General features: G+C 41.2%; 1 protein-coding gene across 1 annotated transcript; it reads left to right on the top strand.

The window, feature by feature from the left end:
- Positions 1-6,268: 6,268 nt before the first annotated feature.
- TNIP3 (TNFAIP3 interacting protein 3) lies at positions 6,269-37,382 on the top strand. Its single transcript, XM_075336336.1, has 5 exons — positions 6,269-6,348; positions 9,755-9,831; positions 13,806-13,938; positions 34,205-34,303; positions 37,198-37,382. Exons 1-5 carry the CDS (start codon positions 6,334-6,336, stop codon positions 37,312-37,314), a joined length of 441 nt encoding a protein of 146 aa, XP_075192451.1. The 5' UTR covers positions 6,269-6,333; the 3' UTR covers positions 37,315-37,382.
- The last annotated feature ends 34,707 nt before the right edge of the window (positions 37,383-72,089 follow it).

Below are 72,089 nucleotides of genomic sequence, written 5' to 3' on the forward strand. Positions count from 1 at the left end.
GCGTAACTAGAGTTTGATGGGCCCTGATGCGAAATTTGGACCGGGGCCCCCCTCTACGTACCCCGACACTTAGGGTATGGGATAATGACACTGACACTCAGTGTACAGGATAATGACGCTGACACTTGGCTTTTACCCACAGCACCCAGGTTTCCAATGATCTGAAATCCCTCTATCAGCACCCAGCTTTGCTATGTTCTGATATCCATCTTGTCCTCGGCACCCAGCTTCCCCATGCTCTGCTACACATCTTACCCTCAGCACCCAGCTTTCCCATATCAGAGCATGGGAAAACTGGGTGCTGAGAGAAGATGTACAGCAGAGCATGGGAAAGCTGGGTGCTGAGAGAAGATGTATAGCAGAGCATGGGAAAGCTGGGTGCTGAGAGAAGATGTATAGCAGAGCATGGGAAAGCTGGGTGCTGAGAGAAGATGTACAGCAGAGCATGGGAAAGCTGGGTGCTGAGAGAAGATGTATAGCAGAGCATGGGAAAGCTGGGTGCTGAGAGATGTATAGCAGAGCATGGGAAAGCTGGGTGCTGAGAGATGTATAGCAGAGCATGGGAAAGCTGGCTGCTGAGGGAAAGGGCCTTTTCCCCTTCACCACAAAACATTACCATCCCATGCTTGTATCTTTGTCCCCTTTGTATATAGTTCTCCAAATACTATAATGGCCCCCACATAGCCTTCCATATAGTATAAAGGGTCCCACATAACCCGTCATATATTAGAATGCACCCCCATAGTCCCCCATGTATTACAATGCATTTCCCATAGTTCTCGATGTATTATAATTCACCCCATAGTTCTCCATATTTTATACTACACCACATAGTCCTCCATGTTTTATAACCCCCATAGTCCATGTATAAGGTAGGCTCCATAGTCCTCCATGTATTATAATGCAGCCCCATAAATCATCATATTGTATTATGCAGCCCCATACTCCTCCATGTATAATGCTCCCCTATATTCCATGTATAAGGTGTCCTTCATTTTGTATAATGCAGCTCCATAGACCTCCATGTATAATGCACCCCTAGTCCATGTATAAGGTGTCCTTCATGTTTATTATGCAGTCCCATAGACCTCCATGTATCATGCAGCCAGCCCCCCCCCCCCCCCAGGGCCTCAATGTGTCATGCAGCCAGCCCCCCCAGGTGTCATGCAGCCAGCCCCCCCAGGGCCTCCATGTATCATGCAGCCAGCCCCCCCAGGCATCATGCAGCCAGCCCCCCCCAGGTGTCATGCAGCCAGCCCCCCCAGGGCCTCCATGTGTCATGCAGCCAGCCCCCCCAGGGGCTCAATGTGTCATGCAGCCAGACCCCCCTTGGGCCTCAATGTGTCATGCAGCCAGCACCCCCAGGGCCTCTGTGTCATGCAGCCAGCCCCCCCAGGTGTCATGCAGCCAGCCCCCCCAGGGCCTCCATGTATCATGCAGCCAGCCCCCCCAGGCATCATGCAGCCAGCTCCCCCAGGTGTCATGCAGGCAGCCCCCCCAGGGCCTCCATGTGTCATGCAGCCAGCCCCCCCAGGGGCTCAATGTGTCATGCAGCCAGACCCCCCCTGGGCCTCAATGTGTCATGCAGCCAGACCCCCCTGGGCCTCAATGTGTCATGCAGCCAGCACCCCCAGGGCCTCTGTGTCATGCAGCCAGCCCCCCCAGGTGTCATGCAGCCAGCCCCCCCAGGGCCTCCATGTATCATGCAGCCAGCCCCCCCAGGCATCATGCAGCCAGCTCCCCCAGGTGTCATGCAGCCAGCCCCCCCAGGGCCTCCATGTGTCATGCAGCCAGCCCCCCCAGGGGCTCAATGTGTCATGCAGCCAGACCCCCCCTGGGCCTCAATGTGTCATGCAGCCAGACCCCCCTGGGCCTCAATGTGTCATGCAGCCAGCACCCCCAGGGCCTCTGTGTCATGCAGCCAGCCCCCCCAGGGCCTCTATGTGTCATGCAGCCATGTGTCATGCAGCCAGCCTCCCCCCCCTGGGCCTCCATGTGTCCTGCAGCCAGTACCCCCAGGTGTCATGCAGCCAGCCCCCCCAGGGCCTCTGTGTCATGCAGCCAGCCCCCCCAGGGCCTCTGTGTCATGCAGCCAGCCCCACCAGTGCTGCTGCCTGTACCTCAACTTACCCCTCTCAAACACTCTGCACCCTTCACAACCTTCTGTCAAAGTCTGCAGCCCTCATCTGCCACTCACCCTGCAGCTGCCCCCTCATGTCCTCTCTTTTTTCATTACGAGTCATATGTCCAAAATCGTTCAGGAATCAGTATCTTCTGCTTTCTCCCCGGCATCCTGTGTCTCCTCCCACACAGTCACATGGGCGTGACGTCATCACAGGTCCTGGAAGGATGGATTCCGTGTGCTGTGCAGGAGCACTTCTGCTCTGCCGTAGGTCAGAGAGCCCCTCTCACAGGCCGGCCACTACACAGCGGCACTACACATAGGGGCCCGGCAGCCGGCTCTGCAGAGCGGCTGCTGGGCCCCTATAACCCTGCAGGCCCGGTCGCAGTGGCGACCTCTGCGACCGCGGTCGTTACGCCCCTGGTAGCAACATACTCAAGAGAAATTGCACAACAAGTTGCATGGTCCTTTTTCTCCTTTTACCCTTGTTAAAATGTAACATTTGTGGCAAAAAGTAAAATTTTCATTTTTTTTCCTTCCTCATTGCTTTAGTTCTTTTACAGCACCTGAAGTGTTAATAAACTTGAGTGTGGTTTTGAGCAGTGTGAGGTGTGCAGTTTTTAGAATGGTGTAACTTTTGAGTATTTTCTGTCACATATACCCCTCCAAATCACTTCAAATGTGATGTGGTCACTAAAATAAAAGGTTTTATAAATATTGTTATAAAAATGAGAAATTGCTGATAAAATTTTAACCCTTCTATCTTCCTTCCAAAAACATAATGCATCAAAAATAGTGCTGATTTAAAGCAGACATGTGAAAAATGTAGTTTATTAACTATTTTGGGAAACCTAACTCCCTGGCTTAAGGGCATAAAAATTTGAAAAGGTTTCAAAATTGCAAAATTTTAACATTTTCCACCAAATTGCTGATATGTTTACATAAAAATTCAAAAAATGTAGTCCTAAATTTACCATTTCCATGAAGTACAATATGCAACAAAAAAACCTTCTCAAAATCATCGGGATCCGTTAAAGCATTCCAGAGTTATTACCTTATAAAACGACACTGGTCAGAATATTAAAATGTTGTCTGGTCAGGAAGGTGAAAGCAGGCATGAGGGTGAAGGGGTTAATGCTTATTTTCCTCTTCCCTTTCTAGAAGACATTTGTAGGGAAATTGGGAGAAATTTATTTTGGAAGTTTTATTCTCAAGGTCATCAGGGCACGCACTTCGTTCACTAGCTCTGCTGTATATGAGCTGCCCGCTGCCGGCCTCTAGTTCCTAATTGACATGTCCTCTGTGCACGTGCCACGATTGACCGTTGCCATTCATTAGTGCAGTGTATACGCAGTGAGCACCTGGTCACTTTGCAAGATCAATATAACAGCTCCCACAAGGTCAAAAGGGCTCACTGCACAGGAGCCAACGAGCCTGGACATCATATCCATATATTAGGAGGGTGTTATTCCCACATTTTGTCCGATTGTGTTTTCTGTGAAAAAATGTTTTTATAGTAGCAGCAAAGTGATTGAGATTTCTGAAATCTCATGCACACACTACTTATTTTTTGCTTACAGATTTGAAAGAGTTTCAAGTTTGCATCACGTCAATTTTTTCAACATTTTTGCGGCTTTTTCAAGCATTCAATGTAATGGAAAAATCATGCATAAACATCACACATCAAAAACACATGGAAAACTCTTCAAAAACACAAATTTTGTGTAGTTTTTCTTGCCTACAGTCAAATATTTGCAGCAGAAAAATCTGCGCAAATATTGATCATACACATATAATATACATATACACAGTATATATATATATATATATATATATATATAAAATTATAACAGTACAGACCAAAAGTTTGGACACACCTTATCATTCAAAGAGTTTTCTTTATTTTCATGACTCTGAAAATTGTACATTCACATTGAAGGCATCAAAACTATGAATTAACACATGTGGAATGAAATACTTAAAAAATTGTGAAACAACTGAAAATATGTCTTATATTCTAGGTTCTTCAAAGTAGCCGCCTTTTGCTTTGATTACTGCTTTGCACACTCTTGGCATTCTCTTCATGAGCTTCAAGAGGTAGTCACCGGAAATGTTTTTCACTTCATAGGTGTGCCCTGTCAGGTTTAATAAGTGGGATTTCTTGCCTTATAAATGGGGTTGGGACCATCAGTTATGTTGTGCAGAAGTCTGGTGGATACACAGCTGATAGTCCTACTGAATAAACTGTTAGAATTTGTATCATGGCAAGAAAAAAGCAGCTAAGTAAAGAAAAACGAGTGGCCTTCATTACTTTAAGAAATGAAGGTCACTCAGTCAAAAATTGGGAAAACTTTGAAAGTGTCCTCAAGTGCAGTGGCAAAAACCATCACACGCTACAAAGAAACTGGCTCACATGAGGACCGCCCCAGGAAAGGAAGATCAACAGTCACCTCTGCTGCGGAGGATAAGTTTATCCAAGTCACCAGCCTCAGAAATCGCAGGTTAACAGCAATTCAGATTAGAGACCAGGTCAATGCCAAACAGAGTTCTAGCAGCAGATACATCTCTAGAACAACTGTTAAGAGGAGACTTTGTGCAGCAGGCCTTCATGGTAAAATATCTACTAGGAAACCACTGCTAAGGACAGGAAACAAGCAAAAGAGACTTGTTTGGGCTAAATAACACAAGGAATGGACATTAGACCAGTGGAAATCTGTGCTTTGGTCTGATGAGTCCAAATTTGAGATCTTTGCATCCAACCACCATGTCTTTGTGCGACACAGAAAAGGTGAACGGATGGACACTACATGCCTGGTTCCCACTGTGAAGCATGGAGGAGGTGTAAAGGTGTGGGGGTGCTTTGCTGGTGACACTGTTGGGGATTTATTCAAAATTGAAGACATACTGAACCAGCATGGCTACCACAGCATCTTGCAGTGGCATGCTATTCCATCCGGTTTGCGTTTATTTGGACCATCATTTTTTTTTTTTCTCAGGACAATGACCCCAAACACACCTCCAGGCTGCAAAAGGGCTATTTGACTAAGAAGGAGAGTGATGGGGTGCTACGCCAGATGACCTGGCCTCCACAGTCACCAGACCTGAACTTAATCGAGATGGTTTGGGGTGAGCTGGACCGCAGACTGAAGGCAAAAGGGCCAGCTAAGCATCTGTGGGAACTCCTTCAAGACTGTTGGAAGACCATTTCCGGTGACTACCTCTTGAAACATTATGGGAAGGACACCTGAAACATTGTTTCAATGGGATATTCAAGACTTTAGGCTATATGCGCACAGTGCATTTTTCCCAGCAGTTTTACGCATTTTTCGGGTGCGTTTTTGTGCATTTTTGAGCTCCAAACTGCATGACTTTGCTTCCCCAGCAAAGTCTATGAGTTTTAATTTTTGCTGTCCGCACACCATTTTTTTTCAGCTCAAAAACGCAGCTAAAAAAAAAAGCTGTCATGTCAATTCTTTTCTGCGTTTTACTGCATTTTCCACCCATGCAATTCAATATAAAAATGCAGCAAAACGCAGCCAAAAACGCACCGAAACGCGTTTTTACCGCTGCGTTTATGCTGCGGGTGTGTTTTTGTGCGTTTTTAGAGGCAAAAAAGCACAAAAATGCAGCGTCTAAGGAAAGCAATGTGTGCACATAGCCTAAGAGTTGTCCTGTACTGCTTATAAAGTAGCAAAATAGTATAATTACAGCATAGCACATAGCACTTACGTATAATACTGTTTTGATTAACATATTATAGAAATGATATTGTGGAGATAGGGCAGCTTCCTAGAAGCACATGAAATGGTTTAGGTGTCTTACAGTAATCTGTACTGAGTGATCTGACATTTATGTGCACTGATACATTTGTTCCAGTGTGAAGGTGGAAGGGTTTCCTCTAGTGTTTCCCCATGTAGATGAACACGCTTTGTTTATAGAGAACATGAGGGAATCCTTCATACAGACATCTAAAGTTACTTTTTATTTAATGGTGGAAAATGTGTGGGCGCGTGCTCGAGAGATCACTATACTGATAGCTGCACTCATTTCGTTAGATTGTCCATTTTTATGGGTGTTCCTCAGATCAATGCAGGGGAGGATTTTCATTTTCATACATATATATCTACACAATATCTTTAATTGACACTCATATTTGAGACTTTTGTAGTTAGCTGAAACTTGTGTTGAGATTTAAAGTGCTGAAGATCTAAATGGAAGACAAAAATGTAAGTTTTCACTTTTCAAAGCTTGCATAATATAAAAAATAATCTAATATAAAGTTACTGTTTTATATTTTAAAAGACTATCCTTTTACAATTGTAACACTGCTATATGTGTTGGATAATATATATTATACAATACATACGATATTTTATATATATATATATATATATATATATATATTATACATACTGTATATGCAGTATACATACACATGGAATTAATGGTGCTCTATAAATAAATAATAATAATAATATTAATGTATCTCTCTCTCTCTATATATATATATATATATATATATATATATATATTCACATATAGTACATCTTATATTTTAAAAACAACCTGTGTCTATCTATCCTTGAGACTCGTTCGCATGTGTAAATACTGTATAATCCTATGCATACAGAATTCTATACTGCACAGATAGGATTATTTTACTAAATAACATGCAGAAATTGTACAAATAACTGCATAATATATAACATTTTACACTTTCGCTGCTATTTTCAAAGGCATTTTCAAATGCCTGATTTCTTGCAGTACTGTCTGCTACCGAAAATCTGATTAATATCTGAATGGTGTGTTACTTGTAGTATATGCTATGATTTTACATTTTCAGCAAACTGTGCAGCTTGCCAAATCCTAACGGTGTGTAACATACACACAGTTAAGAGTATGGTCCGCTTGCAGGTTCCAGCAGTCGTCAAATGACCACAGGGATGCGATTTGCATATTTGCAGTCTTGTGCTGTCTCTAGTCCCAGCTGCTTTAGTCAATAGAATAGTCAGCATTTCTAGTTGGCAAGTGACCACAAGTATGCTAGTCCCATACTTGCAGTCACATGAAGATCACTGAAAATGGAGGCAAATTGTAACAGTGAGTACAATATACACTGTTAGCATTTGAAAAGCTGTAATACTTGCCCAAAATATACTCAAGGGTGAGCAAGACATTTAGCATATCTCATTCAGATGAAAAAAGTTGGAAAATTTTAAGCAAATATCAGCCACATGTAAAAGTACCCAAATAGAGAGAACTAGTGATGAGCGAGCACTGCCATGCTGAAGTGCTTGGTACTCATAATGAACAGATTGACGCTCGAATGGGCTTTGACTCATGTACCAAGTATGATGGAAGTTAAGGTGGAATTCAACCGTTTTTCTGAATAATCTGCTGGAAAATGAATGAGTTTCCATTTGACGTCCATTATAATTGGTATGTGAGTCGAGCCTGTCCGAGTTTCAAATTGCGCATTACAAATACTGAGCACCCTAGCATCTTAGAGCCCGCTCATCACTAGAGAGAACATACATTTCTCAGAACCAGTTACAGTATTTTATATTTACTAGTTTATTTATTTTTATTTACTTTAATATCTATTATTGTTTATATGTCTTCTACCACGCAAAGGCAGGCAGTCAGTAAATGGATAGATAGATGGATAGATAATAAATAGAAAGATAGACACATACATAGATAGATGGATAGATAAAATGTAAATGGTTTGTTTAGTTGTTTAGTTTCCAATGATTCCCCTCTTGAAAAAGGCATTGCAGCAAATTCTCTAGGCCGACATGATCCTCTGTTATCACCAGGGGGAACAGCTGTACAAATGCTTATCTTCCCTGCGGCAATATGCTGTAACTTAATGTACATTGCAATGTTTGCCTAGCAGTCAATTCTAGAATATTTTACTGTGAATATAAAATCATTGGTCATGTACACAACTATCTGCATCATTTTTGCTTCTCTTGTTTTTTTTCTTATTAATTGCATGTATATCTGATCAAATTGTTAGACATTTAGAGTAAATCATATCTCCCCTTAAACACATATTTAACTGATTGAATAAGATATTGGGGTATATTTATGAAAAATTTGCACTGTGGTAAACTCTTGGTTCTGCACACATGTTCATAACGTTTGTTTATAAGTTAGAAGTCATGTACTTTGGACAATTGTTTGGTTAAGGTTTGCAACAAAATGTATAACATGTGCCAAAATTAAGAGTAGAAAAGCTCCAAAAACATGGTAAAAAATGAAAACAAAAAAGCAAACCATAACATCACAACAGATCAGATTAATAATAATGCAGAAACCAATAGGGCACATAAAAAAATGTATGATAACTAATGATAACATTTTTCTACTCTGAATAGCTTAGTGCTTTAGTGTATATATATATATATATATATATATCTACATTAAGCAGTGGACCAGCTGACCTCAGAGCTCCGGTTTAGTAATACCTGGTTTTGCTTGGTTGCACGGAACAGGACTGGGAACAAGTCCAGCAATAGAGGTAATCTTGTGGGTAGTTCAGGCAGGTAAGAAGACTTCAGGTGATAGTGCTAAAATCCAATTTTATTGAGCAAGTTTAAAAAATTTCAGAACTCAATTGGTAAAGTGCAGGATACAAGCTAATCAGACTACGCGTTTCGGCGGTGTAAGGAAGCCACCTTCTTCACGGTCTCAAGCTGGAGTTGAAGTGTGTGAATGCTCTTAAATAAGAAAATCCACCCCTGAGCCAAGGGTTGTGGGTAATAACAGGTGAAATTAATGACCAGAGCATTTAACGCCATGTCTTCCAAGACCAGCTCGTTACTTTTGTGTGACAACTTTTACTTGGATGCTTATGTAGTGTAATTGGGATATTTTGCTAATTATGTCAACCTTCTCCAGTTTGGAAGTGGTTTCATTTTCGCCATTTTCTTTGCTACATATTCTGTCAAAATCTATTTATAAATATGTCTAAAACTTTTACACTCCTAAGTCTCGCACTCTTTTGTAAGCAAAATGTTGAACATATAGAAAAATACTTTTCTTTCTAGTGCAAAAAGTTTAGAAATATGCCAAATCTAAATAAGTATGTGTGTGTTAATGCATTTTGCTCCAAAAATTGGGGGCACTTTCATTCATAAATATTCCCTATTATGAATATTCAAAAGCTGAATATGCATTTTATATTTTAAAATGTGCCTAATTAATGTTCTTAATATAATTGCATTATTACCAGAAACTATAAATCATTATTTTTGGTGAAAGCTAAATAGTTATACTATTGTATAAATAATTAAATTATATTCTTCAGCTTTTTTAACTTCCAAACAATAAAAATATAGTTTAAAAATTCATAACTTTGTTTTATACCTATTCAACATATTGTATCTCACATAGAAAATGATGCCCCCATTGTGTGAGTCTTCACCTGTTGTGTCATTATTTTTTTATAGGATTGATCATAATCAGCATTTTTTAATCATTTACGTCAAAAAGTAATAGATTTAAAAATCTGATGCAATCGAATGTAAACCTACGTTTTATAATCATTATCTAAACTAATCTCAATTGTGCAAATAAAAAACAACAATGAACCTAAGCTTATATTTCTTTTGATTTTCACTCTAGACCCCACATGGACAAGTAGATGAATGGGAAATTACAAAATGTAATCCGTACTGGAATACATGCCTGGAATTAGAGAGGTAAAGAAAGATCACATCGTGTTCACATCATTTCCAATGGGCTATAGTCTTATTGTTTGTGTTTCCCCCTTTTTTGATGATTATTAAAAAGTTATTTAAGTCTTTGTAGATAAAAACTTAATTGCGATAAAAAAGCCACTGATTAGAAAAATACTATTTGTTACAATATTCCTGTTACTTTTGTCTAACAGTAAAAATATTTGAAAATGCATAAAAAAAATCAACCTAAATGTTGTGTGTGAATCCAGATTGTGGCCTGCGACACACATCCGTGCCGCCGGGACATGTTTGCCATTTTTTACACGTACCGGCGGCACGAAGACACGTACAGCAATGCTACCCTATTGTAGCAGGCACACACACGTAAAACCACACGGAACGCGTGTCCGTGTGCGTTTGTACGTGTGTGCGTTTTTCTACACGCTGACATGTCAGTGTTTTCTCCGGCAGCATGGGTGTCACACGGCCCGCACCCATACCACATGGGTGTAGTGTGGATGCGGTCCCGTGTGACATGCGCCGGAGAAAACACGTGTCAGAGAAAAAAAAAAACCCTTAACTCACCTTCTCCAGCCCTCCTGTCTCTGCTGCTGCTGCCACTTGCTGCCAAACGCCGCTCATTATTCTCATTTAATATTCACTTCACTGCCTGGCAGCAGCAGCAGCGGGGAGACGGCAGGGCTGGAGACCGAAGATCAGCACCACGGACAGCAGGAAGGACCACGTGAGTATGTAAATAACCGGTTCTCCGTGTGTTATCATGGATAGCATGCAGAGAACACACGTGGCCCGCACGTACCAGAGACACGTACTTACCTGCACGCAACACGCAGGGGAAATACGTGTCTCTCGGCACGTGCGTGATTTTCACGTGAGTGTGTCAGAGGCCTAAGGCTGTGTGCCCACAATGAGTTTTGTGACGCTGTGTATTTTCAATGACTCAAAAACGCAGAATTTTACATTTGCAGCAAAGTGGATACTCTTGCAGGTATGCTGAGTTTTATATGCAGATTTTTCTCATAGACTTGCATTAGATTCCTAAAAAATGTGATAATGTATGTAAAAACTTGCACACAAAAACGCATGTAAACAATGCTAGTAACTAATTTACATAATAGGTGCAGAAATGCTGAAGAACATCAAAAACTCACCAAAAGATCATCGTGGAAACATAACCTAAAGGAAGTCTTGATGTTTTCTGAACTTCATTAAAAATAAGTCTTCAGAGCTAGACTAGTAAATACATTTGAAAATTATGCTATAAGCAATTCTCTAATGTACATTCTACACTCAAAAGAAACACAAAAACAGAAGATTTACTTGATGTCTCCCTGTGAGGTGTAACAATATCCATATTATGAAGAAAAACAAAAAGCCAGCACTAAATGTGCACTTCAGCACTAAAAATTCCAAACTGTACTTATTATAAAAAATTTTGAGATTTTTTGCAAAAAATTGCAATTTCTTGAGCTGCCTCGCCACGTCACGGCAAATCTCATTTGAGGCAGTCCTACACTAAAATATTTTTATAAAATGTGCCATACGGCCTCACATATGAATAGTAGAACTGCTCCCAGCAGCACTCACCTGGTATATTTCAATCCTGTACCCATGTCATGGCTGTGGGCGGGACAGGTCCAAGCAAATGCTGCATGAAGTAAATAGCCTGTGGACAAGGCCTGATGACAATGTGAACAGTCACCAACCGCCAAAATCTAGACAGATGGAATATATCCCAAATTGGGGTGCATAGCAAGGTGGGGTCAGCCATATTATGTCTGGTTGATGATACAGGCAGACAGTGTAAGGAAATCAGTCCCATTCAAAAAAATACAAACGTGTTATGGTTTTAAAACACATGATTAGGAACCCAGTAGTTATGATTCAAAACCCTTAACACTCCACCAGAAAGCATGTTTTTCCATCCTAATTGGTTGGATATGCACTGATGGATTACATTTAACTTTTTAGAATAAAGAAATGTTTTTATGTGGATCATGTGATGAGTGCTGGATCAGCCTTTCTATATTACTCTACAGTCAAAAGTTTATAGACACAGGCACACTTAAAAGTTTGTAGACACTAGGGATGTCAGGTGTCTGGGGCTCAAACTCAAAAAGGGATTTTTACAAAAGTCCATATCAGAGTTTGGGTGCTGTTTGATTTGTTGAAAGGCTGCTGCGAAGCCAATCCACAAGCTTTATTGCATGAGGAAAATGCCTGCATACTGCTGTAAACAATAAATAATTAAGAAAATGACTTTGGCTCCCTCCTGTCTTTGATAACCAATGCAGGTAAAGCTGGGGCTGATATTTTTAGCCTGGGAAGGCTAATCGTTATATGGCTTTTCACAGTTTAAAAATACCAACCTGCAGACATTCCAGAAGTGGCATATCACCTAGATGTAGTAATTCTAGTGCTTTGCCTGACTCTTCCCGATTGCCCTGGTGTGGTGGCAATTGTGGTAATACTTTTGGGGTTGATATCAGCAGTGAATTGACAGCTGGCATCAAACTCAGGGGTTAGTAATAGAGAGGCGTCTATGAGACACCCCCATTACTAACTCAGGAAGTGTAGAGTAAACAATAAAATAAAAATCAACATACTCGTACACAGGAAAAAAAATTGTTTATTTGAATTAAGACTCTCCCACATTCCTACATTCACCATATTATTAATTTAAACAAATCCTAGAAGTTGCAATATAATCTAACAGTGTAATGTCCCACAATGCCCATCGATTCCTATGGAGGTTCGTTCTGAGAACTTTCTAAGAACGATGCTATATGGGTCACTGTCGGTTAGCATCAGGCATGAAATTTTTCACAAGCGTCAAGTTGTCAGAATATTCTCAGAACAAAACTCCATAGAAATTGATGGATTTCGTGGGACATTACACCATTGGATTACATCAGAACTTTAAGAATTTTTTTTAATTAATACATTGGTGAATGAGGGAGTGTAGGGAAGACTTGATTCCCGAATTGAATTACGTTGGAAATTGAGGATTATTTTGAATTAATAAATTGGTGAATGAGGAAGTGTAGAGGGATCTGTTTTCAAAAAACTATTTTTTCCTGAATGTGTTTTTTTAACTCTACACTGGCTGGGTAAGTAATGAGGGTGTATAATATACACCTATTTATTACTTTCCCCTAGGCTTTATGCGATCTGCCAACTCACATCTGTCAACAACCTGAAAATTATTAGCCTGATTACCACCGCACCTGGTAAATCAGACGGGCAAATCACCCGAATTGGCGCATCTAGTGGATGTGCCATTTCTGAGATGGTTGCTGGCTGCAATTTCTATGCTGTGAAAGGCCAAATAACCATGGTTCTTCCCAGCCTGATAATACCAGCTGCAAGCTCTCTGCTTTACTTTGGCTGATTATAAAAAATAGGTGGGACCTCAAGACATTTTTTTAAAGTTGTTTAAATAGTTTAAAAAATGGCATAGATCCCCTTTATTTTTGATAACCAGTTTACCTTCACTGGTTATCAAACATAGAGGCGATCCCATGCCATTTTTTTTATTTATTCCCAATCTACATTTGTTTGCAGGGCAACTGCTTCCTTTTGCAGCCCCCTAGTCGATATTATGACTATTTTACAGCCATTTTACAACACTAAAGTTTTGGTCCCCATTGACTTATATAGGGTATGGTTAAGTCTGGCCGAACCCAGCGAACCTTAACTTCCATGGGTACAGCTGACTGTATTTTCTTCTGTCCTTACTGGAAGCTTTGTATTAATGTTCAGAAAAGGTTTCTACCTACTTACAGAATAAATAAGAAAAAAAGGGGATGCAGCTGCTGATTTTTTTTTTTTTTCTGATAGTGTGAAATGGCATGTTATGAGTGAGGTGAAGGGTTAAGAAGTGGAATGATATCTAATAGACCCACAGTACAATATGCGATATTTAGGTTTGAATTCCATCTCGGTATATAATTGTGATCTGTGTTTGTAAACAGGTGCGACAGCATCGAACTCAACCCTTTAATCAAATGGCAGATTCAACAGAGTGTTTCTTCTCGGAAAGCAGAGGAATCTTTACCTGGTCTTAGACAGAAACTATCCAAGCAAAGCACATTAAGCCATCATAAGGTGAGCACATAGAACAGGGATGAAAAGACATAAAGGGAATCATCCCTCCTAAGCCGTCTATATGGGGCACATAGGTCATAGGAAGCAGAACAAAAGATATCTTGATTCATACAATTCGATGTCTTATTCTAGAGAAATCTTTATTTTTCTTATATGTAAATGAGCTGTTCCAGGCTATGGGCCCGACATAGATCTGCATAAGAATCTGCCAAGGGGGCATTACCAGTGTGATGTGTGATGGCCACTCTCTGCTCTCCTGATCCTCCTATAGGGCTGTGTGTGAAAATAACTGACACATTTGCAGGCTCCTCTCAGGTTCAGCATTCATCTCACAGACAGGGTTGCAATATTGTTGTAAGACAGCAGAGCTGTGAGAGCTGCAGCTGCTAATGGGTTTGTAAGAAAACAAAGTTCCACTGTACTGGGTTAGTTACATGTCTCACACTGGTAACTTTCCCTTTTATTTATATTATTCTTATGCAGATCTTTGCTCGGCCTATAGCTTGAAACAACTCATTTACATATAAGAAAAACATAGATTTATCAGGAATAAGACATCAGATCACAGATATCAAGTTATCTTTTTATTCAGCTTCCTATGACCTACAGGACCATAAATACAGCTAAGAAGGGTTGATCTCAATGACAGTTGGCTTTAAACCTTAATCCAAGATACTGAAATAAATAAAAATACAACTTATTGGGGGCAATAATGCAGTCAAAACACCACCAAAGATATACTTGCTGGGTCCATCCTATGTGATTTAATTTCTGGAACTGTAAGGACTAAGTACCATCCTAGTTTCACATGTTTGATTTTCACGGTCCGAGCATAGACTACAATGTCTAGACCATCTGCAGGTCTCATGACTTTTTGGCAATATATAAGGCTATTGAGTTTGACTCAGGACTCAGGAGATCAATGGCTGATCTGGACATCAAAGTTCATACTAAGGATATAGATCGCAAACGTGATAACCAGTGGCAAACACAGAAAAGGACCCCTGTGCAACAACATGGTCCCTTTGCAGAGCAATAGTTCTGTCTCTGAGAGAAACCACTTGCTGCATTGAAGATAGTAGTTGCACCCTTACTTCGACTGCACAGGCTGCACCAGTGATATGTCCTCCTTTGGAGCTAACCCTTTGCATGATACAGTACATCATCTTTATGTTACTCGTAAAGCTTTTTGGGGTATTGATGGCAATGAAAAATTCTGTGTTGCTCTCAGAAGTAATTTTTACTTTTTAACTATTCACTTCACTTCACTTCGAGTCATTGGGGCAGTCCAGACAGATAATACAGTGTCCATTCACTATAGAGTGACTGCGCTTGTAATCTCTCCTGCGCATTCCCTGACATACTGCTCTGCAGTGGGTATGGGTGTCTGTGCAGAGTGGCACAAGGGCATTAGTCGTACGCTAGGTGTTTCTTCCTGGCACCCTGACACGCTACTTCAAAAACATGGTCCTGACTGAGTGTGTGGACTTGTGTAGTGGTGGCCGTAGGTCGTGCAGGCTAAATGTTGCCATTGGCTTAAGCTGTGCAAAACCAAATGATGACCCATTCCACCATGGAGACCACCAGTCCAGTTTAAATGATAAAACTTTACTTAATAGTTCTTCCTTATCAACTTTATACACAAGATGACAGGCACATAACTTCCAGCACACTTCAGAGTAAATTCAGACACACTTTCAGTTCCATCTAGGTTATTCCTGTGGGTCCTGTTTGTTCCAACACAACCCAGTCTAGCAACACAGTCCAATCCATGACAATCACTTTCCCCTTCGGCGGCTCCACGTCTATTCTCCTCAGTCAGGGTGTTTGCCAGTAGGGCCAGAGTAGAGTATTAAGTTCTCAGATGCTTTGGGAGATTCTGCCCAGGAAATTTCAACTCAGTTCACACTCTAATCTGTCTCAACCGCTACCTTTGAGCTGTAAGCTACCTGGGGTCTTACTGCTAGTGTTCTGTCTTCAAACCCTTCTGTCTGGGGGCCACTCTATTGGGATGTAATTCTCTAGATGTAACATAGACCTGAGCTCTGTGTCTCAGTCAACACTTCAGGATTATGCTATCTCGGCTCCGGTCTCCTTTTAACTTCTCTTGCCAAAGGTCACCCAATGCAGGTGACTTTGATGACCTTCAGACTATTCATCTGTTCCTATTAAACACTGTTTCAACCCACATTCTAGAAGGAAACCATCTCTTTCCCTATCAGCTAACCCCTCTCATTGTGGGCTAGTCCTAACACATAACTGTTTCTTACCCTACAGTCTGGTAGCCACCTATAGAGTTTTGCTATACATTACAGGCAAGATATATTTCAAATGACATCAAATAATGCAATTGGTATCTTCAGAGAAAGGAACACGACACCAGCCATTCCACCTCGTTATAATTGTATTTGTGTGGTATTTGCAGAGCTATTTTCCTCTCCTTATTAAAAAGAGAATAGTGTCACAAGGAAAATTGGAGACTTTAGAGTACCTTGCCGCAAATCTAATTTCCTGGGAAAAATTGGTGAATTTGGTGAATTTTTAATATAAAAATATTCTAATGCTAATGTGTTCATATCAGTATTTTGGGCTGTAGACTTGACACGCCCGCACCGGGGCCTGGGGGTTACTCATTACCGGGCCGCAATTCCGTTTCTGTGATGCTGCAGTGGCAAGGCCTGGCTCCGTGACCCTGGTGGTGTCAGTACAAGTAGGGATGATGATGGGGATGGTAGTTCGTGATGCCACCTGTGGTATGTGGCAAGTTAGGCGCCGCTGCTGCTTGATCTCTGGGGCAGATGGTGACACAGCTTGGTTGGTATAGCTCTCCATAGGCAGAGCTGGGCCCAGGGCGGATGGGGGTAGTAGTAGGTGATTGATGGAGGGACTTAATGTTGGGGTGCAGAACTGAGGATGCCAGTAATAACTGGACAACACAAGGGCTGTAGTTTCCTTTACCTTTTACTTGGTAGTTGATGGTACAGGCCCTGGAGACTGATCCAGCAGGTAAGGGAAGTCCAGTCAGCCTGGAAGCAATTAAGGGGTTCCACCTAGCCAGGTGGGTTGTAGGCCTTCCTGCTTACACTGTAATGTGTGGGTCCCTGTGGCTTGAGGCTACACTGAGACCCTCTTCCTTATGTTGATTCTGGTTCCTGTCCATATGGCAGGCCAGTCCTTTACTGGTGCCGCTTCTTCTATCACGGCTCTTGGCTCTAGTATGCTGCTGTGCTCCAGGCACTCTGTGGGCTAGAAGACCTGAAGTCTCCTGCCCTTTGGATTCTGCTGGTGGCAAGTTAGCACCCACGTGGCCTAGGGCTCCATTGCCCTGTTTTCTGTGCTCGGTATTGAGGGAGGTATGGCTCAGTTCTCTTCTCAGTGACCATATTCTCTCCACTCCTGACTTGTTCTGATCTATAAGTTTCACTTTTGTGTCTGTGTGTGTTCCTAGCTCCTCCTCCAAGCCAGAATGCATAGGAAAGCTCCCCTCAAACCGGGTTCTCGGGCTCCCCCTTCTGGTCTAGAGTAGGAAGTGTTGAGTGCTAGTATACGTAGCATGGGAGACCCCCCCTCCTGCTTCCAGGCATAGCATCACCTCCTGTGAGGAGGACAATGTTACTGTGGCAACCAGACCACTGGGGTGCCACAGACTTATATACTGTAATGTTAAATCCTAATTGCATTATAATTTATTCAATGTGTTGATAAAAATGTTGGCTGGGATTTTTGAAAGTTATCCAGAAAGAAATATAACATAAAGTTGGCCACCCTGTTGCAGACACGTAGCTTTCGATCTATACTAAAGAGGGAAGCACTTCTCTTGACATCTTCTTGTCCCTCTTTACCTACTCAGTCAGTAGCGAATGGTAACTTGCTGCCCTTAACAATGGCAAACTCATTATACTCTGTACTTCGATAGCTACTATTTGCCAAAACTATATTTGTGATGTCTACACTAAAAAAAAATCTAAAATACTATCTAAGATCTGATAGCAATAAGATAACAAAGATCAGATACTAACTATCATATTAAAGGCTGTGAATTAAAATTTTAAAAAGTTAAAAATTAAAACTTATTTACTGAGATCTGTGTGTAATTATGTGATAAAATGGTGAATACTTCTGAATTCTAACTTTATTCAATAGAACCTATAAACATATGAGAGTCAGTAATATTGTGAAACCAGATGTTACTCAGCAGGGGTCATCATACAATAATAATGTGCCTGTACACACAATTGTAGACTTATAGTATATCCACTCTGCTTCATTTATTTCAGTTATGTGGTGAGTGACCTTAAATGAAGCATATAGTACTAGAACATAAAAACTGTGGACGAAGGTTAACGATGAACCAGTAAGTTATGGTAGTGAGGTTTCTCCACCCCCAATTTTCACTGTAGCCTTGATACAAAAGTTCATTCATTACAAAAAAAAAACAAAAAGAAAAACTATACAGGTGCAGGATCTATGCAAGGAATGAGAATAATAAAGGCCACAAAAGGCTCTTAAAGTATCTATCTAATGTAGAGTTTTTGGTGAATTGTTGATGCTGTGTATTTTTGTTGCATCTAAAACATAGTGTCATAAAGTTCCAGCAAAGATAATCTAATTTAAAGAAATCTCATGTTCATTGTACTTCTTTTTTCAGCAGTGTAACCTGACCTACGGTGCGTTTTTCAAATCTGTCCATTTCTCTTGATGGTACACTGAGTTTTCGGCTGGAGTCACACTTGCGTATGACTCGTGCGAGTCTCGCATTACATCACCCGGCACGACCACACACTCTGCTGAGAGGAGCGGGTAGGCTGCATGTATTTCGATGCAGCTGATCCGCTCCTGTTAGGAGAGCATCAGGCCGTACCGGCTGATGCGATGCAAGACTTGTGCGAGTTACGCATAAGTGTGACTCCGGCCTTTTGTGCACGCTATCACCATAGAATTGCATTAGATGTGGCAAATCTGCAGGTAAAAAACACTAGTAATCCTCACATAACTTTATGACTAAAGTTTTATCCAATCCAAATACCAGGAAGTGTCAAAAACAAAGTTTCTTTATTTCAAGAATGACATAAAACAAATATTGTGGGGAAAAAAACAAACATTAAAACCGTGAGTTAAAAAAATGCATTTAAAAATGCAATGAAAAAAGTGCAAATAATTAACCTAATTTACCTAAAAGGTGATGAAATGCTGCAGAAATTTTGAAACGTCAAAAACTCACCAAATACTCATCGTGGGAACATAGACTGTGTGCCCACAGTGCGGTTTTATTGAGTATTTAATGCTGTGTATTTTTGCTGCATCAAAAATTCAGCATCATAGTCCATGAACACATGTTGAGTATTTGGGAATGGTTTTTTTACCTCAGTATATGTAAGGCCACGTGCACATATTGAATATTTGGTGAGGTTTTTACATCGGTATTTGTAAGGCCACGTGCACACACTGAGTATTTGGTGAGCTTTTTACCTCAGTATTTGTAGCCAAAAGCCGAAGTAAAACAATCAGAGGAAAAGTATAATAGAAACACGGGCACCACTTCTGTTTTTTACCCACCCCAGGATTTGACTTTAAATACTGAGCTAAAAAACTCACCAAACACTCAACGTGTGCATGTGGCCTTAGGCTCTGTGCGTACTTTGAGTTCAATTCTGCAGCATGTAAGTCACTGCCTGTGCGTCTCAGAAAGCAGCCGAAAAAGCTGCGTTCTGAGACGAATTCGGCAGAACGCAACGTGCGCACATTCCTGGAGAATTCATGCATTCTGGATGCTTTCTCTGCCATAGACAGAGTGGGAAAAGCATCCCCATAGACTTGCAGCAGAGCCGAGTGGGACCGCACTGTCAAAAAGAGCATGGCTGGCTGCAACTTCATTGTGATTGCGTGGCTACTTCAGAAGCTGACAGGAGTGGCAGTAGAACACCGCCGCTCCTGTCAGCTCCATGCAGCAACTGAAGTGAGTAGCGCGATCAGCTGTGCTGTCACTGTGGTTACTCGCGGCCACCGCTCTCAGGTGGAGGACTGCAGCTGTGGCCGCGAGTAACCTGAGTGAAAGCACAGCTGATCGCCCGGCTCACTGCAGTCACTCAGGGTATTTGGATCACAGGTGAGTCCTTCACGTGTTACCGCAAATAAAGCCACGGCACACGCACCAGGGCAATCTGGGATGAGCTGGGTAAAGTCCTGGGACTGTCGCATCTAATGGATGCGGCAATTCCAGGCGGCTGCTGGCTGATATTGTTAGGCTGCGGGGGCTCCCCATAACATGGAACTCCCCATTCTGAGAATACCAGCCTTCAGCCGTGTGGCTATACCATGGCTGGTATCCAAATTGGGGGGACTGCACGTCGTTTTTTTTTCAATTATTTAATTATTTTTTTTACTGCTCGATATAGACACGCCCACCGGCGGCTGTGATTGGTTGCAGTGAGACAGCTGTCACTCAGCGTGGGGGCGTGTTTGACTGCAACCAATCATAGGCGCCGGAGGGCAGGGGAAACAGGGAATACGTGATGGATTAATGAGCGGACGGCATTTTCAAAAGAGAAGCTGCCACAGTGTGAACGCCATGCAGCGAAGCGCCGGTGATCGTGGATCGGTGAGTATGAGAGAGGGGGTGGGAGGGAGAGACCGACATAGACAGAGAGAGAGATAGAGACATAGAGAGAGAGAGGGACCGACTGACAGACCGACCGACAGAGAGAGAAAGACGAAAGTCCTGCCTTTGTTATGTTAAAAAAAACATGTGGATCACAACAATAATGCAGTGCAAACGCACTGCTTCACATTTTGGCAGCGATTTTCTACAACTCATTGATTTCAATAGGTGTAGAATGCTGCCAAAATGGCAAAAACAATAGTCATGTTGCTTCTTCAAACGCATGGGTTTTTGACAAATTTTTGACTATCAAAATGCTGCGTTTCAAAAAGCATAGTGCGCACAGATTTTGCATGATTCTCATAGACTTTGCTGGGGAATCAGAACGCATGCATTTTGTCAATGACACAGTGCAGTTGTAAACGCAGCAAAACCGCAGAAAAAAATGCAAAGTGCGCATATAACCTTATGGTTCTAGCAAAGTGGATGGGATTTATAGAAATCTGCAGCTCAGTGCTTTTATGCTCAGTGTAACCTGACCTGGGGTTTTATGTGCAGATTTTTCCATAGTCTTGTATTAGATGCTATAAAATCGCAGATAAAACTCACATTTGTTTTTTTGTCCTTTTCTGCTGCAGAAATGCATCAAAAACACATGCAGTTCACACTTACGTATATCAATAAAGATTTTTCAAAGCCAAAAACTAGGAGATATATAAAAAAAAGTAGCTTTATTTAAAACAGGACATACTAACAAAAGACAAACATGCAGCTTCAAAAACAAAATAAAATTGCATGTAATAAAAGCACAAAAACAAATATAAAAAAATGCAAGTAACCTAATTTACATAATAGCTGCAGAAATGGGGAAGAAACTTGGCAATATCAAAAACTCACCAAACGTTCATCATGGGAACATAGTTAAGGCATTTTCGCTGCACTTTTTCTACAGCAAAACCTACTCGCTTGGCAGTAAAAAAGCTGCATTTTTTTACTGTTTTTTTGCTGTTTTTTTCAATACACATTTTAGTGGAAGATACATTAAACATCAAACATAAGCAAAATTTCTAAGAAATGCTTAAACCATAACATAATGAACAGTAAAATAAAAACTGGTATGTTTATTTTGATTCCAGGGAAAAAGCAAAAATGAGAGCCCAAAATGATGACCTTTGACACATTCAGAGCAGGAATGAATGTGTCACATGGATGTATGTGTTTTATATCAATAAAGAAATGTGCTCTTCAGACCACCTGAGGACATCACAAAATTTGGACCAGATCTCAATCAGAAATCAATACAACTTTCCCACTCTTTATCTATGAACTGCTACAATATTTACTGCCACAACTGTTTGTCCCCTTCTCATACTGATCATTCTGCTTCACATAACTTGTCTTATTTACTGCTCCATTCTATATATTCTTGTGTATAAACATGTGACTCTTCAAATTTTGTATTATGCTGAGCCTGATGAAGAGACCTGCATAGTTTCGAAAGCTTGCTATTATTACCATCTTTTCAGTTAGCCATTAGGCTATGTGCGCTCGTTGACGATTTTCATGCATTTACGCTGCGTATTGCACCGCAGCATAAATGCATGCGACCCGCGTCCCCAGCACAATCTATGAAGATTGTGCATAATCCATGCGCACGTTGCGTTTGAGAGAGCAGCGATTTGAATGCCAAAATTTTGTTCCAAATCGCTGCGTTCTAAAAAACAACATGGCAATTATTCTGTGCACTTTGGATGCAGCTCCTGCTCTGTCTATGGGAGAGGCTGCATCCAAAGCGCATGAAATCGGCTTTTTCTGCAGACACACTGCATCCATTATGCAGTGTTTCTGCAGCGATTTGAAGCGCACATGAGCTGTCAAATCCCTGCAGAGATTTTTGCAGGGACACGACGCAACGTGCGCACATAGCCTTAAAAGGTATCAACCTCTGAGGACACTCAGTTCTTTTAAACATTTTTTTTTAACCCACAATGTTTAGCTTTTCCACTATAGCTTTATCCATGCTGCCTAGGACCCCCTTCACACATGCATATAAAACACGCACATGAAAAAATAGTACCTGTGTCATCGGTGTTTTCCATCAGTGTGCCATCAGCTTGTCAGCCAGGCTTTTCCAATATAAATAAATAAAAAATTAAAGTACAAATTTTCTCTTATACTTTTGTATACTTTTATGTGTCAGTGTTAAACACGTAGAGCACACAAACAACACAAGGACATGTTTTTCACAGACCATAAACTTGTATTGGCATTTCTTATGCTTACTGCTGGGAAAAAAAATAGACATATCACCATGAAGATCACAACATGTGAAAATCCCAACAGGTTTTAATGGGTGTGAGTGGTATTCATGAAAAAAAACGTATGCCACATGTGTAAGAGTGGTGGAGTGTTGCTGTCACGTTTCTGCCCCATGAAGACACCAATTGAATGTGTAGTGTAAACTGAATAGTCTCCTGCGTCTTTTGGATATAATGTGTTATGTTAACTATGATGATAATGTGTGCATTGTAATGTCTTGATGTATTGTAATGTATTCCTGTGTAATGTATAGTTTAACCTATGATATGTAGAGTTGATAGTTATGTAAAGTATAATGTGTAGCAGCATTAATGTATAATGATGTGCAATGTCCTATTAGTGAGTTGAGTTCTGCCCAGCAGCATAAGAAGTAGTTAAATGTTGGGACTAGCCCACAACAAGAGGGGTTAGTTGACAGGGTAGGAGATGGTTCATTCTATAACAGTTCAGTTTAGGGAGTGAAGATCTAGTAAGCAACAGTTACGGACGGATAGTCTGTAGGTCGTTAAGGCCACATACAGTGGGTGGCTTGTGGCAATATTGGGAAATAAGGAGACTGGAGATGAGATAGTGTGAACCTTGAAATTTGACTAACACTCAGAGTGCTAACAGCTTTGAAATGAGAGACCAATCCTCTACCGCTATGGCCAAAGACAATAGTAAATGGAGGACAGGACTCTAGCAGCCAGGCCCATTAGCCATCAAGGTAACAAGTTAATCCTAACTGGCGTGTGACTAAAGTTGACTTATCTGAGTGGATTCTCCACATGTGTCTGAGACTGCAAGGCTCTACTCTGAGCACGGTGATCGGATCTCTGATCATCACCTCTATAAGGAGACTGCATGTTGAGCCGCTGCAAGGGAAAGTAACCATTATGAGTTATACTGTAATGCTGGGCTGGCTTGTACTAGAACTCACAGGACCAGTAATAACTGAAACAAGCCAGTAGGAATGACAATGTCAGAATATGCCTTGCAGCATACTGGAAGATTTGTGTCTGCTAACAGATGTAAAGTTGTTGCAGAGAATGAACTGTTGAGTAGAGAGTTTTTGTTTGAAATGATCTGTTGATCTACTTGTGAGTTCAAGTCTTCATGGGGTCCTGGCAAGCCGACATCAGTGGCAGTATGCGGCAAGCACGGTTCTCAGCCCACATGAAACAAGTCCATACACCCATCCATGACAAGCTTTTCCATATAGCGTACCGGGGCATCCAGAGTCAATCCCTCACCCACGCCTACTGCCCTGTGACACCTTACACAATCTAACGGGAACATATGAAGGGGACCTAAAACAGTATATTTTGCTCATGCTGTTTAAGGCTATGTGCGCACGTTGCGTAATTACATGCAGTTACGCTGCGCTTTGTAGCGCAGCGTAACTGCATGCGTCCTGCGTCCCCTGCATAATCTATGGAGATTGTGCAGGGGCCGTGCGCAAGTGGCGTCTTAGAGTGCAGCGCTTCGGCTGCTGCCCGAAGCGCGCGTTCTAAGAAGTGACATGTCACTTCTTCCGTGCGCTTTGCCGGCAGCCCCTGCTCTGTCTATGGGAGGAGCTGCATGCAGAGCGCACGTTCTCTGCCGGCACCATGCGCTTCAGAACGGAGCTTTTCAGCTGCGCTCTGAAGCGCACCTTTTAGGTGCCGTGCAGAGCGCACACGTGCGCACATAGCCTAAAACCAATTTACTTGTCTTTTATTCATCTATAGGCTGGGGTCACACAACTGTAGATTCTGTAATTCGAGAGAATTGGGTTGATTATGGAAGTAACACTCTGATCAAACTTTGATTAGAGATTCAGCTTAGTGTGATCTCATTATCTCAGATAAGATAGTCTAAAATAGCCGGAGCACTCTGTGAGGAGAAGGTGGAGAATAAAACTTCAACTCCTCCACCGTGTGAGTCCACAAATGTTTTCCATATACCTATAGACTTGAATGGGTGCGTAGCGTTCAATTTGCGTAACAAATTGTAGAATTCTGCAATTTTTATTCTCATGCTTAATTGATAAGAGAAAAAAAATGTTGATTAACACTGCCCCATTGAAAATCATTGGTCCGAGTGCTATCCAATAAAAGTTCACTCATCAGATTTATACAGTGCTGTGACTGAGCCCATACAGTAAGTGTTGCAGGGAAAAAAGGGGTTTGAATGCACTAGAGGAATAGAAGGGGGTAATCTAATATTGACTGAATTATCTGTGCAACTCTTGCCAGTGAGGGTTTCCAGATAAACCGTATACACTAAAGAGCAAAGCACAACTTTCTTTTTAACAAAATTACAGTGTGCAGAATAAATGAGTACACCCTTTTGAAATGTAAGATTTTAGTCAATATCTCACTAAATACAAAAACGATTTGTAAAATGTTGAAAAGACTGAGTTTCATAGAACATTTTTAACCCGTAACATGAAAGTAAGGTTTATAATTAGTGATGGGTGAATAGTGAAATATTCACCCATCTCGAATATTTCGTACTATTCATGTATTTGTCACGAATAATCAATCTAATGCAACTCAATGGGAAGCTCAAATAATTTTCCGGCAGATCCTTCCAGGATGTCTGACGGGGCTGTAAAAATGCTGAAATGGATGAGAAGTGCTGAAATTGAATGGGAACAGCATGGGGAGGATGCCTGGATGCATCTCTGAAACAGATGTCAATTTGCTGATTTTTTTTAAAATTATGATGGAATAAAAAAAAGTCAGTGTAGTACAGTCTTATAGTATTGTTGGATTGCTATTATATAGCAATAACATAATATATGCAGTGCCAAAATCATACAAGGATACCAAAACAAAGTACATTTCCCATTACATAGCATAAAGCTGATGGTTTAGCAGATAATTTGACTGTCAGACATTCCCCGACTCCTCAATGCAAAGAAGCTAGCAGCACATTCCAATTTTCTCTATAATAGAGCTGCTGCCAATCTCCTCTGGCAGTGGCTTATCTCGTCAAGAACAAAAAGCTGGATATTTATTTCCCCACACATCATCCATCACACATAATCTGTAGAGGGAGAGTAATCAGCCCCGAAACACAAAAGACTGTTGGCCGAGTCCACCAATATTGATAGGTTTAGTCAACGATATTCTGTGTATGGGGCTTTAAAACTAACGCAAAATTTTAAACACATCAAATAAACATCAGATAATAAATACCTAATCCAAATACTGTGCTGCATTGGATAATGCTTATGGTTAAGTGTATGTGGATTCTGTGGGTTTTGTGTCCTATTCAAACCAATTTAGCTGACTTCTCTGGGATTTATCAATATTACTACTCTCCTTCTTGTCTTAACTGAGAAGAAGCAGAACATATTTAAAAAAAAATGTTTTCAGAAACTAGAAACTATTTTGTAGTAGGAGGCACTGAGAAATATTACTGGTAAGCCACAAAGACTTCCTCAGGAAACATAGTGTTCTTGCCTGAGACAGAGATCTCTACATACTCCTTAGGTAACTTACAATTTCATGCACTGTAAACCTCTACTATTTTCCTCTGTAACTTATTCAAAAGTCAAAAGACACAATAAGATTGAGCAAAGAATTATAATTGGATAGGTAATTTGAAAAAGAAAATGACAAAACTAAGTTGAGGAAAACAGACATATCAGGAGTGGGGACAATTCTACTTCAGGATCTTTCTTAATGCAGTGGCATGTAAACGTTTGGGCACCCGTGGTCAAAATTACTGTTATTGTGAACAGTTAAGTTGAAGATGAAATGATTTCTAAGGCTAACGACACACGGCGAGTAAAAGGGAGTGACTGGAATGCGATAAAAATCGTATTCTACTCGGACCAATGTTACTCTATGGTGCAGCTCCCATGAGCGATTTTTTTTTCAGCACTAACCAGGAAAACCATCACAGCATGCTGCAGGTGGAATCCAATTAATTTTCTCTCGAACCCATAGAAGTCTATGGGTGTGAGAGAATCATCGCGTTGCACTCGCTTTACAGCAGAGTGCAGTGTGATATACGCATCAGTTGACAATGGAGGAGATAGGTAGATTAGTTCCTCCCTCTCCCCCACAGCGCCCGCGTTCTCCTCCGCAGCTGTGCTGCGATTGCAGGATCACATGACAGTGGCATGACTCTTGGCTTACACTCCAGCAGAGCAGGAGCCGAGTGCTATGCGATGCACTTGCAGTAGTGTTTGTGTGGCCCAAGCCTAAAAGTCTTAAACATAAAGGTGACCCATTTCCTTTGTATTTAGGAAAAAATTGAATACATTTATTTTCATGTTTTTACATTTCTAAATTACAAAAAGCAAAATGGGCTGATGCAAACATTTGGGCGCCCTTGAAAATGTTTGTGCTCAGATAACGTTGACCAAGGTTTCAGACCTTAAGTAGCCTGTTATAGTTAAAGCTTGTTCACTATCATTATCAGGAAACGCCAGGTGATGTAAATTTCACAGCTTTATAAAAACCCAGCAACCTCTAACCTTGCCAAAAAAAACAGCAGCCACGGATTCTTAAAAGCAGTTGCCTAGCACTCTGAAAATGAAAATGGTGGAGGCCCACAAAGCAGAGGAAGGCTATAAGAAGATGGCAAAGTGTTTTCATGTTGTCTTTTTGTCAAAGGTATGTGTGGAAAGAAAAGGGCACAAAATTTCAGGAACAGAATATCTCACCAACCATTAAGTATGGGGGTGGATCAGTCATGCTTTGGGGTGGTGTTGCAGCCAACAGGGAGCATTTCACGGGTAGAGGGAAGAATGGATTCAATTACATTTCAACAAATTCATGACGCAAATGACTCGCCCACTCCAAGGCCTTAGGTGACTCAGTGTCGGGCCAGACTATTCCGGGGTAGTCAGCGGTGGCAGGGGCTGACTCCGTGACCCTGGTGGAGTCAATTAAAATGGCGTTATGGGGTAGATGATAATAAAGTTTATATAAGATTCGTGACGCCACCTGTGGTAATTTAGGAACAGCACTAATGGGGGAAGGGCACCACCCAATGGGATCTCCCAGTATACAAAACGAGCACAGTATGTAACCAAAGAGAAAGAGTATACCCTACAGGGATCACCAAAAGACTGTATTTAAATAAATATAGAAATCTTTATTACAAAGGCAAGAAAAACACACTTCTCAACACACTGGGAGTGTAGAGCACACACTAAATTGGATTAAAAACATTTAAAAGCCAAAAGGCAGCATTCCCCACGACGCCAAAACCCTCTATATTAGGCAATCAAATGAGAAATGTTTAACAAAATTTCTGTAAACCTCTCTTAAACTGGTCCGGTGAACAGTATAGGTTAAATACTCCTATTAATATGCAAATCCTATAGCCTTATGAAGTATGTTAAAGTATGGTAGTAGATTGTATGAACAGGCAAACAACCAAACACAATGTGTGGGCCCACAATATTAGAATAGAGTAGACAAGGTTTTTCAGAATAAAGCATGTGGGAATACAGTAATAGGTTACATGAACTGAACATAGAAGTTAGCAAGGTCACACATGACTACTTAAATTACACTGGTTGCTGTGGTAATTTGCAGCTATGGAGCCACAGCTGCTGGAAGGGACCTCTGGTGTTTGTGGACGAGGTGCAGGGTAAAGCAGACGACACAGGGCTTGCAGTTAAGATGTTTACTCACTGTTCAGTTCAATGCGGTAGCTAACTGGTTACCCACGGAATGCCAGGATCTTCTGTCAGGGACCTCCGTCGATCCCGAATAGTTCAAGGGTCAGTATCGGTGCAATCCTCTGTGTGTCCTTTCTGGCTGTCTCTTTAGCGCCAAACTGTGCTATGCTTGCGGCTCCACCACAGGGCCTGTACAAAGGTGGCTGACCTCAGTCGCATCTTGCTCACCTTTACCGGTCATCTGTGGCGGGTTGTGGCTCTGGGCGCCTGCAATGATCTCCCAGGTCTTTGGTTTCACTGAAAATAATGTCTTTCTTCTTTCAGTCTAGGGACCGTTCCTTATTGCAGCCTGATCACTCCACCCGATCTTCTAGTGGAACAGGTCACGGGACAATTGCCCTTCCGTGGCCCTGGAATCCTTTCATTTGGTGTCACCTGGGCCTAGCAAGACCCCAGGATCTCCACCAGGAACCTCCTTCTGTCTCTGTCTGTCTGCTGTCCTCTCCTAACAGCCCACCTCCTCTCCTTACTCTCTCTGACAGACTGCCTGAACTTGAACTTCCTGATTCCTCTTTCTACCACCTGACTCCTCCCACACTCCCTCTGGCTAGGCCCCACCCCACACCATTGGGACCAGTAGCAGTAGATGGGACTTACGGCCCCATGACCAGATCATCTATGGGGGTTACTTCCACTACCCCTGACCCGGTGTATGCCTACCAATTGGTGTGTGCAAGTTTTATCTGTGAACCGGTAGGTGACCCCATTCTTACTCGGGATGGGATACCACACCTCTGGATGAGGTGCAATATCTCTGTGGCGACGGAAGCCTCAGGGGCGCCACACAAACAGAACACCATCTGTAAAAAAGCTGAGGTTGAAAAAAAATGGCTTCTACAAATGGATAATGATTCTAAATACATGTTAAAATCCACAATAGACTACCTCAAAAGGTGCAAGCTGAAGGTTTTACAATGGCCCTCACAGTCCCCTGATCTGAACATCATTGAAAATCTGTGCTTAAACCTAAAAAGAGCAGTGCATGTAAGACGACCCAGGAATCTCAGAGAACTGGAAGACTTTTCCAAGGAAGAATGGAGGAAAATTGCTCAAACAAGAATTGAAAGATTTTTGGCTGACTACAAAAAGCATTTACAAGCAGTGATACTTGCCAATGGGGGTGCTACTAGATACCAACCATGGAGGGTACTCAAACTTTTTGGCATCAGTCCATGTTTCTTTTTTGGTAATTTTAAAATGTAATAGATGAAAATCTATATATATATATTTTTTTTGCCTAAAATACAAAGGAAATGTGTCATCTTTAAAGGGTTGTTCCAAAAGTGAAAGTAGATTTTATTTAAATCCCTATCTATTTGAAGCTATAATCTAAGCTATTTTCTAATATATTTGTACCAAAAACTCCCAACCGTTCCCTAACTACACTATCTAACTACTATTCTATTTTTTTTGTATTTCCTGTGTGATGACGAATCGTTTAAGAATCTAATTGCACACCGAGATACTCAACCTAACTTTCATCAGGGGACAGAATCTGTGGCAGTAACTGCACTGCCTGTCCCCTCCTTGAAATAAAGCATCATCGTGACGCTTGTTTCAGGGGCTGGTTTGTGCCTGCTACGTCTGTCCCTCCCTGCACTGTGCGATCTCCACTAGGCGATCAACACAGTGCATGGAGCGTTATGTGTACCCGGCAAGCAGGAGACCTATGACATCATCAGCGAGGGTGGCACCAGTCTCCTGCATGCCGGGTACACACAGTGCTCTGTGATTACTGTTCTGAGCCCATAACAGAGCTTGGCTGTGTACTGTGCAAATCACACAGAGCAGATCACAAAGAGCAGATCACGCAGAGCTGATAGCACAGTGTCAGATACAGCAGGGAGGGACAGACACAGGAGGGAGGGACAGACTCAGCAGGCACAAACCAGCCCCTGACATGAGCGTCATGATGACGCTTCATTTCACGGAGGGGACAGGTGTAGGGTTACTGCCAAAGACTCGGCCCCCTAATGACAGTTTGAGTATCCCTGCATGCACTGGGATTCTCAATTGATTTGTCATCAGACAAGAAATGAAAAAACAATTAGTATAGTAGTTAATGTAATTTGGGAACAGTAGGGTATTTTTAATACAAGTATACTAGAAAGTAGGTTAGTTTATAGCATCAAATAGGGATTTAAATGAAAAGTAGTTTTGCTTTCAGGCAAACACTTTAACATTATGCCTTTCAGAGATCATTTCATCTTCAAGTTACTGTTCCCAATGACAGTAATTTTACCAGGAGTTCCCAAACTTTTTCATGCCACTGTATATTTTCCGAGAAGAGTTTTTCGATGTGACTTATAAAACTGTAAAGCCCAAATACATCAACTTGAAAAGTTCTGTCCGCTCTCCTTATATTCATGTTTTAATATATACTTATAAATAATGCTACCGAGCTATTCTTAGAACTCAGCTCTGTACTATTCTTCTGTTATTCCTTCTGAAAATACATGAATAAATTCCCCTTGCTAATGCAGATGCATTCCCATAGCCTGATACTGGTAAAACTGATTGCACAATGTGTAGAGACCTGCCTTATCCAAAATGAGAATGTTGATACCCAGTTGTCAATTTATTCATACAGTTCCAAGAGGAATAAGAAAGAAAAGATATTTGAAAATGTGAATTTTAACAGACAGATTTACTAAATCATGCACCTCCTCTTTATATGCGGAGCTGTGGAGCAGCATTTGTTGTATACAGCTATATAAATCCAAACATTTTTTTTCTTCCTTTTCGGAAAATTATTCTTTGCATTGTAAACCAGTGGAATAGAGCCATAAATACAGCTTAGTATAGCAGTAGTCAGCACATCAAGTTCTTCTCTTCCCAATAGTTTTTTTTATTCAAAGGCAATTTAAAATATACGGTGACATTTTGGTCCGGAAATTGATGACACTAAATTACGGTATACAAAAAAGCAAATGTAAATAAAAAGTAGGAAATAAAAGACATGCAAACAGTACATTGTTTGAAATACAATGAAGTGTATATATACACTTAGATAGTGGATGATGAACCAACGGTCAGAGACCAACAAAAGTCACTAATGCATCTCTAATACATAACACAAAATACAATATGCAATAGATATTGGATTTAATAGCAGGATATATTTTAATAATCAGCTACGTGTAAATATATTCAGGATATATGCATGTGTCAAATCGGTAAAGGGAGCATAAAACATAATGTCTTTATGGTGATTGTAACAATATGGTACCTCACTGAACTGTTGGTCATCATCCACTGGGCTGTTGTCTGACATATATACTGTATATACTTTGTTGTATTGCAAAATATTTCAAAAGATGTGCACTTTGTATGTCTTATATTTTGTAATCTTTGTGTTTGTTTGTTTTTCTGTATCATTCAGTGTCTATATAGAGTCTGTACTTCTAGATTTTATTGTATATAGAGTGATATACTTGTGCACCCAGTCATTGTAAGTGTTGAATAACTATAGTTTGAATTCATAAAGTCTAAATTCAAGGAGCCTAGTTTACAAAATGGAGTTTGTTAGTCCTACTCAGCCCAGCACATGGAAACCCATTTTCTATGGAAAATGTCTTAGGAAGCACACATATACAATATCATTTTGGGTTATATTGCAGTGAGATAAAAAAAAGTATAGAATCGGGGCTGAATACAAATGAACGTCACAATTTTCAGATGTATATTTGTTAAATATTTAGAAAACCATGTATCATTTCCTTTACACTTCACAAATATTAGTTTCTTAGTGTTGGTGTATCACATAAAATCCTAATGAAATACATTTAAGTTTGTGAGTTAAACCTGTAGCGTAACTTGAAACTCATGGGGCACAATATAAATGCCCCAAAGTGGCCCCCAATTATTGCAAATCTTTATTGGCATTGGTACTTTTTTATAGGCAAAATGGACTTTTTAGGCACCGTAAGTTTCAGGGCCCTGATGCAATTGCAACCTGTGCACCGATTGTAGTGTGCCCCTGGGTATAATGGAAATAAGGCACTGTATAATGTACTAATGCAGTATTTACAGGCATAGTATGTTTTATAAATTTAGTACACAGTATGTCTTGTCCAGATGAACTGTGCGTAAGGATATTTAATATTGTGGGGTGTATATGAGCTCTGGGTGTATTATTCAGTGATCTCAGTGCATATAATTATGTGGTACAGTAAATAAAATGCTATGATCACATAAATACTGTAATGTTGAAGCAACACCATTTAGATAGGGACCCAGAACCAAGAGAGAGGCGGAATACTGCATGGAAAGGCAGCTTATGCAGTACCCTGTGATGACCTGATAGTCCAGGGGCATCACAAATATATAGTAGAACAGGGACTTCTTCTGCCAGATGCTATTGACAGCAGCAAAAACACATTTGTTTTTCATGAACTATCCATAATCAGAGATGAACGGACCCATGGAAGTTTAGGTTTGACGAGTTTGGATGGACTTTAGTTAAACGTTCAGTTGGAGACCCAAACTTATGTGCTGTAAAATTGACTTAGTAAGGGCTAGGGGGCTACAGAAGGAAGCAAAATTGGTATAGTTGCCCATGTGGATATGGAATAAATAATAAAAAAATTACATGGGTTCTCGCCTATTTTTGATAACTAGGGCAGGTAAAACAGACAGCTATGGGCTTCAACCCGCAGCTGTCAGTTTTACCTTGGCTTGTTATTAAAAATAGAGGGGATCCCACACATTTTTTACATTATTTACATAAATAATTTTCAAAAATGCTTGGGGTTCCCCCTAATTTTGTAACCAGCCAGGTTAAACTAGACAGCTAGGGGCTGGTATTGTCAGGATGGGAAGGCTCATCATTAATGGGCCCTTTTAGGGTTGATGTCAGCTGTAAAATGAAAGCTGGAATTAAGCCCAGTCGTTAGTAATGGATATGCATCTATCAGACACCCCCATTACTAACCCGGCAAGTATAGCGTTAAAAAGACACAGTCAAATGGAAAGACAAAGTTTAAGCTATAGTTTAAGGTAGATAGAAGAGCGACCTAGATTATTAGAGGAATGGGGGGGCTGCAATACCAAGACAGGTTATTAAACTTGGGGTTAGTTAGTTAGGAAAAACAAAGGCTTAGGGGGATCTAATCACAATGTATAAATATATGAGGGGACAGTACAGAGACCTTTCCAAAGATCTCTTTACACCTAGGCCTGCGACTGGAACACGGGGGCATCCGCTACGTCTTGAGGAAAGAATGTTTAATCATAATCACAGATGAGGATTCTTTACTGTACGAGCAGTGAGACTATGGAGCTCTCTGCCGTATGATGTTGTAATGAGGGATTCACTAGTAAAATTTAAGCAGAGCCTGAACGCATTTCTTGAAAAATATAATATTACCAGTTATGTATATTAGATTTTAAGACAGGGTGTTGATCCAGGGAACTAGTCTGATTGCCGTATGTGGAGTCAGGAAGGAATTTTTTTCCCCATTGGAGCTTATTTGACACATTGGGGTTTTTTTGCCTTCCTCTGGATCAACATGTTAGGCTACGGGTTGAACTAGATAGACTTAGAGTCTCCCTTCAACCTTAAAAAAAACTATAAACACTCCCCCACTCGCTCAGATACTGGTAATAAAGAGAGAATAAAACGAAATTTGAACAATAGCCTTATATGCATAATTTATTTATGTATTGTGTTTCTCTTCTAGAGACCTTTCAATATGACAACAAACACAAGATTAAATCATTCTACACAAGTCACAAGTTATGAAGATCTAAAGACAAAAAATGAAGTTCTTTTGCAGCAGGTAACTATGAATGGGAATTATACATAAATAAGGCAAGGTTTATAGGTTTAGGAATAAACTTCAGGGGTAAATCTTCTGATTCCAGGTCAAATCTCGTGATGTTTTCCCATCACATTTGTAAACAGAAAAGTGGCAGAAAACCTTATCGATTGAAGTTCAGCAGTTTTACTATATTGATAAAAGTGATACAGAGAATATGATGCACAGACATTTTTCAGTAAAAAAATTAGCCTAGATATAATACTAAAACTGTCAAACTGTGTTTAAACCAATGGAGTTCTTGAAGGACAGTACATGATAGAGGATCCTAAATACTTCAGACTCGGCATAAGGGCTTGAGCGTACAACATGGCCAAGTGCTATCTGATGTCGGATATCACCTCGGCTCACTGCTATACTTTAAGACCATGCCAACCAGTGCTTTTTTTTCATGCCAATTTGTATGAGAAAAAACTTGCTTCATTCTATATGGTAGGCAGGGGTCATGAATGGACAGTGGACACAGAGCGGGGGGCCAGATTTTAGGGTGTTTAAACTCCACTCTACGCAAGGAGCTGTTATGGGTGAGTTATAGTTTCCCCTTGTCTGTAGCTCATACTAGCCAGGTCTCTATACCTCTGCCAATTGATTACCACAATACGGGTATCCGTGTGTTTCACGGTGCACAACACCATTTTTTATTTGACTTTTTTAAATCTATATTAATAAAGAATTTTGTGTTTAGAGAGTTGTATTAGGTTCTCGTAATATATACCTCCAATTTTCCATTAATACCTGGTAAGTTATACAGCAAAAAATACTGCACTTGTTTTCCTAAAGCATCTTTTGCTCAAAAACTTCAAAACTTTGTGGGCACAGTGACATCTATAAATTGCCGTGTGCACATACCCCAAGGCTAAGTTTTTGGAGCGGTTCTTGGAATAGATACTTCAGAAAGTCCCCCTCAAAACTTTTCATGCTGTGTGCACACTTGCTGCTGAGTTTTCAGGACAAAAACTGTGTGGAAACTGAAAGGAAATTCTTCGAATCCTCCTAGTAATGCAAAACTACTCAAAAACTCATTTTTTCTGCTCAATTTTCTCTTAAAAAACTCAATAAAAAAACTCTGTGTGCACATTGCCACTGAGCAGAAACTCAAAATGCCCTATTCAGTGTTGTTCAGGCCAGTCTTGATGAGCAGATGTTCTGGAGTAAGACACTCCTGATCAGTGTCAGACTGGGGCGGTATGGGCCCACCAGTAACATTGACTCTGGGGGCCAACTGATCAACTACATGTAAATATTACATTCACAAATGTACCTATTCTCTATACTGTAACATGCTGGGTAGTTTGTAAAATGAATGATGAGACGCTTTCTTTATCTTTACATAGTGAAACAAGTATATTGTACCATCTACTGATTATGTTAGAGGGGTAAGTGACATACTACCACAAAGGGGCCCACCGGAGAATTCTCCAGCTTTCCAGTGTGCCAGTGGAAGCCTACTCCTGATTTATGAAGAGATGCATGCCCCTTCAGAAATCTGGTGTCTGATAATTGGCGTGCACCTCCATGCACTAACACTACTCCAGAAGTCTCACTCCAGTCAGATACTGGAGTGAGATTTTTGTCATATGAAAAGCCAGAGCTTGTCATGATTTAGATGAGCTGTGTAGTCCGGCTCAGTTTTTATTTCTTTTAGGGTACGCTCATTCTAACAATCAATCCGATTTTAATCCAGAAAAGTAGGATGATTTTTTTTCTCACTTGTGCTGTTTGTATGTAAAATCCGTTCTTTTCTCAGGCGCTATTGTTCATTTACAATAATTTAAACAATCATTCACAGTGTCCTATGGTACAAAATGGTAATGTATTCATAAAACACCGATACCACAAGGATGGCTCATTTGGCATCTGATTTTTTTCTCTCACCCATCCATTTGAAGAGGTGAGACTCTTCTGATTTACACATCCACCTGAAGCATGCTGCATTTTTTTCTTAACGCCGTATACAGTTGGGAAAACAATTGCAGATCTGCAATGTTTCATTGAATAACGTGGGTCGGAGTGCAGACTCTTTTTTTTTCTTCTTGCATTGCATTTGTCCGAGTTATACGCTAGTGTGAGTTTATCCTAAATTGAATTTTTTAAAGATGGGCAGAGGCTAAAAAAAGGTGGTTCTTAAGTGCCAGCTTTTTTTTTTAAAATACTTAATATCTTGGCTTTATTAATATTAATACCTTATGTTTTACAGATATAGTGATAAATGTTTACTTGTTTTATTTCATTATTTTTAATGGGAATACTGAGATGATTTAAATATAAATGGTTTTTTTAATTTTTAAAAACTGTTTTTCCTATTTTATTTAATATTTTAGTCCTTCTAGGAGACAGTTACTTATGTTCAATTGATTGCTTATAATATATACCACATTATTGCATTATATAGTGAAACACTGCTTTTTCCTATAGAGCTCAGCTTGTAGCTCATCGTGACAGGAGGACCAAGATGGCATGACAATCTGTCATTTTCCCATCATGTTGCGGAGGGCCAATGGGAATAGTGTTTGCTGTGATATAATTTAAATGCCACTGATAGTGATTGACACCAGCATTTAAATGGTTAAAAAGCAGTGACCGTAGCAAGCTCCAGCACAAAATAGGTTAAAAGTGGCCTATAACTTGCCATAAATATGGAATTGTTTTATCTGTCTCAATGTATCTCTTGTACAGCATATAGCATTTTTATTTCTATTTTTCCTGTGTTTCTCCACTTTCTAAGATGTGGACCCCTCTTCATTGTATAAAATTCCATGAACCTTTAAATCAAATTCTAGCACACAGTATGATTATAAAAAGCCTGGAATTGTTATTATTGCAATGATTAATGATACATTTTTAATCATTTTTAGATCAAAATATATGAAGAAGACTTCAATAAGGAAAGAGCTGATAATCTGAAGCTAACAAAAGAAAATAAGGAGCTGCAACAAATTATCCATCAACTAAAGCAAAAGTTACATATATAAATCCCTTGGTGATGTTTTGGAAAGATGTCAATTTTTATTTTCATCTTAGTATGGGCTATATGAATCAATATGACAGGGCCAACATTAGAGAATTGGTGTGGGGGGGGTGGGGGGGCTGGCAATTGCACAGGGTTTCAACCTCAGAAGTGGTCCCTGCCAGGCCCCACACAGTTTTTCCAGTTGGCTGCTACAGTGCACCATCATCAGCCATCAATAGCTATAAGTGAACAAAGCAGCAGCTCATCTGCTAGCACATTATCACTTTTAGGTACTGATAAAACTGTTCTTACTACCTTAATAAAACTGTTTATACCACCTTAATAATGTCCCCTTCTCCAGCTCTTCTTCACACAGAAGATTTCCACTTCCGATAGGTTGTACTACTGCTACTGCAACATGATATATCATCTCGGTCTGGCCAAAATGGATGGGAGGATGATTACAGCTTTCATTTGGTTACTTAATTGTACCCAGGTCTTTTGCATAAAATGTTTGTATAATGTTAGTAGTTTGAATAGTTAATTTGTGCACATTTAGTTTGTATGAAAAAGAGAGAGAGACATATATACCAATTTACAAAATGGAAAGTCATGACACTGGCTGAAATTTATCAGTATTTAGAAATTAATCCTGTGACTTAGTGAAAAAGAATATCAGCATGTTCAACTAATGGCTTATAAAAAGATGTCTCATTACCAAGATGACCCACAAGAAACATCTCATGATGGGTAAAGCCAGAGAGCTATCTCAAGACCTTCGCATTCCAGCTAGAATAGCCCAGGTAATCAACTGTCCTAAATCCAATAGAAAATTTTATAGAAGGAACTACAGTTCTGAATTCATAGATGAAGCTAACGGAACCTTCAGGATTTGAAGAGTGTTTGTCTGTTAGAATGGGCCAAGATCACACCTAATCAATGCATACGACTAGTTTCTCCATACAGAAAGGGTCTTGAAGCTGTCAACACCAATAAAGGCTTTTGTTCAAAGTAAATCATTTTCAGTAAGCATGTTCAATAATTTTTCCCTGTGTAATTTCTCATTATTTTACAACACTAAATTTATGGACATCTATAGTTTAATTTTTTTGCTTGTGTGAAGTGGATGGGTTGTTACTAGGGATGATTGAATACCCTATTATTCGCTTAGACGGATATCCGACGAATACCTCGCAGCTATTCGAGTATTCGCGAATATCTAACGCACAATGCAAGTGTATGGGAAACCAGAATAATTTCATATTGGACCCGTCGGTGACCTGTGGTGACTGAGGAAAAGGCTGAAATGGATGGGAAAAAGCAGAAACAGTATGGGCACTGCCTGTAGAAGGTGTCTCACTGCATTTCTGCCCCCTCCCGATTCATCCAAGATGACAGGACGCACACTATCGCGCCACCCACATTCACCCTCTTCCTCTGATTTCTGTCGCATGTGCCATGATACATGCGAGAGAAAATAATAATTATCCCTAATGCACATTTACTGCTTTCCCTGTTATGATCTGGTCACCGTGGGCAATCACAAAAATACCATCAGCAGAAAAACACAAGAGTAGTTGGAACCTGAGCTAACCGCAATCCCCTATCTGTCAGACCACCCTGGAAGTAGCCGTGGAGCGTTCCTAAACACACCTAGACGCCTCGTCACAGCCGGAGAAACTTACTACACCTCACAGATAGAAATGAGGAAACCTGTCTTGCCTTAGAGTAGTTACTAAAGGAATAGCAAGCCCCCAACATATAAAACTAATGGTAATGTAAGAAAACACAATACACAGATAGGAAAGATAGGTTAGCAAAGCCAAGGCCCAACTTCCTAGATAGAACAGGATAAGACAGATAACTGATTGCGGCCAGCAAAAAACCCTTAAAAAAATACCAATCTCCCGATAATAAAAAATACTGAGACCACATGGACTCTCCTCCACTATATCAGGGACTCTTGTAAATAATGGGAGAAACAAAATACCAAAAAAACCCACAAGAAATACAAAAGTGCAAATAATCAAATAGAACAGGGAGAATCTCCCTTTTCTTGCAGTGGGGCCTGCAGAGGGGGAACCCCCATGCTCATCAAAACAGAAAGACAATTCCTCTCCTGCAAGAAAACAGACTTTAAGCAAAATGAAAAGAAACACAACCACCCTTAGGTGTGGATCAGGCAATAAAGCAAAGAACTTGCAACTTATCAGGAATGGTACAAGCACAGGATAAATAGAAGGACAAACTCCAAGCAAATTCAGATACAGAGGATAAACATCTATCACCAGCCCCAGCCAGCAGACACTGCTCTACTATATAGCCCAGGCTGATCTGCAATTGGGCCTCCCAATTAACTCCCACACCTGTTGAGTCACAGTCAGCTTCACCCCCAGTCCTGACCACCACATAGAGCTCCAAACCATCACCCCCTCGGATGACATTCCCAACATTTCCCTGTTCACCGGCAACTCTGATTGGCTGCTGTCAGAACCCGCCCACAGACAGCATCTGTGATTGTTTGGAATCACAGACGCTGTGTGCAGGTCTATATTGTGGTATAAAATAAATAAACAATTAGCGTAGGGTCCCACTGTATTAATATCAGCAGACATAAATCCATGGCTACAGGCTGCAGCCCCTGACCGTAAACTTATCTTGGCTGTGTATCAAAATAGAAGCAACCGCATGGAGCTTTTTAAAAATGATTTATCTAAATGAAAAATTTTAAAAAAAGGCATGCGGTCCCACCTAATTTTAATACCCAGCCATGATAAAGCCTAATAGCGGGGGGCTGGTATTCTCAGGCTGGAGACAGATGTTTATTAAGCCCCCCAGTCTAAAAATAGCAGCCTGCAGCAGCCCAGGATTGCAGCATCCATTAAATGCAACAATCCCAGCACTTTACTGGGGTCTTCCTGCCCTGATGCAGTGCGAATTGTGGTAATAAAGGGTTACCCCCCCATTACTAATTTGTAAGTAAAAGTAAATATTCACAAACACCAAAAAAATCCTTTATTTGGAATAAAATACAAATAAATACCCTCTTTCACCACTTTTGTAACCCTAAAAACACCCCTGCAGGTCCAAGCTAATCCACATGAGCTCCCACAACAATTTCAGGTCTGCTACATTATTGAAGACACAGCATGCGATCATAGAACATGACCGAATGTTGTGAGCTTCAGACAGAGACTGAGCCTCAGCAATGAGTGGTGACATCACTCAGGTTAGTTGCGGTCACAGCTGGAGGTTCCCACTGCCCTCCACCTGTGATCGCAGGTAACCAGACCTCAGGTGACCTCAATGAACTCATACTGAATTCACAGACCTGCATATCCTGGCAGAAAACTGTTGTTTTTTTTGCCAAGAGATGCAGATTTAGTGCTGAAATTTTTACACCTTATTTCTGCAGTCAATGTACACCTCCTGTCAAAAAAATATATCACTACCACATGCGGTATGATGTGGCATTGACGTTTTGTTTTCTTTTTCCAGGAGTTGTAGATTCTGTGCATGAATATGGTGTAAAAAATGTGAGCACCAAATCTGCATCTCTTGACAGAAAAATGCACAAAAACGGTTTTGATGCAGTTTCGGTGCAGTTTTCTTCCAGGAGGTGCAAATTTGGTGCTGAAACATTTAAACCCTATTAAGTCACCCAATCTACACCTCCTGGCAAAAAAAGAGCAGCCAGGTACATTCAGACTATAGCATGCACCCTAATTTTTCTACCAAATTTGGGGGGATAAAAAGTGAGTCTTAAGGCTACTTTACACACTGCGATATCGGTCCCGATATCGCTAGTGTGGGCACCCGCCCCCATCTGTTGCGCGACACGGGCAAATCGCTGCCCGTGCCGAACAACATCGTCCAGAGCCGTCACACATACTTACCTGTCCGGCGACGTCGCTGTGACCAGCGAACCGCCTCCTTTCTAAGGGACAGTCCGTGCGGCATCACAGCGACGTCACTGAAGCGTCACTGAACCGCCGCCCAATAGTAGCGGAGGGGCGGAGATGATAGGGACGTAACATCCCGCCCACCTCCTTCCTTCTGCATAGCAGCCGGGAGGCAGGTAAGGGGAGCTTCCTCGTTCCTGCGGTGTCACACGGAGCGATGTGTGCTGCCGCAGGAACGAGGAACAACTTCGTTACTGCTGCAGTAACGATTTTTAAGAATGGACCCCCATGTCGCCGATTAGCGATTTTGCACGTTTTTGCAACGATGCAAAATCGCTTATCGGTGTCACACGCAACGGCATCGCTAATGCGGCCGGATGTGCGTCACGAATTCCGTGACCCCAACGACTCCACATTAGCGATGTCGCAGCGTGTAAAGCCCCCTTTAGGCGGGCTTTGCACACTACGACATCGCAGGTGCGATATCGGTGGGGTCAAATTGAAAATGATGTACTTCCGGCATCGCATGCAACATAGTAGTGTGTAAAGGTTCGATGATACGATTAACGAGCGCAAAAGCGTCGTAATCGTATCATCGGTGCAGCGTCAGCGTAATCCATAATTACGCTGACGCGATGGTCCGATGTTGTTCCTCGCTACTGCGGCAGCACACATCGCTGTGTGCGAAGTCGGAGGAGCGAGGAACATCTCCTACCGGCGTCACCGCAGCTTCCGTAGGATATGCGGAAGGAAGAAGGTGGGCGGGATGTTTACATCCCGCTCATCTCCGCCCCTCCGCTCCTATTGGCCGCCTGCCGTGTGACGTCACAGTGACCCTGCACAACCCGCCCCCTTAATATGGAGGCGGGTCACCGGCTAGAGCGACGGTCGCAGGGCAGGTGAGTGCATGTGAAGCCGGCGTAGCGATAATTTTCGCTACGCCAGCTTTCACAAGATATTGTACCTGCGACGGGGGCGGGGACTATCGCGTGCAACATCGCAGCATCGGCTTGCGAAATCGCAACGTGCAAAGCCCGCTTATAGTTTGAAAGATACGGTATGTAGAAGAATGTAATATATCATGTAATGTAAGAGCCAAGCAGATATAAAGCAATAGTATGGTCATCAAGGTTTCACTCTTTTAATGTAAACATGTATAAAATAGTCATAGCAAAATAATTTTTTCACATTAATGTATTAATAAAGTAGAATCATTATTTTGTTTTAAATAAATATTTTCTAGTAGTGACACATTTTTTAAAGACCTAAAAGGTTTCTCCACATTTCAGATAAATCTGTTTAAGTGTATACGCACAATAGCGAATAAAAAAAAAAATTGGTCTCATTTTCATCTAGAAAAGTAGGAAGTTTTTTTCTCACTAGTCATCCGTGTGCTGTCTGAGTGCTATCTCTATGCAATCCGTTTTTTTTCTCAGCAGATATTATTTATCATTTCCAAGACCATTTACAGTGTCCTATGCTACACAAGGGTAATACATTCGTAAAAATTAGATGCCCCTTGGATGGTTCATGGGGCATCTAATTTTTTTCTCGCACCCATTGGCTTGAATGAGTGAGTCTCGCCCGATTTACACGTCCACTTCCATTATGCTGTGATATTTTCCTCAGGACTCAGCTGAGAAAAAAAAATTGCAGATATGCAATAACATGAGTCCAAGTGCAATCCCTTTTTTCGCGCATTGCACTTGTCTGAGTTATATGCTTGTGTAAGTGACCACTTTGGCTGATTTTCACCTGACTTGATCATATATTGTTTGAAAGCACATACAGAGAAAAACACACATACATTAGAAATAAATCTTATACACCATACCGCCCAACATTGGAAGAAGAGAAAGAAGAACAAATTATGTCCAATATAGAAAGAAAAAACGGCACTCACCAAATCGTTGCTGTGCAGGTAGCAGCTTTATTTCAAGCGCAGAGGTAACATGTGCAGTGGGGGCTGGTGGGGAGGGACAGCTCGCCGGACACGTCAGACGACGGCCGTTTCGCACTTACACAGTGCTTCAGCTGGTCTGAGTAGGTATGACATCAGATCCGTTATATCCACATACCACATGTGGCCGATGTCAAGATAATTAAAAAATGTTAAAAACAATAAGTGTATACCCAAATCTTACTGAACATGCAACAATGTAGCAAAGGTTTACATATATACAAAGCAATAAAATGTACATTGAATCATCCTAAGAATACACTAAGGTCATTCCTTTCATTTAACCCTAACGGGCCTGTGGCATTGAACTTCATAATATATTCAGATTCCCTCCTAAGTAATAATTTATGGGAGTCGCCTCCTCTGGGTGGGGGTTCTATCAAGTCGATCCCTGCAAAAGACAGTACATTCTGATCGGAATTATGACATTCATTTATATGGTTAATCAACCTCGTGGCTCCCAACCCGCTCTCAATAGAATTCCTATGTTCTCTGAACCTTACAAAAAGCTGCCGTATAGTTTTACCTATGTAAAAATATTTACACGGACAAAAAACTATGTAAACGACCATTTTGGTCTTGCAAGTGATCAGATGCTTGACCACATGCAAGTGGCCACCAATTTCAAGTGTCTTACCAATTATGTGGAATCTGCAAAAAGAGCATTTACCACATCGATAATTGCCAATCGGGCCATTATATTGCAACCAGGTTCTGGGAGGTACATACCGCTTTTTGACTATAATGTCACCGATATTCTTGCATCGCCTATGTGTCACTAATGGTTTATTCAAGGCCATTTCTCTGAGTTCAGTTACCCCCTCGATTATATGCCAATTTTTATTTATGACTGATTTTATTTCTCGGTCCATAGGGCCATATTTAAAGTTGAATACAAAGCGATTTAATTGCTTTTTTTCACCCCTTTTCATAAGGTTTTTATTGCGTGGGTCTTTTTCAAATGAGATTTTTTCTTCAGCTTGTTTTTGCATTGAATTAATCAAATCAAGGGGGTAACCTCTTTCTAGAAAACGTTGCCTGAGGTCTATTGTTTGGATATGCAGTGTATCTGGATTGTTGGTAATCCTATTCAATCTTAGGAATTGGCTGAACGGAACAGATCTCAATACGTGCCCTGGGTGGGCACTGCCATAGTGCAACAATGTATTGACAGTGGTAGGCTTTCTATAGAGTTCCCGAGTGATCCCCCCATCCTGGGCTGTCAATTTCACATCCAGGAACTCTATAGTCTTATCACTAAAGGAAAACGTGAAAAGCATGTTGTAGTTATTTTCCAAATTTAAATATGCCACGAAGGATTCAAATTGTTCCTTGCTACCATCCCAGATTATCAATACATCATCCACAAAGCGCTGATATTGCTTTATATGTCTTATGAAGGGATTATCCAGGCTATAAATCAATTTGTCCTCAAGGTGTGCAAGGAAGAGGTTGGCCAGGGTACAAGCCACCGGGGTCCCCATTGCCACTCCACTTTTTTGCAGGTACCAGGAATGGCCAAACTTAAAGGTATTGTGTCCCAAAACCAATAGTAATGCCTCCTCAACAAAATTGATTAAAAGTTCGTTCTCACCAAGTCCTCTCAGCATCTGCACTAACACATTAATACCAAGATGTTGTGGGATCCTGGTAAATAAACTCTCGACGTCAAGTGACGCCCAGAAAAAAGTCTCCTGCCATTCAAAGTGCTCAAGTTGCTGCACTAAATCTCCCGTATCCCTCACAAAGGAGGGAATTGTTTCCAACAGGGGATGGAGCAACCAGTCAAGGTACGCTGAGAGAGGCTCAGTGAGAGAACCCGATCCTGCAACAATGGGTCTCCCCGGTGGCCTGGAAACTGACTTATGCACCTTAGGTAACCAGTACCAATGTGGTCTGGTTGGGAACAAGGGAAACAATTTTTCAGCTCTATTCCTCGTAATAAAGCCTGTCGTCACATGTTTATTTAGAAAACTGCGTAATTTCTCTTTTAATTTGTTTGTTGGGTCACTATCTAGCTTTTGATAAACTAAGCTATTATCAAGATGATGTTTGGCTTCTTCTAAATAGTAATCAGTAGTCATCAGGACTGTGGCACCGCCCTTATCTGCCTTTCTTATTGTGACATTTTTGAGGGATTTGATTTTATTTAAAGCTAATTGTTCTTTTTTTGACAGGTTATTTTTCAAAGCAGGGTATTTTAATGCTCTCATCTCCCTCATAACAATTTCTTGGAATAGATCTATACTATTTCCTGGGGATGTCGGTGGAAAAAAGGAAGATTTTATCCCTCCAGTGAAACTTGTATTGATTTTTGAATTAATTCTCACTGTTGGAAAATCCGCATTATCTGCACTGGCCTCAGTCAGACTTAGCAGCTGTACCGCGTCTTGCGCAATCTTATTCACCTCTGAACCTTCATAAGAAAAACCTAAAGGGCTGATATGACATTGCCTTTCACGTACACAAACAGACATAGAGTCTTTCTGAATATTGGAAAAATGTTTTTTTAAATGCAATTTACGACAAGCTTTATACAAGTCAATTTCAAATTCAACCAGGTCGAACGGTTCCGGAATGCAGAAATGTAATCCCTTCTCCAAAATCGCATGCATATCTGCATCTAGTACATGATCCGTAAGGTTGTAGACTTTCTTTTTATTTGGAAGAATAGGGGTTAATCCCTCCAGGACACATTCTTCCTTTTCCCCATAAGATGTTCGTTTGCTCCTTCCACCACCCCTTCTTGTCTTTCTCCTAAAGGGTTATTGGACGAATTGGAAGAAATTCTGTCATCACTAAATTTCTTTTTTGTAGGGGGCGGTTCCTCCTGACCGCTTGAGTCAGAGTCCGTGGTCCATGCGGTTTTTTTATTATTATTAGCGGTTCTATTGAATTTTTTACTCAATTTACCTTTTTTGAAAAAAGGGGAACTATCACTATTTTTATTCCATTTGAAGACATTGTTAGAGTCATAGTCTGCCTTATCCCGTAGGAATTTTTCTTTTTTGCGCTCTTTCACTATGGTTTGATAAGGGATACGTTTTTTGTCCAGATTTTGTAAAAATCGGTTCCACTGCTCCTTAGAAAGGCGTGGTTCAAGTTCTTTTCTCAATCTGATCAATTCGGTTGTTATTTTTATATGCTCTTGTTCATTTTTCTGTAGCACTAAATCCAAAAATCTGAGGGAGCATTCAGTTTGAACTTCATGCCATAATTGTTTGAATTCAACATCATCTTGGTAAAATGAAATGGCCTTCATAACCCTAAGGCCTCTAGGGACACGTTTACAGTCTCTATAAGAACGCAAGGATTGTGCCGACCAGAAGAGAGAGATCTCTTTCTCTGCCAAGTTGGAAATTCTGTGTTCTAATGACTTTATACTCAGGATGTCAGTATCCACTTTGCTGTTGCAGTCCAGAAAAAACGTGTTTGCGTCTTCCCTCCCCGCAAGTATTCCAAGCCCATTGTTATCCAATTCAACAACCTCCATAGTATCCGATTCAGCCATATAATGCTAAAAAATCAATTCTTTGGTTGATTTTAATGCTCCTTTGAGTGTGCTCACTGTTGAAGCAGGGATAATAAATTTCAACAAGGAGAGGAGAAGTAAGCAGGGCACTACTCAGCAACAACCATGAACATTTAGCAAAGTCCAAATATGCAGGCTGAATCCAAACTGATCCGGGGTGCACGTGTGCTTGGAGATCAGGTTATATCCAATATAGAAAGAAAAAACGGCACTCACCAAATCGTTGCTGTGCAGGTAGCAGCTTTATTTCAAGCGCAGAGGTAACATGTGCGGTGGGGGCTGGTGGGGAGGGAGAGCTCGCCGGACACGTCAGACGACGGCCGTTTCGCACTTACACAGTGCTTCAGCTGGTCTGAGTAGGTATGACATCAGATCCGTTATATCCACATACCACATGTGGCCGATGTCAAGATAATTAAAAAATGTTAAAAACAATAAGTGTATACCCAAATCTTACTGAACATGCAACAATGTAGCAAAGGTTTACATATATACAAAGCAATAAAATGTACATTGAATCATCCTAAGAATACACTAAGGTCATTCCTTTCATTTAACCCTAACGGGCCTGTAGCATTGAACTTCATAATATATTCAGATTCCCTCCTAAGTAATAATTTATGGGAGTCGCCTCCTCTGGGTGGGGGTTCTATCAAGTCGATCCCTGCAAAAGACAGTACATTCTGATCGGAATTATGACATTCATTTATATGGTTAATCAACCTCGTGGCTCCCAACCCGCTCTCAATAGAATTCCTATGTTCTCTGAACCTTACAAAAAGCTGCCGTATAGTTTTACCTATGTAAAAATATTTACACGGACAAAAAACTATGTAAACGACCATTTTGGTCTTGCAAGTGATCAGATGCTTGACCACATGCAAGTGGCCACCAATTTCAAGTGTCTTACCAATTATGTGGAGATTCCACATAATTGGTAAGACACTTGAAATTGGTGGCCACCTGAACTTGGCAGAGAAAGAGATCTCTCTCTTCTGGTCGGCACAATCCTTGCGTTCTTATAGAGACTGTAAACGTGTCCCTAGAGGCCTTAGGGTTATGAAGGCCATTTCATTTTACCAAGATGATGTTGAATTCAAACAATTATGGCATGAAGTTCAAACTGAATGCTCCCTCAGATTTTTGGATTTAGTGCTACAGAAAAATGAACAAGAGCATATAAAAATAACAACCGAATTGATCAGATTGAGAAAAGAACTTGAATCACGCCTTTCTAAGGAGCAGTGGAACCGATTTTTACAAAATCTGGACAATAAACTTATCCCTTATCAAACCATAGTGAAAGAGCGCAAAAAAGAAAAATTCCTACGGGATAAAGCAGACTATGACTCTAACAATGTCTTCAAATGGAATAAAAATAGTGATAGTTCCCCTTTTTTCAAAAAAGGTAAATTGAGGAAAAAATTCAATAGAACCGCTAATAATAATAAAAAAACCGCATGGACCACGGACTCTGACTCAAGCGGCCATGAGGAACCGCCCCCTACAAAAAAGAAATTTAGTGATGACAGAATTTCTTCCAATTCGTCCAATAACCCTTTAGGAGAAAGACAAGAAGGGGTCGTGGAAGGAGCAAACGAACATCTTATGGGGAAAAGGAAGAATGTGTCCTGGAGGGATTAACCCCTATTCTTCCAAATAAAAAGAAAGTCTACAACCTTACGGATCATGTACTAGATGCAGATATGCATGCGATTTTGGAGAAGGGATTACATTTCTGCATTCCGGAACCGTTCGACCTGGTTGAATTTGAAATTGACTTGTATAAAGCTTGTCGTAAATTGCATTTAAAAAAACATTTTTCCAATATTCAGAAAGACTCTATGTCTGTTTGTGTACGTGAAAGGCAATGTCATATCAGCCCTTTAGGTTTTTCTTATGAAGGTTCAGAGGTGAATAAGATTGCGCAAGACGCGGTACAGCTGCTAAGTCTGACTGAGGCCAGTGCAGATAATGCGGATTTTCCAACAGTGAGAATTAATTCAAAAATCAATACAAGTTTCACTGGAGGGATAAAATCTTCCTTTTTTCCACCGACATCCCCAGGAAATAGTATAGATCTATTCCAAGAAATTGTTATGAGGGAGATGAGAGCATTAAAATACCCTGCTTTGAAAAATAACCTGTCAAAAAAAGAACAATTAGCTTTAAATAAAATCAAATCCCTCAAAAATGTCACAATAAGAAAGGCAGATAAGGGCGGTGCCACAGTCCTGATGACTACTGATTACTATTTAGAAGAAGCCAAACATCATCTTGATAATAGCTTAGTTTATCAAAAGCTAGATAGTGACCCAACAAACAAATTAAAAGAGAAATTACGCAGTTTTCTAAATAAACATGTGACGACAGGCTTTATTACGAGGAATAGAGCTGAAAAATTGTTTCCCTTGTTCCCAACCAGACCACATTGGTACTGGTTACCTAAGGTGCATAAGTCAGTTTCCAGGCCACCGGGGAGACCCATTGTTGCAGGATCGGGTTCTCTCACTGAGCCTCTCTCAGCGTACCTTGACTGGTTGCTCCATCCCCTGTTGGAAACAATTCCCTCCTTTGTGAGGGATACGGGAGATTTAGTGCAGCAACTTGAGCACTTTGAATGGCAGGAGACTTTTTTCTGGGCGTCACTTGACGTCGAGAGTTTATTTACCAGGATCCCACAACATCTTGGTATTAATGTGTTAGTGCAGATGCTGAGAGGACTTGGTGAGAACGAACTTTTAATCAATTTTGTTGAGGAGGCATTACTATTGGTTTTGGGACACAATACCTTTAAGTTTGGCCATTCCTGGTACCTGCAAAAAAGTGGAGTGGCAATGGGGACCCCGGTGGCTTGTACCCTGGCCAACCTCTTCCTTGCACACCTTGAGGACAAATTGATTTATAGCCTGGATAATCCCTTCATAAGACATATAAAGCAATATCAGCGCTTTGTGGATGATGTATTGATAATCTGGGATGGTAGCAAGGAACAATTTGAATCCTTCGTGGCATATTTAAATTTGGAAAATAACTATAACATGCTTTTCACGTTTTCCTTTAGTGATAAGACTATAGAGTTCCTGGATGTGAAATTGACAGCCCAGGATGGGGGGATCACTCGGGAACTCTATAGAAAGCCTACCACTGTCAATACATTGTTGCACTATGGCAGTGCCCACCCAGGGCACGTATTGAGATCTGTTCCGTTCAGCCAATTCCTAAGATTGAATAGGATTACCAACAATCCAGATACACTGCATATCCAAACAATAGACCTCAGGCAACGTTTTCTAGAAAGAGGTTACCCCCTTGATTTGATTAATTCAATGCAAAAACAAGCTGAAGAAAAAATCTCATTTGAAAAAGACCCACGCAATAAAAACCTTATGAAAAGGGGTGAAAAAAAGCAATTAAATCGCTTTGTATTCAACTTTAAATATGGCCCTATGGACCGAGAAATAAAATCAGTCATAAATAAAAATTGGCATATAATCGAGGGGGTAACTGAACTCAGAGAAATGGCCTTGAATAAACCATTAGTGACACATAGGCGATGCAAGAATATCGGTGACATTATAGTCAAAAAGCGGTATGTACCTCCCAGAACCTGGTTGCAATATAATGGCCCAATTGGCAATTATCGATGTGGTAACTGGTCTTTTTGCAGATTCCACATAATTGGTAAGACACTTGAAATTGGTGGCCACTTGCATGTGGTCAAGCATCTGATCACTTGCAAGACCAAAATGGTCGTTTACATAGTTTTTTGTCCGTGTAAATATTTTTACATAGGTAAAACTATACGGCAGCTTTTTGTAAGGTTCAGAGAACATAGGAATTCTATTGAGAGCGGGTTGGGAGCCACGAGGTTGATTAACCATATAAATGAATGTCATAATTCCGATCAGAATGTACTGTCTTTTGCAGGGATCGACTTGATAGAACCCCCACCCAGAGGAGGCGACTCCCATAAATTATTACTTAGGAGGGAATCTGAATATATTATGAAGTTCAATGCTACAGGCCCGTTAGGGTTAAATGAAAGGAATGACCTTAGTGTATTCTTAGGATGATTCAATGTACATTTTATTGCTTTGTATATATGTAAACCTTTGCTACATTGTTGCATGTTCAGTAAGATTTGGGTATACACTTATTGTTTTTAACATTTTTTAATTATCTTGACATCGGCCACATGTGGTATGTGGATATAACGGATCTGATGTCATACCTATTCAGACCAGCTGAAGCACTGTGTAAGTGCGAAACGGCCGTCGTCTGACGTGTCCGGCGAGCTCTCCCTCCCCACCAGCCCCCACCGCACATGTTACCTCTGCGCTTGAAATAAAGCTGCTACCTGCACAGCAACGATTTGGTGAGTGCCGTTTTTTCTTTCTATATTGGATATAACCTGATCTCCAAGCACACGTGCACCCCGGATCGGTTTGGATTCAGCCTGCATATTTGGACTTTGCTAAATGTTCATGGTTGTTGCTGAGTAGTGCCCTGCTTACTTCTCCTCTCCTTGTTAGAACAAATTATGTGTTGAGCATAGCACGCCGTGGCAAATTTTGAACACTCCCCTAGCCATACTCCAAAACCACACTCATTTCTCATTTCTTTTTACCCTAGCAGAAGGAGATAGCTGATTGGCAGTGGCAGTGAGGGACATTCAGGAGATGCCCGAGATTGCAGAGTGTAAACTTAAATCTGGGATTGTCCTGTTGTATCCAGGACGATTGGAACTAAAGGAGACTAAGCAATTCAAGGAACTACAGTCCAGAGTCCAGGACTGTGGTACATGGATGATGGATGCAAGTGTACCGCCCCGGGGCTTGGCTGACTGCCGAGCCACTCGGATCCGTGCTCGCCGGTGGGTGGCTCGAGCTCCTCCCGGACTCGGGGGTCACGTCGCTCTGAAGGGAAGCTGGCGCTATGTGTAGGGACTTTGATGGGGAAGGTTCACAGCCGGGGCCGTGGCGTTTAGGAATGTAAGTTCGTGACGCTACCCACGGGTTGTGGTGAATGTGGACACCACTGCTGCCATTGACTAGGCTCCCGGGGATGCGGTTATGCAGCCAGGTGTTAACCCCTCCGTGGGAAGGGGGTGATGGTCCCGGGGCCTGGTGGTTGTGAGGTGCGGGCGGGATGGTGCGATGTGGCGCGCAGCCCAAGGGCACTGTTGTACTCACTATGACAGATACACCGGAGTCTCTGGTAAACCAGAAAGGATGGAGGTCGGTGCCCGCAGCCGGCTGCGCTTTTCCCCTTACTCAGGTTGGTGGTTCCCGCCTTTCTCCTGCACCTCTGTGGCAGAACTTAACTGCCTATGCTTCAGCAACAGTAGTCCACTCCCCGGCTTTATATGTGTCGTGGAACCCATTTGCCCGCAGGCGCTGGCCCGTGTGATCTCTCTGCCTGTGTGGTGGCTTTCTATCGGTGGGCTGTTGCCATCTTTTGGGTCTTGGGACAGGAAAAGACCTAAGGTCCAGACCTCAATCAGTGAATTCGACGTGGTCCAGTGGCTTCTGGACCTCGTTCTGGGTCTGAGTACCCTTCCTGGTGCTCCGGTTTCCAGTTGGTTCCCCGGTTCGGTACCGGCGGGCCACTACCCTGTCCCGGTCCCTTACGGTTCCACCAGCTGTCTTCCCAGCTCTTGCAGGCGGCAACCACCATCTGCCTCCTGGTCACAGGGTATCTGGGCTCCTATCCAGATCCCTGACAGACGTTGACCCACTACTACTACTCTCCTTCACCTCCAAAACTGATCTGTTTGTGTTTTTCCTGCCTCAGGCTATCCGAACTCCTTGGAAGGTGTGGCCAACCGCCTGGCTCCCCCCCCTGGTGTGAACATCAAGACCTGAGAGGGGTGACTCAGGGTTTTTAGGTTGGCTGGTTACACCTTTTTAGGGGCTGGTGTTTGTGCAGGGGGTCTATCTGTGACTACCTGGCTAGTCCAGGGCGTCACACAAGACTGTGAATCCATTAATGGCCAATCGTTTCCAGTGCAGTTTTTGATTAGTCAGAAGTTCAGAACTTGTGTGATGCCATCTGTGCATAATGCTCCTCTCTCCTCTCTAGTTGGGAGCTACAGATTTATTTCTTGTTCATTCATTCATAGTCATAGCAGCCAGAACGTTCTCATCTTTATGTAGCTTCACTATACAGTGTGACAACTGTCTTTTTTTTGTCTGTAAGGTCATGTTCACATGTTGCATAAATACTGTGTTGTTTTGTTTTCGGCAGGTGTGCACAGCAAACTGCACAAAAACAACCTCTTTTGATTTTTGCTGCATTTTTATGCCTTTTCCTCCCTCATTTAAAAACACTTCTGGTGCAGAAGTAAAACCGCATTTTTAGGTGCTTTTTATAGTACAGAAAAGATTTGATGCTGCACTTAAAACATATTTTTTTTAGGCACCACAGGGTCAGTTGTTGGAGGAGGTCATCAGTGTAGATAAGACCAGGCATGAGCGCTCTCCCTGGAAAGGACTAGCTGACTCCTCAAAACCCCATTGACTCCAGCCCTTACAAGGACAGTACCAAACTGACCCAAAGTAGAATGGCCCTAAAAAGTCTTCACCGAAAAGCCTCCCGACGCGTTTCCTCCTCCAAGATTCATCAGGGGAGATGCTTTAGGTAAAGGGCTAATGATACAAACAAGGAGACCAACTCAAAATGGTCTAATTCTAGGAGAGCTCATGCCCGGTCGTAGACAGCCACTTGACTTATCTACACTAATGACCCCCACCAACAGCTGACCTGGACCTACATATGGGTGAGACCAACCCTTTTTTTCAAGTGTGTAACTGCACATTGTAAGATTATTTATCTGGTTGTATCAGTCATCAGGTAATACATATGCATATGTGTTGCCGCCATGACCATACCCATTTAATTTAAACCCAGTGGACACCACTGTGACCTTGGCTTGGTTCTGTCTGGGTAATGGTTGGCATTATTGGGACAATATATATGGTTATATGTCTGTTCTTTGGATGAATTATCAACTCCATACATCATATTGTATTACTATGTTATCATGAGAGGTTTTGTTCCCACTGGAACACACCTAATCTAAGTTTAAGTAACAGACAGGACTGTTTTTTTGCCTATCATCCGGATCAAAGCAGTTTATTTCACAGTGTCTATCAACTTTGGATACTGATGTGTCGTTGAACTTTTGGATCTTGTCTAATAAATCTGATATATTACTGATAGTTACCATCCCCTATTTGAGTGGTGGTTCCAATATTGGTTCTATTGTGGTCCTTTCGGACATGAATGGTGTTTTCTTTTGTTTGCACAATGTTTTTATGGTTGCAGCACTTCGCAACTTTTTAAAGAAGTTTAATTAAAAGTTATGTATTATCCCCTCTATTATTGCTGATACTTACTTTTACATTTAGAGGTATCATAGGAACGGCCCATCATTACCCGTTTCTGTATTTGCTGGTATTTCTCTTGATATTAATATAATTCCTTTATTGTTCGTAAAGATCGACATGTTTCAGAGACATCCGTCTCCTTCATCAGGACTTCAAAGGAACAATATGTCATCAGATCCATTGAAGCCTCCCCATATACAAGTGAAGTGCCACGTCCACAATATTCTGGCACTCGCTTCATTTTCACAATTACATTCCTCCATGTCTTTTTGCTTCTATCTTCACTAAAATTGTTAAAAAGTTTTTTTATAAGTGAAGAAAAATTGTGTTAAGGGAATCACAACACGATCTCAGGATAAATATCCAGGAATCGAGGGTAAAAAGTGTCAAAGGTCCATTGTGTCTGTAGTGAAGATAGAAGCGAAAAGACATGGAGGAATGTAACTGTGAAAAAGAAGCAAGTGGCAGAATATTGTGGACGTGGCACTTCACTTGTATATAGGGAGGTTTCTCTGGAGCTGATGACATATTGTTCCTTTGATGTCCTGATGAAGGAGACAGATGTCTCTGTAACACATCGCCCTGTACAAACAATAAAGGAATTATATTAATATCAAATTGAGTATTAGCGCGATATAGACACGATTTCTTCTTTTATTCGATTATATGACTTACACCTCTGGGCTGCAGCAAATACTATCATTATATGTGCTTCAAAGGGGTTATGACTTTGACTTTGCACAACCTGAAAAGACCCTATTGCGCTTCTCTACTCCACAGTATAAGTACCTGAATTGTTTTAATGTATCAGACAATTAGATTGGTATTGTATTTTAATAATAATAATAATAATAATAATAATAATAATAATAATATTATTACTTCTAAATATTGCTTACATATTTTCATGTACAAATTGATATTCACCTAGTTATGCACACAAAGGCCCTGATTCATTAAAGCAATTACAACAAAATTGTGGCATAAATTGCTTTGAAAAGTTGCAAAATTTTGGCGCAACTGAGAGTTACAAACAGTTTTTGTGACTTTTGGCTCTTTCACTCTAAAATGAAGAGAATTGGGTAGAGCTGTGGCATGATGGGGAGTTGTTGGGGCGTGATGCCATGGCTCATCTAATTCATAGCGAGCTGTGCCGTTCCTTATGGGAACTGGTGTAAGATTTTTGGTGTAACACAAAGAAGCGCATGCTGTTGGTCATGCACCCCTAATTCATGAAGACATATGTACCTCTGCATGAATCATGAACATCTGACTCCAACACCCCCCCTCATTAATGACAGAATCGCCGGTCTTGATAGATCGGGGTCAATATCCCTAGAATCATTCATATTTTGAAGAACCAGTGGAGAATAGAATCTTCAAACATTCACTCATGACCTGGCACAACCTAGCAAATATGCCTGTTTGGCTGATATTAGGAATGAAGGGCCAGGACAAGGGTCACTACAGCAGGACGTTGCTCCTAGCAACCAGGAAAACAACTACTGTAGAAAGGAGGGAAATAGGAGTGCAGCAAAGCCCAGACAGATGTTGGTGGTAGGGGACTCTATAATTAGGCGGACAGACAGGGTCATCTGTCGCCGAGACCGTGAATGCCAAACAGTATGTTGTCTGCCGGGTGCTCGGGTTCGGCATATTGCGGATTGGATAGACAGATTGCTGGGTGGGGCTGGGGAAAACCCAGCGGTCATGGTGCACATTGGTGCTAATGACAAAGTTAGAGGCAGGTGGAAGGTCCTTAAAAATGATTACAGGGAACTAGGAGAGAAGCTGAAGTCCAGGACCTCCAAGGTGGTGTTTTCAGAAATACTACCGGTGCCATGAGCGTCACTAGGAAGACAGCGGGAGCTTAGGGAGATAAATTACGTGGCTTAGAAATTGGTGCAGGAAGGAAGGGTTTGGGTTCATGGAGAATTGGGCCGACTTCTCAGTCGGCTACAGGCTTTACGGTAGGGACGGGCTGCACCTCAATGGGGAGGGTGCAGCTGTGCTGGGGGAGAAAATGGTCAGACGGATGGAGGAGCTTTTAAACTAGGATCTGGGGGGAGGTAGGGTAATGGAGCAAAAAAGGGGATAGATAGAGCACATAGAGACAGTGAGATGGTAGGGGTCAATGAAGGAGTAGGGGGGGATGGGACATGCAAGGAACGTAGGGAGTCTAGGAGTAATAAAGGTGTTAATAGTATTAAATGTCTACTGGCAAATGCAAGAAGTCTTGCAAACAAAATGAATGAATTGGAGACTCTTATGTCAACCATGGATTATGATGTGGTGGGCATTATGGAAACCTGGCTGGGTGACAAACATACAGGGTTATAGTACATTTAGGAAGGACAGGAAAGACAAAAAAGGTGGTGGGGTGTGTATATTTATCAAATCTAACCTAAAACCTGTGTTGAATTATGACATTGGGGAGAACTGCAACAATGTAGAGTCAGTATGGGTAAATGTACATGAAGAGGGGAATAATGGAAAAATGCTAATTGGAGTTTGCTATAAGCCTCCTAACATACCTGAACAAATAGAAGGTGAAATGCTGGAACAAATTGAAAAGGCAGCTAATATTAATAATCGGGTTCTTATTATGGGGGATTTCAACTATCCAGACATACAGTGGGACATAGAATCTTCTGGTTCTGCTAAAAGCTGTAAGCTCTTATCTACTATTCAAGACAATTTCCTCTCTCAGATGGTAGATGAATCGACAAGGGGAGATAATCTGCTAGATCTGGTCCTGTCAAATAGACCGGATACAATTTCAGATCTACAGGTCCGGGAGCACTTGGACACCAGCGATCATAATATGGTAAGCTTCAACATAATATTCAATAGAACATTTCAAAGGGGAAATGCTAAAACCTGGAATTTTAGGAAAGCTGATTTCAACAAATTAAGGGAAGAGCTTAAATGTGTAGATTGGGACAAAATCATGATAACTGGGGATACTGAACATAAATGGGGTACGTTTAAGGATATACTACTAGAGTCCTGTAAAAAACTTATACCCTCTGGTAATAAAATGTCCAGGAATAAAAAGAAACCACTATGGATAAATAAGACTGTACAAAGTATAATAAAACAAAAACAAATGGCGTTTAAAATCTTAAAGGCTGAGAATACAGAAATAGCATTTCAGAAGTATAAAGATATCAATAGGAAATGTAAAAAAGAAATCAAACAAGCAAAACTAGCTACTGAAACAAAAATCGCCAATGATATTAATATAAATCCCAAAATCTTTTATAAATACATTAATGCCAAAAGGAAAACAAAGAATAGTATTGGCCCCTTAAAATATAATAACATGTTAGTTATAGAGGACAAACAAAAGACTGAGATATTAGATAGGCATTTCTCATCTGTGTTCACCAAGGAACTGACTGTACCAGGGATCATTCAACAAGTGAAAAATCAAAGTTCACCACCCGATATAATTAATTTAACACAAGATGAAGTACGCCTACGTCTGAGTAAATTAAACATTGACAAATCCCCAGGGCCAGATGGCATTCATCCACAAATATTGAGGCAATTGAGCTCCGTAATCGACAGACCGCTGTATCTCATCTTGTTAGATTCTCTTGTAACAGGGTTGGTGCCTCAGGATTGGAGGATTGCTGATGTGGTACCGATATTTAAGAAAGGTAAGAGGGTAGATCCAGGCAAGTACCGTCCAGTAAGACTGACATCAGTAGTATGCAAAGTTTTTGAGGGCATATTAAGTGATGACATGCAAAAATATATTGCAGAAAATAATTTAATAACTGACAAACAGCATGGATTCATGAAAGATAAGTTGTGTCTAACCAACCTGTTGGGGTTCTATGAGGGGGTAAGTGCAAACCTGGATATTGGTAATGCAGCTGATGTGATTTATTTGGACTTTGAAAAGGCATTTGATACTGTACCACATAATAGCCTTATACTAAAACTCTAGAAGCAAGGACTAGGGGAAACTATGTGCAACTGAGTAAGGAATTGGCTAAAAGATAGGAAACAAAGAGTACTCATAAATGGTACATTCTTAAAAAGGGCTATAGTCAGCAGTGGGGTGCCACAGGGATCTGTGCTAGGACCGATTCTTTTTAATCTCTTTATTAATGACCTTGTGGATGAGATTGATAGTAAAGTGTCAGTCTTTACTGATGACACAAAACTATGTAGGATATTAAAAACTGACCTTGATAGTACAATATTACAAAAAGATCTGGATAAGATGTCAGAATGGGCAGATACTTGGCAAAGGAGATTTAATGTTGATAAATGTAAAGTAATGCATCTAGGACGGAGTAATCCTATAACTGCGTATACATTAAATGGAAGTAAGCTCGGGACTACAGAACAGGAGAACGACTTGGGTATTCTCATTACAAATAAGCTGAGCAGCAGCACTCAATGTCAAGCAGCAGCTGCTAAAGCAAACAAGATTTTAGGGTGTATAAAAAGAGAGATTAGATCCCGTGATCCCAACGTATTGTTACCCCTCTATAAATCACTTGTAAGGCCACATCTGGAATATGGGATCCAGTTTTGGGCTCCACATTTTAAAAAGGACATTCAGAAGTTAGAGTCAGTTCAAAGGAGGGCAACTAGACTACTACAAGGAATGGAAGGCCTCCCATATAATGACAGGTTGAAAAAGTTAGATATGTTTAGCTTAGAAAAAAGATGTCTCAGAGGTGATCTCATTTATATGTATAAATACATGTGTGGTCAATATAAAGGACTGGCACATGACTTATTTCTTCCAAAGACAATACTAAGGACCAGGGAGCACTCACTGCGAGTGGAAGAAAAGCGATTCCAACAGCTAAATAGGAAAGGGTTATTTACAGTTAGAGTAGTCAGACTGTGGAATGCCCTACCACAAGAGGTAGTAATGGCAGATACTATAACAGCTTTCAAAAAAGGGCTGGATGATTTCCTCAGTACACACAACATGGTTGGTTATAAATGACTTAGTGACCAAATGTAGAACTGGTGGAGGAAGGTTGAACTAGATGGACCTAGGTCTTTTTTCAACCTAATTAACTATGTAACTCATCTCTCTCACACATTTTACTTACAGGCCTTCTGCTGTAAGGCAAAACCATCTACTAACAATATGCCTAAAGTATACTTTTTCACATTTGTGAGGACCTTTCTATCAATTATGTTTTAATCGATAGTGAATATTCAGATAAGCAGAGGCCCAGTTCTTTTCTCTTTCCTGTGCGGCAGTCTGCAGACGTAGCCTGATTCTCACTGTTCCTTTGTCTCTGTGTGTTAATTAATTATTCCAATATGTGATTTGCGGATAGCATCTTGTGGTATATATAAAATGTTTATGACGGGTACAGACAGCCAAAGTACATCTCATGGGAAAACAGAAAACAACCCAATGAGCTACAACAGTGGTTGTTTTGAGCCAAGAAGGATTGATCTAAATTACTTCTGTACGACAAACAAAAAGTCCTTTACCGTGTTTATATTTTAAGCTTGCTGCTGAGTTTTTGTTTGAAGTATTCATGAAGTCCATATTGTTGTAATAAGGTTTTATTATTCTGTGTAGCCAGATTACCAGTGGTATGTTCCAGGCCAGCTTCCTCCAGATGTTCAGCAGAAAGACACTGGTAAAAAAGCAGCTGCGTTCTGTAGACGCTTCAACTTGATGTTATTTGATAAACCTTTTTAAGAGTCTTATATACAGAGGTAGGATCTCCAAATAACTGGGAAACTTTACATTTTGTATGTGCTAGAATATTTTTATATTTCATTGAGCAGCAGTATTGTATTACAATGTGGGTTCACCTAGGGTAAATCGGAAGGCATGACAGATTTATGGTCTGTTCACACTAGCCTACTGAACTAAAAAATGATAAATAATCACAATTTTGTTATTATCAGATCTATCGGAATGGCATCAAAATTTGCCCTTATTTTAATAGTTACGAATCACGATATCAGGATTATCGAGTTAAGCACAGATTGTTACTAATAATGTTGGAAAAAAGCATGGACTCCATAGTGGAGAATCTTAAAGGGAACCTGTCATCAGAAATTTGGCTTTCAACCTAAATGTTTCCCCCTCTGCAGCTCCTGGGCTGCATTGTAGTAAGGTTTCTATACTTTTTGTGCCCCCTTTTGAACCAAAATAAATACTTTATAAAGTTATACCTTTTGGTATGAAAATCTTGTAAATTCTCCATGGGGGCGGGCCGTCTGGCGTCCGTTGCTGTCCCTTACGCCGTCCCCCCACGCTCCAAATCATCCCTCAGGACACCGCCCACTGCGCCCGAGGTCCCGTGCACGCCAGGACACCTGGTGACGTGGTCGCAGGCACGAAAGTATGGGCGGCGCTGTGATTGCATCGCAAGTGCCTGCCCATACTTTCGTGGCCGCGCTCTCCCTTCTGTACGTCGCTCAGATCCTCTCCGCTCCTCTCATCTATTTCCTGCTGCAGGGTATGATGGGAAGGAGGTGACATCTGGTCATTTGACCGGCGCAGAACGCTGGAAGCAGAGGGGAAAGTGCGGTTACGAGGTTATGGGCGGCACTTGCTGATGACACTCACAGCACCGCCCATAACCTCATGCTTGCGCAAAACGTCACCAGCGGTCACACGTGCACGCAGTGCACAGTCCCGCTACAGTCACACAGCGCATGCGCAGGACCTCGGGCGCTCAGGGGCGGTGTCTTGAGATATGAAGTTCAGCCTTCGGAGGCGGCGTAAATCGGCAGGAGGACAGTAACCGACACCAGACAGCCCGCCCCCATGGATAATTTACGAAAGTTACATACGAAAAGGTACAACTTTATAAAATGACCAAAGTCTTTAATTCAAGGGCTTATGATAATATTGACAATCCATCCTTAGAATAGCAGTTATCAGCTATGTACTGATTTAAACATTGAATAGAGCTGAACAGTACAGCTCCACTTAAGGCAAGGTTCACATGACCGTTGTCTCCATATTCGAGAAAAACGGTCTGATTAATCTGATCAGGTTTTAATCAGAGTTTGATCAGAGTGGCATTAATTTTTCTTGGACATGGAGAAAAAAACGTTTTCTCCATTTCTCCATTCTGTCACTCTACGAAAACCAGACTGCACTCAGATGTCATCTACTGTATATGTGGTCGAATTTTTTTCATAGACTCATAGATTTGCATTGTTGATTTTGATCCAGTTAGCTGATCAAAATTGGAAATGTCTCCAACTACCCCCAATATGTACTACAACAAAGAATACAGTGCTGGACAAAATTATTGGCACCCCTGCAATTCTGTTAGATAATACTCAGCTTCGTCTTGAAAATGATTGCAATCACAAATTCTTTGGTATTATCTTCATTTAATTTGTATTCAATGAAAAAAAAAAATAAAATTTGTCATAATGCCAAATTGGATATAATTCCACACCAAACATAAAAAAGGGGATGGACAAAAGTATTGGCACTGTTTGAAAAATCATGTGATGTTTCTCTAATTTGTGTAATTATCAGCACCTGTAACTTACCTGTGGCACCTAACAGGTGTTGGCAATAACTAAATCACACTTGCAGCCAGTTGACATGGATTAAATTTGACTCAACCTCTATCCTGTGTCCTTGTGTGTACCACATTGAGCATGGAGAAAAGAAAGAAGACCAAAGAACTGTCTGAGGACTTGAGAATCCAAATTGTTAGGAAGCATGAGCAATCTCAAGGCTACAAGTCCATCTCCAAAGACCTGAAAGTTCCTGTGTCTACGGTGCGCAGTGTCATCAAGAAGTTTAAAGCCCATGGCACTGTGGCTAACCTCCCTAGATGTGGAAGGAAAAGAAAAATTGACAAGAAATTTTAATGCAAGATTGTGCAGATGGTGGATAAAGAACCACGACTAACATCCAAACAAGTTCAAGCTGCCTTGCAGTCTGGGGGTACAACAGTGTCAACCCATACTATGCGTCGGCGTCTAAATGAAAAGGGACTGTATGGTAGGATACCCAGGAAGACCCCACTTCTTACCCCGAAACATAAAAAGCCAGGCTGAAGTTTGCCAAAACTTACCTGAGAAAGCCTAAAACGTTTTGGAAGATAGTTCTCTGGTCAGATGAGACAAAAGTAGAGCTTTTTGGGAAAAGCCATCAACATAGAGTTTACAGGAAAAAAAAGAGGCATTCAAAGAAAAGAACACGGTCCATACAGTCAAACATGGCAGAGGTTCCCTGATGTTTTGGGGTTGTGTTGCTGCCTCTGGCACTGGACTGCTTGACCGTGTGCATGGCATTATGAAGTCTGAAGACTACCAACAAAACTTGCCGCATAATGTAGTGCCCAGTGTGAGAAAGCTGGGTCTTCTTCAGAGGTCATGGGTCTTCCAGCAGGACAATGACCCAAAACACACTTCAAAAAGCACTAAAAGATGGTTTGATAGAAAGCACTGGAGACTACTAAAGTGGCCAGCAATGAGTCCAGACCTGAATCCCATAGAACACCTGTGGAGAGCTCTCAAAATGGCAGTTTGGAGAAGGCACCCTTCAAATCTCAGGGACCTGGAGCAGTTTGCCAAAGTAGAATGGTCTAAAATTCAAGCAGAGCATTGTAAGAAACTCATTCATGATTACCGGAAGCGGTTGTTCGCAGTTATTTTGGCTAAAGGTTGTGCAACCAAGTATTAGGCTAAGGGTGCCAATACTTTTGTCTGGCCCATTTTTGGAGTTTTGTGTGAAATGATCAATGATTTGATTTTTGTTTCATTCTCTTTTTGTGTTTTTTCATTGCAAGCAAAATAAATGAAGTTAAAAATACCAAAGAATTTGTGATTGCAATCATTTTCAAGAAGAAACTATTATCTGACAGAATTGCAGGGGTGCCAATACTTTTGGCCAGTACTGTAAATAGGACCCGCACACTTTTTGTATTGAATTGCAGGTGCACAAATTTGCTATGTAGCCAATATACAGACATACTGTATACATAGACTGTGTCACTGCACACTGCAATTAATTAATACATCAAATATTGCTATAAACGTTAAAACTGTCAGGTACTTAGTGATTTTTAGATCAAATGGCATATATATTGGGGGTGTGGCCCCCTCACGGGGTCAGAACCCTTGTTAACTCCTGTTTCCCACACAAGGATTTAATTACGAGCTATGCCTGGTTCACTTTTCCCTCCCCATTCAGATGAGACTGTTTTGGTACATAGAGAGGTAGGACAATAGTGTTTAGGGACCTTCCATATTAAAACGTACACCTAGATGGGTTGGATGGCTTTTGCACTCTTTGATCAAAAATCGCTAACATATTACCTTATATTTTTAATGTTTATAGCAATAGTTTATGTATTCATTAATCACAGTGTGCTTCCACACCATATTCATGTATGTCTATATATTGGCCACATAGCGGATTTGTGCAACTATACTGTACATTAATTCAATACAAAAGGTGTGCAGGTCCTATTTTTTCTTTTTTTTATTGCAAATTAGTAAGGCCAGCACTGCACTTATATATTGGCACTATGCCACACACTCTAAATAGAAACAATATATTGAGTCCAGTGGTGTGTATAAAAGGCACGAGCCAACCCATAATATCAAATCCAATTACCAAAATACACTAAAGTATGATAGATTTATTGCAAATTAAAGTAAAAAACATACATGTAAAAAAAGTTAAAATTGCAACAAAGTGCAAAATCAACAAACAGATCTCTAATTAACAATATCAGTTGTTATGTGGTGACTGTTGGAACTGGCAGCACAGACGAATCTTGATAGTGGGCATATGTAAGGCGGGCTTTGCACACTACGACATCGCAGGCCGATGCTGCGATGCCGAGTGCGATAGTGCCCGCCCCCGTCGCAGCAGCGATATGTGGTGATAGCTGGCGTAGCGAAAATTATCGCTACGCCAGCTTCACACACACACTCACCTGCCGTGCGACGTCCCTGTGGCCGGCGACCCGCCTCCTTGTTAAGGGGGCGGGTCGTGCGGCGTCACTGCGACGTCACACGGCAGGCGGCCAATCGGAGCGGAGGGGCGGAGATGAGCAGGATGTAAACATCCTGCCCATCTCCTTCCTTCCGCATATCCTACGGAAGCCGCAGTGACGCCGGTAGGAGATGTTCCTCGCTCCTGCGGCTTCACACACAGCGATGTGTGCTGCTGCAGGAGCGAGGAACAACATCGGACTGTCGCGTCAGCGTAATTATGAATTACGCCGACGCTGCACCGATGATACGATTACGACGATTTTGCGCTCGTTAATCGTATCATCGAGACTTTACACACTGCGATGTCGCATGCGATGCCGGAAGTGCGTCATTTTCAATTTGACCCCACCGACATCGCACCTGCGATGTCGCAGTGTGCAAAGCCCGCCTAAGAGTTAGCTACAGTGTTAAATATTAAAATGAATGCTGCTAAGATAAATACAGGTGTAGTATTCTTCAACTTGTCGGATGGCACAATACTTTATAGATAAATCCATATATATTAAGTTATGTGGCAAGTTATGGATTGCTACATATGTACAGGATGAGAACCAACAACCATACAGGAATAGAGCATCAGAAGCATCATAAGTAGAGAAATATATCACCAGAACCACCATCAGTATATGAATACAGCAGCACCACCACCATCAGTACAGAACATCATCACCAGAGCCACCAACTGTACAGAAATATAACCCCATAAGAACCATAGGTACAAGAATAAAACACCAGACCTCTCAACACTAAATGAATACAGTACCAGAATCACCATCAGTACATAAATACAACATAAGAACCAACATCAATACATGTAAAGATCATCAGAACCACCAACAGTACATGAATGCAGCACCAGAATCACCATCACTACATGAATTTAGCACCAGAACCAACATTAGTACATGAATACATCACAAAGCATAATACATTGATCAATTGTAACTACATGTCAGCCCCATATGAAATTGTATCACATGAACATACAACTTCTAGTATGTCCTTAACAAAAGTACTGGGAGTTGTCGTTTAACAATGGGCTTAAAGAATAGCCAAACTAATAAAAAATGAAAAAGTGAAAAATATTCAAACATTTTTACCCTAATCTGATATGGTTTTAGAATGCTTTTTTAACACGGCTTTAGCTACAGATGAAACACCTTTCAAATAAGTTTTTGAACTTCAACACCATAATGCCAAGAACTGCATTGTAAAACCACAGTAATTTGCAATAAAAAAAAAATGCATACAAATTATATTTTTTAGCATCCATTTTTTATATGCTTAATGGGTCATTTAGAAAAAAAAGGTTATCCCATTCCCATAGAGCAGAGGGGTGTTGGCTCGATCTCTGCTACATTCATTGTCAATGGTATTGCCATGAATAGAACCCTCTGAAATCACCTATCACCTATTCTACAAATCAGCAAATTATCCCATTTACTGTTTTTTTCTGTTTTGAAACAACCCTTTAAAAAATGACCTGCAAAAATCTACAAGGAGTGAAGGAAGATCACACACCACAGATTTTTCCTTCTCTCCCTACAGCCTGGCACTGCCCCTTTCTCTTTGCTGTCAATATCTGAAGAACAAGAATGATCAGATACTTCAGCAGACTATATCTCAGCCAGGACTGAGGACACAATTTACAATCTTGAACACATTTAAAATCTAATTGTCAAGACTTTCAAATAAAACCTACCCTGAAGCTGTAACCCAGATCTAGGCTGAGATTGAAGCGTAATACCTCCAGACAGGATTGAGAGCTGTAAGCATCAGGAAGCTCTCCATTTACCCCACCACATTGAAGGCTGGATGGTGAATACAGTTACAATCTGGTCTGTTAGAGCAGAAGGACTAAAGGGGGCTTTACACGCTACGATATCGTTAATGTTTAATCGTCGGGGTCACATTGTTAGTGACGCACATCCGGCGTCATTAACAATATCGCAGCGTGTAATACTTACCAGCGACCTTAGGTGACCTCAAAAATGGTGAAAATTGTTCACCATGGAGAGGTCGTCCCAAACTCAAAAATCGGTAAGGGTTGTTTAGCGTTGTGGTTCATCGCTCATGCGGCAGCACACATCGCTATGTGTGACACCGCATGAGCGAGGACCGTCTCCTTACCTGCCGCCGGCCGCAATGCAGAAGGAAGAGGTGGGCGGGATGTTTACATCACGCTCAGCTCCGCCCCTCCACTTTCATTGGCCGGCCGCTTAGTGACGTTGCGGTGACGTCGCTGTGATGCCGAACATCCCTCCCCCTTGAGGGAGGGATTGTTCGGCAGTCACAGCGACGACGCCGACCAGGTAAGTATGTGTGATGCTGCGTAGCGATAATGTTCGCTACGGCAGCGATCACAAACAATCGCATGCGCGACGGGGGCGGGTACTTACGCGCTCGCTATCGCTAGAAATTGCTAGCGATATCGCTACCATGTAAAGCCCCCCTTAGTCTGGAGAGGCTGTGTGTTAGTGATGAGCAGTTCAGCTCATTTTGGTGATCAGGCTCACTTGGCTCCGATCACCAAAAAGAAAGGGTCCTTTTGGGTCCTAAATGGGTCCATATTAAATATGTGTTCACCCCAGGTGAACACTTATTAAAGATGATGTTAATGAGGGGTAAACCTCGCCTACCAATGGCTGAAATACCGCCCACTTGCAGACAGCCAATTAAATTGATTATTGGTGGGGTTAGTTTGGATGGGCAGGGTTTTGTCTGTTGAACAGCGTAATTTTACGCCCAATGAGAGCTATTAAGAGAAATTAGTGGCTCTCATAGGGTGCTGGCTCCCATCGTTCTCAGCAGGGAGTGTGCTCTTTTGTCTCGGATCATTAACAAATGACCCATCAATACTGTTTGTAAGGTAAGGTCATTAGTTGCCAGGTGAATTGAATATATATCCTGGCTACTAATGTGCCTGCCTGCAAATAACTATTCAATGGTTCCTTGAAAGGAACATTGTTAAAACAGCAAAATGTTAAAGTAGCTCCCCAAACACTGAGATATGTGTCAGTAGCAATCAGCTCGTTAACTCTGTGTCTAGGCACAGGAATTCTGCAGTGATGTGAATATAGTTCCTAACGTCTCACTTTCCTTCTGCTCCTGCTAACTGGTGCCCTCTGTGCCTGGAAGACATGCCCCTCTACTCCCCTAAATATGCCCCTGGGGTGGTGCTCCTACTTAAATGTACTTTATAGTACCTAGGGAGGAGATCTAGGGCTCTACATATATTATTATGTAAAGCAGGGTTGGGCAATTAATTTTCCTGAGGGGCCACATGAGAAATTATCACTGTAATGGAGGACCAAACCAATATGCTGAAATGAATTGTGCTCAAAATTAATTATTATTATTAATAATAATAATAATAATAATAATAATTGTCATTTAATATTGAGCAGAAGTATCGTAAGTATGCTGACACCTTCACTATATACAGTATGAACTTCCCACTATACCGTATTAGCCCCCAATATATAACGTTTTCCCCCGAAAATAAGACCTACCCCAAAATAAACTCTAACATGATTTTACAGGATACTTGGAGTATGTTTGAAATATAAGCCCTACTCCACAAATAAGCCGTAGTTACAGTCAGGGCCCGATTTAAGGCAGTCAAACATCACAATTTCTGAGGGCCCCAATCTCTTAGGGACCCAAACAGTTGTATGCTGAGGTTCAGATTGTTTAAGAACCTTTGAAGACTTCACAGTCATGTGACCAAAATGACTCTTACTTGTATAAGTCTAAAAGAACTTAACAGGAGACAGGCTGGTATGCAGGACTTGCATTACTTGCATTATGGGGATGGGAGAGCAAACTGGGAAATTTCACAGGGCCCCCATTCTCCTAGGGGCCCCAGGGTTTATATCCTGATGACAACATTGATTCAGGATCAAAGGTCATTGCAGAAATCGAAAGCTGAAGAGGAGACAGGTTGATATGTATGTGCAGTGTGTGTGTGTGTGTGTGTGTGTGTGTGTGTGTGTGTGTGTGTGTGTGTGTGTGTGTGTGTGTGTGTGTGTGTGTGTGTGTGTGCGTGTGGATGGATAGATAAGAGATAGACAGATATTAGATGAATAGATAGATGTACAGATAATAGATAAATAAAAAGATGATGGATAAGAGCTAGATAGATGGATAGATAGATAGATAGAAAGAATCCTAGATAGATAGATAAATAGATGGATGGATGAATAGGTAAATAAACGTATTACACACAGGGTTTGGAGTTGTTCCAGAATGTAATCTGACTACATTTGAATAAATGTTGATTTTTTTTTTTACTTAAGAATGAATGTGGATTGTTGTTCATGGAAAAAAATAAGACATTCCCTGAAAAATAAGCCCTAGTCCTTTTTTTGGGAGCAAAACAATATAAGACCCTTTGATATTTTCAGGTAAACATGGTAGCATGAGCTGCTACATAGCTCTTCTATATACAGTATGAGCCCTGACATAGTCCCTTATATACAGTGTGATCCATCACATAGCCTCCCTATAGTCAGTGTAGTAGGCCCCACATAGCTCCTATTTACTTTACACCCTATATACTGTATAGTATGAGCCCCTACCACTCTTCTATATACAGTATGAGCCCACACATAGCCTCCTATATACGAGGACCGCACATAGTCCCCACTATAGAATTAGCCTTCACACAGCACCTTATATAAAGGCACACATATTATATTATAAAAAAAAACACACACCTCATTTCCATTCCCCCGATTCTGTGCTCAGGTCTCTCGTATACTGACTCTCCATACAGCAGATACCATGCATCTGCTGTCACAGTCCCACTTGCTGGTTTATAAAAGAATGGGCCAATGGCCCTCTCCTCCAGCACTATATTTGCTGCTTTCTGTATCTTAAGGATGCGGATAGTGGTGATATCAGGCAGCGATATCTGGTTGTGGACGTGGCAGGTGAAGGAAGGCATGGTGCAGCTCGTGGACCACAGCTTTCAGCTCTTACGGTTCTCTCAGTCCGTTGACTGGGCTGAAACGGCAAGAGGGCAAAAATGTGGCCACTGGCTGAACTTTTTCTGTCTGATACAGATACATTGTTTGGGGATTTTACCCTATTCTTATATGACCATGTACATTTACAAGCATTGTTCTTAGACCATCACAATGTTAGAGAAGGGCCTATAGCGAGACAAAAAAATAAATGGAAGGGAGGAATATGGAAAGTTGGATTAAGATAACTATGGATTGACCAATCAGTATTACATGTTATATGTAAACCATAATTAAAACTGTTGACAAATGATTTTGGCAGATAAGTCAAACACCAGAATTAGGAGCCACATTCCCTCCATTGTTTCCAAAGGCACAGTTGCTCTTCATATGGACAGCTGTGTGCACACTAAAGGCCCAGTCACACTAAACAACTTACCAGCGATCCCAACAACGATCCAACCTGATAGGGATCGCTGGTAAGTTGCTAGGAGGTTGCTGGTGAGATGTCACACTGCGACGCTCCAGCGATCCCACCAGCAACCTGACCTGGCAGAGATCGCTGGAGCGTAGCTACACGAGTTGCTGGTGAGCTCACCAGCAACCAGTGTCCCAGCCAGCAGCGCCGCGTGGAAGATGCTGCGCTTGGTAACTAAGGTAAATATCGGGTAACCAACCCGATATTTACCTTGGTAACCAGCGCACGCAGCTACACGTGCAGAGAGCAGGGAGCAGCGCACACCGCTTAGCGCTGGCTCCCTGCTCTCCTAGTTACAGCACACATCGGGTTAATTACCCGATGTGTGCTGCAGCTACATGTGCACAGAGCAGGGAGCAGCGCACACCGCTTAGCGCTGGCTCCTTGCTCTCCTAGCTACAGCACACATCGGGTTAATTACCCGATGTGTGCTGCAGCTACATGTGCACAGAGCAGGGAGCAGCGCACAATGCTTAGCGCTGGCTCCCTGCTCTCCTAGCTACAGTACACATGGGGTTAATTACCCGATGTGTACTCTGCTACACGTGCAAGAAGCAGGAACCGGCACTGACAGTGAGAGCGGAGGAGGCTGGTAACGAAGGTAAATATCGGGTAACTAAGGACAGGGCTTCTTGGTTACCCGATGTTTACCGTGGTTACCAGTGTCCGCAGAAGCCGGCTCCTGCTGCCTGCACATTTAGTTGTTGCTGTGTCGCTGTCACACACAGCGATCTGTGCTTCACAGCGGGACAGCAACAACTAAAAAATGGCCCAGGACATTCAGCAACAACCAACGACCTCACAGCAGGGGCCAAGTTGTTGCTGGATGTCACACACAGCGACATCACTAGCAACGTCACAAAAGTTGTTCGTTATCAGCGATGTTGCTAGCGATGTTGCTTAGTGTGACGGGGCCTTAACACCTATATTCATGGCATTCTGAGTGAACATTGAGGTAAGCCCCTTAATCTGCTGATTGGCATGGGTCAGACCGGTAAAGGTATAGGTAAAGAATGACATTATTAATGGTCAAAGATCATATATAATATTTAAATGCCAGAAACCATTTAACAGAATGCACTTTATATCTCTGCTTCCCCAAGTTTTCACTCAAGGAAACAATAGTTTTTATATTCATGTCAGTTTTATTACTAAAAATAAGCAAATATTTGCATAGAATTATAATAAGATTAGAATCTGACTCGGATCCAAACATGATTTGGAAATTTACATAACTTAATATTTTGCCATTTCTCACTAAAGAAATATGTAACAATGTGGTTGGGTAGTGCAGATCACATATAACCACATACTGAACATTATCCAGTAAGTACGTATTAAAGATAATCTGTGTGCAAAGTATAATTGTCATTTAGAGTTACTTTAAGTCTAGCAGATGGAATAAAACTGTAATGCTGGAGTAATGCCTGACATAAACAAAACATGATACTTTACAAATCCAAATCCTGTAGACCTGTTTATGTGAAGAACTCAAGCACATGGTCATTATCCTGGGTTGTGTAACGAGAAGCAGCATCGTTGTTTAGTTTGCTGAATTAATGTTTTTTTTCAGGTTAGTACGAACAATGCAATTATTTATTACACTAAATCAGGGAAATATATTTTAATATGAGTACGTAGATAAAGGGAACACGTAAGTTGTTGATTAAAAGATTCAAGGTGAATATTTTTACTGATATATATGGCGTAATTCATTGAGAATGAATTGATATATGAATGGTCAATGTTGACTAAAATCATCAACAGTTTGATAGCAAAATAAACTCTAGGATATCAATCTGTCTAGTTAGGAAGCATACTGTGAGTGTGAATCACTTTGACCTACTTACTGTAGGTTCAAAGGAAAGTGCACCAAAACGGCAACAGTGAGACAATCCCAGACAATTACTTTCTTCTTATCTTCCCTGACTGTTTCTTCTCTGGTTTTGAATTTTGCTAGTGGACTCATCACTAGTATCCTGAAGCATCACCTGCAGCCTATTCTGCTGATCAGCTCCTCCAGAATAGCAGGTCCTGTCCATGCCATGATAAGAAGATTTGTTCTGTCTGCCATCATAGTTTGAATTGTATGAAGCAGATACTTGGACATGAACATTTTGATGACAAGAGGCTAACAAAGCCATTGAAGGGCATGAACCAAAAAGAAAAATGACATTGATCTCTTGTGTGAGGTGGAATGGGAGAAACACTTTGAGGCTCCACAAAATGACCCACAGTGCGCTACTGTTTTGCATTTCTCTGACCAAACTGAGAGAACTAGACTCTATGAAAATAGCGTGACGACCCACCATTCTGTGGTGGTACCTATGTTCACAGCCCAGGACCATGCAGTTTGATGGCTTGGTTGGCAATTGCCAGAGAACACCAAATTGGCACCACTTTGATAACAAGTTCAGACTCATTAGATAAGACAAACGTGAAATATTCTCGAGACACTGCGGTGAACGTTGTGCTGCCTGCATTGTAATCCAGTATGACCAACTTGATGGTGGGTCTGTGATAGTCTTGTGAGAAATGTCTTTGGATATGAATTTGGGTCACATATATCTCCACAATTTAAGC

This window comes from Anomaloglossus baeobatrachus, chromosome 1 (genome assembly GCF_048569485.1).
Source record: "Anomaloglossus baeobatrachus isolate aAnoBae1 chromosome 1, aAnoBae1.hap1, whole genome shotgun sequence".
In the NCBI taxonomy this organism is placed as follows: domain Eukaryota; kingdom Metazoa; phylum Chordata; class Amphibia; order Anura; family Aromobatidae; genus Anomaloglossus; species Anomaloglossus baeobatrachus.

Bases quoted from the DNA above. Each gene is read 5' to 3' on its own strand.
- TNIP3 (XM_075336336.1), top strand. The intron at 9,832-13,805 runs GTAAAGAAAGAT...GTTTGTAAACAG, and splicing joins ACATGCCTGGAATTAGAGAG to GTGCGACAGCATCGAACTCA. The intron at 34,304-37,197 runs GTAACTATGAAT...AATCATTTTTAG, and splicing joins ATGAAGTTCTTTTGCAGCAG to ATCAAAATATATGAAGAAGA.